At 46.3% G+C, this 68,777-nt stretch overlaps 6 protein-coding genes and 2 long non-coding RNA genes across 11 annotated transcripts in view; 4 read left to right on the top strand and 4 right to left on the bottom strand.

The window, feature by feature from the left end:
- Positions 1-1,187, bottom strand: part of LOC135375237 (uncharacterized) — a 4,847-nt gene extending 3,660 nt beyond the window's left edge. The window contains exons 1-2 of the long non-coding RNA XR_010417191.1: positions 1,151-1,187; positions 1,008-1,085 (exon numbers count right to left, since the gene is read on the bottom strand). This is a non-coding gene — a long non-coding RNA (uncharacterized LOC135375237). The remainder of the gene's footprint in view (positions 1-1,007; positions 1,086-1,150) is intronic.
- A 9,192-nt stretch (positions 1,188-10,379) lies between these two features.
- LOC135375229 (uncharacterized) lies at positions 10,380-14,380 on the bottom strand. Its single transcript, XR_010417188.1, has 3 exons — positions 14,323-14,380; positions 14,184-14,248; positions 10,380-10,485 (listed from the first exon to the last, which is right to left on the bottom strand). It is a non-coding gene; the product is annotated as an uncharacterized LOC135375229 (long non-coding RNA).
- A 2,248-nt stretch (positions 14,381-16,628) lies between these two features.
- On the top strand, positions 16,629-27,839 carry LOC135375256 (ribonuclease DdI-like). Of its 3 annotated transcripts, none has more exons than XM_064607992.1 (9): positions 16,629-16,715; positions 23,903-23,999; positions 24,941-24,987; positions 25,779-25,848; positions 25,933-25,997; positions 26,130-26,243; positions 27,042-27,090; positions 27,174-27,245; positions 27,609-27,839. In XM_064607992.1, the coding sequence occupies exons 2-9, from the start codon at positions 23,943-23,945 to the stop codon at positions 27,795-27,797; spliced, it is 663 nt and encodes a 220-aa protein (XP_064464062.1). In that variant the 5' UTR covers positions 16,629-16,715; positions 23,903-23,942; the 3' UTR covers positions 27,798-27,839. The 3 variants fall into 3 exon arrangements, with proteins under 3 accessions (XP_064464062.1, XP_064464061.1, XP_064464059.1); XM_064607991.1 differs by lacking the exon at positions 16,629-16,715 and adding an exon at positions 20,502-20,596; XM_064607989.1 differs by lacking the exon at positions 16,629-16,715 and adding an exon at positions 20,604-20,718.
- A 1,960-nt stretch (positions 27,840-29,799) lies between these two features.
- LOC135375250 (microtubule-associated serine/threonine-protein kinase 2-like) lies at positions 29,800-38,329 on the top strand. Of its 2 annotated transcripts, none has more exons than XM_064607984.1 (14): positions 29,800-30,300; positions 30,393-30,445; positions 30,555-30,758; positions 30,870-31,031; positions 31,110-31,201; positions 31,265-31,430; positions 31,484-31,656; positions 32,519-32,589; positions 34,336-34,452; positions 35,811-36,292; positions 36,355-36,472; positions 36,906-37,054; positions 37,357-37,707; positions 38,007-38,329. In XM_064607984.1, the coding sequence occupies exons 1-14, from the start codon at positions 30,246-30,248 to the stop codon at positions 38,298-38,300; spliced, it is 2,487 nt and encodes an 828-aa protein (XP_064464054.1). In that variant the 5' UTR covers positions 29,800-30,245; the 3' UTR covers positions 38,301-38,329. The 2 variants fall into 2 exon arrangements, with proteins under 2 accessions (XP_064464054.1, XP_064464055.1); XM_064607985.1 differs by having other exon boundaries at positions 29,801-30,311.
- Positions 38,330-42,300: 3,971 nt separating this feature from the next.
- Positions 42,301-48,855, top strand: LOC135375257 (microtubule-associated serine/threonine-protein kinase 2-like). Its single transcript, XM_064607993.1, has 14 exons — positions 42,301-42,574; positions 42,653-42,705; positions 42,812-43,015; positions 43,126-43,287; positions 43,366-43,457; positions 43,513-43,678; positions 43,804-43,976; positions 44,194-44,264; positions 44,807-44,923; positions 46,176-46,657; positions 46,721-46,838; positions 47,309-47,457; positions 47,754-48,104; positions 48,544-48,855. The coding sequence occupies exons 1-14, from the start codon at positions 42,520-42,522 to the stop codon at positions 48,829-48,831; spliced, it is 2,481 nt and encodes an 826-aa protein (XP_064464063.1). The 5' UTR covers positions 42,301-42,519; the 3' UTR covers positions 48,832-48,855.
- Positions 48,856-51,048: 2,193 nt separating this feature from the next.
- LOC135375215 (neprilysin-1-like) lies at positions 51,049-53,160 on the top strand. The gene has a single exon (XM_064607931.1). It carries the CDS (start codon positions 51,049-51,051, stop codon positions 53,158-53,160), a length of 2,112 nt encoding a protein of 703 aa, XP_064464001.1.
- A 2,017-nt stretch (positions 53,161-55,177) lies between these two features.
- Positions 55,178-60,728, bottom strand: LOC135375214 (ribonuclease Oy-like). Its single transcript, XM_064607930.1, has 10 exons — positions 60,650-60,728; positions 58,939-59,018; positions 58,740-58,860; positions 58,093-58,139; positions 57,486-57,552; positions 57,346-57,416; positions 57,172-57,285; positions 56,990-57,038; positions 56,838-56,909; positions 55,178-55,303 (listed from the first exon to the last, which is right to left on the bottom strand). The coding sequence occupies exons 2-10, from the start codon at positions 58,989-58,991 to the stop codon at positions 55,178-55,180; spliced, it is 720 nt and encodes a 239-aa protein (XP_064464000.1). The 5' UTR covers positions 58,992-59,018; positions 60,650-60,728.
- A 1,044-nt stretch (positions 60,729-61,772) lies between these two features.
- On the bottom strand, positions 61,773-68,003 carry LOC135375252 (ribonuclease Oy-like). Its single transcript, XM_064607986.1, has 9 exons — positions 67,760-68,003; positions 65,724-65,934; positions 64,561-64,607; positions 64,407-64,473; positions 63,811-63,881; positions 63,074-63,187; positions 62,920-62,968; positions 62,660-62,731; positions 61,773-62,552 (listed from the first exon to the last, which is right to left on the bottom strand). Exons 1-9 carry the CDS (start codon positions 67,819-67,821, stop codon positions 62,433-62,435), a joined length of 813 nt encoding a protein of 270 aa, XP_064464056.1. The 5' UTR covers positions 67,822-68,003; the 3' UTR covers positions 61,773-62,432.
- Positions 68,004-68,777: the final 774 nt, after the last annotated feature.

Here is a 68,777-nt window from a genome sequence, read left to right as displayed (position 1 = left end):
CACCGCGTGACGTGGAGAGTTCCACTCATCCATTTACAGGCTCACCACAGGAGGGTGGGGTTTCAAGAGGGCGTGCACATCAACAAGCGCGGGTCTGGGGGGCGGGGGGGGGGGTTCAGGGGTCCGCCCCCCCTCAATTCCAGACTTGAACATAGGGTTCAGTGGACCTATCCTAGCATGCACGTGGCACCGTTCCACAGCGGACCACCCTCCCCTCCCCTCAGGAAAATCCTAGATCCGCCACTGCACATCAAGACCTCACGCATGCGCTTCCAGACAAACTACTATAATCGTTTTTGCACGGGCCACACGTTATTTCTTGAGCAGTACGCTGCAGTCAAAAGCGAACAACAACGAACCTGACTCCTCTTCCTTTGAACGTTGTCCAACCACCACCACCAACAAAAACAACAAAAAGAAAAAAAGAGGGAAGGGGCTCTCAGCGCTGTTTTTAAAGGATTTTGCAGAAGGCCAAATGGAGTGAAAATGGTGAGCAAACGCTTCAGCCGAAGCTCCACCTATACGTCGCGTAACATCCTCGTGAAACTGAATCATCGCCGTTGGAGTGAAAGGCATCGGAAGTGGGATTCGAACGCGCACCCTCTGATTGCCGGTCAGAGATGCTACCAATTTCACCATGCTAGTTACCCCCTCTTCAACAACAACAACAACTACTACATGAATGATTATGGGATGAGGTGATTCACCGCAACAATAGCGGTACCATACCTCAGTGCATGTGCATACCAAGCTACGCTAGGAAACACATGGACAGGCACTTACATTGTTGCTATAGTCACATCCATACAGACGTTGTGAAGCTTGTGCTGTGTTTGCCCGTCTATGTTTAATTGTCTCATCCACTACAACGATTCTCAGGTGAATGTCACGATGCAGGACCTTGGTGTACCGTACTTCAAAAACTGACATCGTGCCTTTCACCAGAATGTTACACGAAGTCTTTACCAGAAACGTGTTTTGGAGGATTTATAGAAACGCTTCCTTACCGTAGAGCTCCTGCTGCAGACGACAGAAATACTTCCAGGAAATGCCCATGCTTTCAACGCATGCTCAATCTGTGCCGCCTGCAAGAATGTTACACGCAAGGGCCTCACGTTATATGTTCGTTAATATGAGGGAAGAAGCTCACTTGATATGGCTGATTTCTCGGTATTATTCGTTGGGACTCCAGTCGCCTGTAATGAGACAAATGTTGAGGTAAAGGAAGCCCGGAGCATTAAAAGTTTCGATTTCTCATAAAATTGTGGCTCCAGTCGACACGTGCTCTGTTGACCCGCAAAGAAAACCAATCCAGGATGACTCGACACGCACCGGCCGGTATAACGCGACCGGCATACCAGCACAAAATGCAGCATGTCCTATGCACATGGTTCCCACTGGTCCTTGAAACCCCTGAATACCCTGGAATTTGAAAATACCATTCTCCGCAAGGTCTGGAAAACCTCGAATTTTCCAACGGTCCTTGAAAACCCTTGATTTTGCGTATGTTTCTTGTTCTCATGCATCTGCTTGTAGAAATAATTCCACGTATACGGAGTCAGACCTATAATTTAACTATAGCATGAAACTATAGTTGGCCAACCATAGGAATCACCACTGTTTGCAATAGGAATCGGTATCGAGAAATTAACGGAGCCCTCTGTTGTATTAAACAATTTTCCGTGCTGTGCTATGATCAGGCTGTGCCTATGCTATGCTATGATATGATGCTGTGCATATTCAGGAGTCGTGAGTCACGTTTGTGAGTGGATCACCACTGTGTAGCCCCCGTGTTTTCTCTCGTGTGATACCTGTTGCTTGTCCGACGTGTTCTGTTGGCTGTAAACGTTTTTGTGAAATGTTGAAGCCCTGGCCATAAACTATGCTTTACATCCCACATAAAATGAAGGCTGAGTCACGGTCGTTGAAAGACCCTTGAACTTTGGTTACAAAAGTCGGTGGGAACCATGTATACAACACCACAGTCTCATTACGGGTGGGGCGTTGGGACTCCTTGCTACGTCTCCAGCCACATCGATAGTGACACTTTGTTCACAGTTATATGCATTTCACATTTAGTCATCTACAGGGTGTTTTATTTTAATCGTTGCAGAATTTTTATAAAGTAGACTAGCAGAGCAACATAGATGCCGTTTTTGCATTTGACTTATACCAGGTAAACATTCTCTCGAAGACAGTATGCAACTACAAGATCGCTACTTATCCAAATTCATTAATTAACTCTTTAATTAGAGGATTTCGCACAAAAGCGATATAGCAGAACGGGAGATATTCCTTGATGAAAGCCATTACATGTTAAAAAACGCTTAATCGCGTACGTCTGTTGAAATATCCGTCGCTGAATTACGCACTTTTCGAACGCAGAAATGAAATGACTTTCGCCTTATCTGGGACGGAGAGCGGTCTATCCGGCAGACAGATTATCTCCTACGCCAATCAGCTCAAACCCTCCAAAGCACGTGGCCCTCTCACATGGATTCGCTCTCACTGGATTCGCTCTTTCTGCGCTCGAAAAGTGCTTAGTTCTTGTTTCGGTTCATTTGCATAGTCCCCATCATCATGTATCTCTCTCTCTCTTATTTACATAGTGGGTGGATATTTCAACACACGTGGGGGTTTAAGAGTGTCTTAAACATTGAATGGCTTTCAACGAGGTATATCTCCCGTTCGGTTAGCTCGCTTTCGTGTGAAATCCGCTAATTAAACAGTTCATTAATTTTAGGTAATTAGCGACTTCGTAGTTACACACTTTCTTCGAGAGAATATTCGCCTGGACATATAACTGAACTGCAAAAACGCCATCTATTTTGCTCTGCTAGTTTGTAGTAAAAATTGTGTAAACAAAAAAAAAACAAAAAAAAAAACGCCCCGTATATCAGTAGTCCTGTCTGAAAGAGATTCTAGACTAGCGATTACGTAATTGCTTAGGATAACGTACTTCGGTCGAGAAAGAATAAATTGCTTTACAGTATTTTGTTTCCGGACAAAGCCCCCTAATTGTTTCTTAAAAAAAGAAAAGAAAAACGAACTTTACGGTATTTGCAGACTTTTGACTTTTCACCTTCTGCCTGGCATCGACGGCGGACCCTCCACATAGTAAAATATTTCCAGGCATTGTCCCACAGATTAACCGCAATGCAAAAGTTCATAACACTCAGACAAAATCAACAAAAAGCAAAATTGACGACGGCGACCTTTACTCAAGTCACTCTATCTTAAATACTTTTGGAAGTAACTTGTACTCATTCAAAAACTACTTCGAAGATACTTCTTTCTTTTCGAAGAGAGAGAGAGAAGCAGACATGAGGGACGAGAGAATTAAAAATGATGAGTGCGGTTTTGTTGGGCGCTCTGCCTGTTGCATACCTACTTATTTATTTATGATAATACCTCAAGTGCCCTCACGGGTCGTTAATGCGGGGGGGGGGGGGGGACGCACACATGAACATACAAAACATATGCTAAATGCACATAAGAACGAGAAATTGCGGTAGTGGTGGATCAAAACCGAAGATCAAAAACCGAAGTATGTAGACAACCTGCTACGAAAGACAACAGCGTCAGGGACTGGGACGATCGAGGGACTGGGGAGGTTATTCCAAACAGCAATAGTATGCGGAAAATAAGAATACAAAAGATAAGAAGTGCGACATGTGATGGGCATTATTTTACATGAATGATCACACCTGGCAGGGATGAAATGAGCTGGGGCAACAAAGGAGAGAGGGATGGAAGAATTGTAACAGAATTTATGAAAAAGATAGAGACGAAAAAAAATTCTACGAAGCGAGAGCGGCAGCAGACGAATTGACGACTTGCGAGATGATATGCATACGTGCAGCGAGAGCAGAGCATCCTCCAACTTGGTAGCCCGGGAAAAGAAAAGTATCCGAACAAAGTAAATTTATTTCACAGTAAATTTTACAAATAGTAACTTGTAAGCATATCTTGAAACCAACGAGTTACTTTTGTGAGTATTGAGTATTCCACTGAAATACTACTCTACACACGAGTACTGTCCACACACTACAACCGTCAAAGTTTTATTCAGAATAACCAAGTCGTTTTCGAGGAGTTTGTCGAAACGTGTCGTAATAGCAGACGACGAAACCTGCGCTCCACTCTCATGCAACGTCACGCATGACGTTGGTCTGCGGGTACGTAGCCGTTGTCATGGTAATTGGGACCTGTAGAAGGACCTTGGGCTGAGTCAACGCCACCTAGACACAGAAGGCCTGCTCATTGCCTCCTCTCCCTCCTTCGCTACGTGGACATTAAGAGTCAGAATTCGTCTGCTACTGCGATTCACCGTTCTGTGAATTCAAGAACTCGCAAATGACTGCAGCTCACCTGGTACCTGCAGACCTAAGTATTTCGACAAAAATGCAAGACGCTTTCCAGAAGATCACTTTTCAGAGAGATTGAGACCGTTTTGAGCTTCATTTCCATTTTTTTTCCATTTAGTACGCGGGGACGTTCAATCACAACTTGCACACGACGGTGGTTCGTCTTCATCGCCACCACCGCTGAAAGCGCGTTGGTGATTGGCTACGGCCTCATTGGCTGACTCTTAATTGTTACGTCACGGCGACGAGTAAGCAGTCTTTCTTTATCTAGGTGGTGTTGGCCGAGTCATCCCCTTTGCTCTCGAAATGGGGACACTGAGACATATATCTCCGCGAGCGAAGAATGTATTCCACCATGCATTGACTGTGTCGTCTCCGAGAATGTGGCGCATAATCGGATACGTGGAAGCTAAGTCGCGTGTTTTCTTTCCACAACTACACGGCGTCAACGTCAGTTTTCACTGACGGGTCATCTACTCGGGGTGGATCGTCCTCGGCATTTGTCATTCCATCCCAGTCAGTCTCCTGTGGTCACCGTCTTTCTCACAGAACATCGTCTACGTGTGCCGAGCTTTACGCCATTCTCTTTGCTATGCAAAAAATATCAGCCAGTCCAGCTCAGTCCTGGGTCGTCTTTAATGACTCAAGACCCGCGCTCCAGTATGTGGCCAACTTGGGGATACGTGGACTCCTCGGTCCTGTTGTCTTTGACATCCTGCAAGCTTATAAGAAGGCGACCATTGTAGGGCACACTGTAATATTGCAGTGGATCCCCGGACATGTCGGTATCAGCGGCAACGAAGAAGCAGACAGAGCCGTATTGAACGCCCATCAGCACGCAGCTTTTCCCCCGATAATGATGTCGTCGGGCGACCGAAAACACCTCCTCTTGACTCTCACCGGTCCCAAGATGCAGGCTCAGTGGGAACACGACATAGCTCACTCCCTTCTCTCTGATGTAGACCCCACGCTTTCTCTCGTCCTTCCTCCGCGACTACCGCGCCCATTAACTGCTCTCTTCCACCGCATGAGGCTCAACGTTGCCTTTACACCTGCCTTTCAACACCGTCTCGGCTCCACCTCGTCTTCCCTCTGCCCCACTTGTGGAGTGCACGGCGACCTCAGCCACGTCATCCTGGCTTGCGGGCAATACCACCACGAGCGTGCCCTAATGGAACTCTCTATGCAACGCATCGACAAGCGGCCGTTCAACCTAGCGAAGATCCTCGGTCCGTGGTCGAACGCTGCCCACCAGACGCAGGGCCTTCGTCTTCTGGCGGAGTACTTGTGCTCCACCGGTCTGGCGACGGCTCTTTGAAAGCCCCATCATCATCCCTTCATCCTCCCCCAACGCGAAATAGGGCAGTGTACCGCCTCAGCGGCGGTGAATCGCCCACCCCATTACCATCCAATGTATGTGTGTGTGTGTTTCTTTCCACGAGTGTTTAATGCGTTTTTTAAATAAACACACACTCCTGCTCTGTGTACGTCATCAGCGACACTTCATTTCGAAACATGATCAGTGTGCAACGTGGAGTGTAATGGAAGCGCACGTAATATACTTTTGGTCGGAGCTGCAATGCGCGCCGATGCTGCAATAGAGCTGCAATGCGCGCGCGCCGATGGCCGGCGGGTTGTCCTGCGACTTCTAACTTGTCTCTGAGGATTAACATGGTTGATCTAAACCACCATGTGGGCCACTTCTTAGAATGTTCATTTTTCGTCTGAGAACTGAAAGAAAATGTACAAGAGTTGCCGCGATCCCCAGTCGCTTCTGAAAGTTGTCTGCTCACGCCGGTGCACCGCGCAAAAGCAGACGATTTCTGTATCCCATCACTGAGGCTGCGTTCCAATACCCCGGTTAGTCGACTGCCTAGCGGTCTAACCGGAAGTGCCGCCATGTTAAGTCTCGTTTCAAATCTCGCCAAGTCCGCTATTCAGTCGGCTGCCGCCTAGTCGATGCAGTCTAGTTATACGCCTGACCATCTGACAGCCGGGATGGAGACGCGCGTTGACGGTACCAGCGTGCCCGCGGTTTCTGCTGGCTTTAAATGTAAAGTTGCACATAGTGGTATGTTTTTTAAGACTGCGTAGAGAGTTGCAACACATGTTTAGCTGTGAAGGTGACAGTTTATGCACGATGTCCTACAAACTTAGCGCATTAGAGTCCTGCTGCGCTTGCGCCGTACTCATTTCTTGCGTGAGCAACGAGATGGCGCCACAGGCGCCTCGGCTAGGCAAGCCTGTTCCAATAGTGACAAGCAAAGGGGTCTACTCAGCTGCCTAGTCAGGCGGCTTCGCGGGCGCGAGGTATTGGAGCGCAGCCTGACTTTCCCGCAGGGCGACGTAGCCGTTCTTATTGTTGCCAACACAGATTGCGGCACCCTGATGATACTCCTCCTCGTCTGCCCACATATGTGAGGCCAACAACGGCGAGCTCTTTCAGAAGCACACCCCCTCCACCTCCGCCTCTTCGGTTTCTTGACACCGCCTCGGTAGCGCTGTTTACAGCAGAGCTATCTGGGCGCCGCCATCTTAGCGCACGTGACCTTGCGCGCCACTGCTTGCGTTATTTCTTATCTTTCGACTCCCTGTTGGCACGGTGCACGCAATGTTGCGGTGCAACTCAGAGACGCTTCCCTGATTTTCAACTTTTTGCAATGAATTTATATAATTTAAGTTGCATTTGCTTGATTTAGAGTGATATTTCTGCCCTCGTGCGTCCTACATGAGCGACCCCACTATATTTGAGTTACTACACATTTCGGCGTTTTTTTTTTTGTTTTTTTTTGCGCATACGTTACGTTATGGATACGTTATAATGTAATACCGTAAGATCGCGATTTCTTGCTTTTATCGCAAAAGTTGTGGTGCAACTACCTGAGGAAGATATGCATGTATAAGAGTTGTTATGTTTTCGTTATGAAGTAGCATACTTTTATTGTTGATTTCAGCTGTATACAACTACATGATCAACGAGACAGACGGAAAGCCTGCGCGGTTTGAAATCCTTCCTCTGAAGATTCGATACCCACCGTTGTCGGATCAGCTTGTTTATCTCTCCTTGTGGGAACCCCTGCATTGCAAAAGGCCTCGAACAGGCGCAGTCTTTGTGTAGCGACGGCTCGTGTATTTGACAAACTGCTTCGTCCCACACGATCAGATCTCTGTCACAGTTTCTACACTCAATCAGGACCAAGTCTTCCCTCTGCTTTTCCACATTTTGCACAGAACTGTATCGCAGCGGCTAAAAATCTCGGAAGCACTCACATAGGCAAAGGCACACAGGCACTCGCAGAAGGCAAGCAATGGCGGGGCTAGTGTGGCGCCATCTATTAGCTCCTGAAGCAACTGGCTGCTGTAAACGGTCTATACGCTCTGCAAGTAACCACGGAGGAGAAGTAAGGAGAACGAACTCTGCCGAGCTGCCGTTGAGAAAGCGTGGTCCCGATTCCTCGAGTCTAATTGTGGCCGCGGCGCGGCGCTCGCGCTCCGTCAGGTACTTGCTCCTCTGAAATAAGGTTGCTGTAATGCACTCTTTCAGATGTACTTGTGTCTCCAGTGCAAGTAGAAAAAATATTTTGATAAGTAAACACGGTTGTCGTGTATCAAGGAACGATCTCTCTGTGAATTTTTCGCCGACAGTTTTTGTTGGTGCAAGGCGAGAAGGTTTTATTTTAGAATGCGGGGAAGCCGCCGTGAAGGGGGCTCCGCGTTGGCTTGACGCCTTGGATGTCTCCGTAAATGTGGTGCTCTCGCAGTCAACAAGCTGTTCTGTTTTTTCTTTGTTTATTTGAGATAAAACACGACACCTGAAGAAGCACAACGGTTGTTGTCCGACATCGTTCAGGATGGTACGGGTATTTACATCACCGCCAACGCACGACCACGAGACGTACATTGATACCTTGATGAATGATTTGCATTGATTAGTTCCCGGGAACACCTCGCAGTGTAGGGTAATGATGTCATTGGGCTGGTTAATCCGCATTTGCATTCCAGCTGTTGCACGAGAGCTCTGTCGCCCGCGTCTCTACCAGCCGCTATGCACAACGCTTTGGGAAACAGGAGCCTTTTGTCATAATTGTGATGCATCCGCTGGGATAGCGAGTTACACTTCGCATGCCACCATACACGAATTTAAAGGGGCCGTAAACAGGTACAAAAGGTGCACATTTCTCTGTGTTATATTATTGGAACTTCGTCAGTGAAAACTCCTTGCAATTACTAACGCTCAAAAACAAAAGGAGCTTGCATACGGATGAAATATTCACTGCACTCTTTCGCATTTTAGCTCCGCCCCGCGCTCTAACTTTACGTCATTTTGACGTAGCTCTTTCCCCACCAATTACGATTGAGTGTTCCACGTATGATTTTATTTCAAATGCGGAATTGGACTAGATGAACGTGAATCCTCTTCCATTCAAAATCTAAACAGTTACAGCCTCAAACTGAGAAAGAAATGCCTTTAATTTAGGTATCATACGCGCACTACGTTTTCTGGGCAGTAGCACGCAGCACACCACCTGCGCAAATGAATATCCGGGACAACAGTTTCGTAATCTTAGGTAGGTGCGCGATGGAACATCTTCGTCATCTTCGAATGGTTCCGACAACTGGGCTGCCGTACTTCGGTTTGATCCACGCGGTATCGCGTCACCAGCTCGCGTGGTGCAGTGGATAGCGTGCTGGCCATGTCACGTCGTGACTGGGAGGAACCCGGGTTCGAATCGCGTCATGTGATAGCAGCCCAGCTGTTGACGTTTGCGCCAGCCGGAGGTGTTGAAGATGTCATGACGTTGAATTTCGGAACCACGGAGCGCAAAACGTCGTTTCACACAAACAAACTGAGCGCTCCGACTCACAGCTGATAACGAAGTATGTTTATTGGCTGGTAATTTGAAACGTCATGTGCGCAGCTCATCCGCCCGATTGGACGGCAAAACGCTACGTAGCTATGTGACGTACGCGTTGTGGAGAGAGGCTCGCTGGTTACTCATCTTTGAAAGCAGTTATACGGGTCAATGAGCTGACACGAGCCGAACGAAATGTATATTTGGGTATTATGAGCTGCGTTCTTTCATGGGGCATCATTATTTCAGAAATGTTTGGTGACCTGTTTACGGCCCCTTTAATACCAAGGTACCAGAACGCACTTCTGTCGCAGGTTTTGCACACGCGCGGTGCAGGACTCAGTGCATGCACTTCCTGTTTAAGGAAGGGATCTCGAAGACTATTTTCACTGGTGTACCGGGGGGGGGGGGGGGGGCATTCGACACTACACCTTTGGCAATGTCAGACGTTTGTCTTACGTATTAAAGTCTAGTTTTTTTGTCTTCCTATTTCCGTTTTCATTTTTATCCGACAGGTAGCTTCCACTATGCGACAAAAACGAGGTAGCAGAAACTGAAAAAAAAAAAAGGAAGAAAAAATAATTGTAGCTGACCAGAAAATATTAACCCGTTACTGGAGACACCGTTGTTTATGCTTATCAAACAAACATTCGTTTTGAACGCTTTTTAATAGAGTATTCGAGCACAAACGGCGCATTGCCGTGCAGGCGATTTCGCGGAGCTAGTACCGAAGGGAACGCGAGCGCCGCGCCGCGGCCAACAAATGACTCGAGGGATTGCGACGTCGTTTTCCAGCGGAGTTCGGTCTCCTTACTTATCCTCCGTGCAAGTAACCGAGCGTTCTGCGCATATCTCCTCTCCCGGTTACTCCACTCGGGAAGCCCCATTGGCTACGGCGGCGCCCTCCCTCTTCCCTCTCACTGCCTCCTCTCATGCGCAGAGACGCACTTGCACAGCGTATAGGCAGCGTGTCAGTCCCATAACCTGAAGGTCGTGAGTTCTTCGGTTTCATGAACATGTTCCAGTTCGTGTGCAACTCGAAATCGAATATCTCAAAGTCACCACACCCGTAACGTCGGATGTTGTTGTTGGTGGTGATACGACGCACGTGGAAACGGCCTTAAGTTCCATTCAACGTATTCAATACTTACTGCTTAATGCCAACTTTTCCGAAGTATTCCACGGTCTTGCTAAAGTAGTTCTTTTGTCCGCTAAGCGCAGGGCAAGTGAATGCACATGTGCCGTGCTTGTCCCATTCGTGCTTCCTGAAAATGAAGTGCTTTTACGTGAGCCTTCAGTTAGCTACAACTCTAATCGCATCTTCTACGCGGCTGGGAGAAACTCAGGAAGTATATTTTGAGCTGAAAGAAATATTTTTATATTTACAACTTTTACTTCTCGACAGAGCGTTTAGACATTACAGCACCTTTAGTTGAGCTGGTCCTCGTGAACTCCAATACACCACAATCACTCAATCAGGTTAAACTTGTCTTATCTGATCTTCGTCTTTCACATCGTCTGTACAATATGGGGTCGTCACGACCGTTGTTGGACACCAATAAAACATTATTATTATTATTATTATTATTATTATTATTATTATTATTATTATTATTATTATTATTATTATTATTATTATTATTATTATTATTATTATTATTATTATTATTATTATTATTATTATTATTATTATTATTATTATTATTATTATTATTATTATTATTACAGTAAACTCGTAGTTTGACCACAGGCAGGGAGACCACACTGAACTCTGTTCCTGGTCACCACTGTGAGCCTTCCCTAGCGACCATCCATCGAGCACACCGATGGTCGTGGTGGCTGCTGTAGCACGATCCCCCCGTCCCAAGTCCCCCATCTCAATTCCCCCGTGACAGTTTCCGGGTAGCCTGCGCTTCGAAAAGGAAAGACTTTGCTAGGCGTCAACTGTGACCCATTTAGGGGTTGAGCGGTCGGTATCTAATAAGTGATCTCATCCAGGCATGGACATAAATAGATTTTCTGAGTATTGAAATAAAAATACGAAATACTTAGTTGAAAGAGGTATTTAAATTATTTACATAAATGCTTTTCAATATAAGTATTTCAATACAAAATATAAATACAGTATTTAAATACCATAAACACTGTGAGAAAGATGTCATCTGGAATTATAGAAATAATCACGATCGTAACAACAAATCAGCAAGGAACAATAGCATTTATTTGTTAGATTATCATGGCCATTTTACTATTAGAAGTTTCCCGAAGACTTCATCTTCTAGGTATCTTCTGTTCGGCTATAGAATTAGATTCGCAAAGGAGAACACCTCTCCACAGGTGCCGATGAAGAAAGGCTCGTATTAAATTTGACGACGATGCTTTGTAGAACAAGGTAGTCGGGTAGCCCCGACCGTTGTTGGTAACAACAGTGAAAAAGTGGCCATCTAAAATGGTTTGTCCCATGTGCGTGCATAAATACAAAAAATGGTATTTAAATATAATTATAAATACATTTTTCAAGTCTGCGTTTAAATACAAATGTGGGGAGGGTCCAAAATATTATCACCTGTATTTATACAGGGTATCCCAGCTAAATGCGAACATATTTCTTAAAAAATATATAGCACTTTTTTCGAGATGAAATCAATTGCAATACAGCATATGCTGAAGGGCACTCCTTAGGAGGGCATTAGCAAGCTCCTAAGGCAATGTCTTCATGAACTTTCAATAATTAACTTTTTAATTATAAAAGCTACGAAGTTGTCCCAATGAGAACATCTGGTCCCTTCGGTCACCTGATACCGGAGCAGTTTTCAGAACAAAAATCCGTTCGATAGATCATCCGCAAAAAATTCGTGAAGGAATACAATTTTTTCCTTTATTTTGTTCATTGCGCATCTTCGGAGGCGCGTCTTTCCTTCACCCCAATGTCAGAGGGTGAAGGAGCACAATGCGCCGCCGAGGACCACCGATGCGACGCTCTTGAGCGTCTTTGGATTATCGCCGGCCTAGTTGCCGTCGTGTTTCAGTATTGGGTTGAGGATACGAGTTTCTCTCATGGGCCAGACGGGTGAATTGAAGCGACACACAGACTTGGTATTATCCCGTCGGGTGGTGCACGATTACCCCAACTTAACTCCCCCGTCCCGATTCCCCCGTCCCGATTCCCCCGGCACGAAACAACCGACTCATCTCCACCGCCCCCCAATGCACCCGTCGCATTTTCCCCGCCTTAGTGCAGTGACAGGTTCCAACTGAGGAATTGTTTGGGAGGCTAAACATTCTTTTATTTTGAAATGACCAACAACAAGAAATAAGTAATGGTGATGTCGTAGCTAAAGCGTGCCAGGTCCATATGTCGCAAAAATGCTGAATTTTATTGTCCAACTCATCAATTTGCGGTGGAACTCATTTATTGCTTGCCTACGTGCAATAGGGTAGGGTATCACACTATCGCGGTGAAACACCCCATCACATCGTCATGATCTACTGTTGTTGATGTTGTTGAATGGGCACTTTTGACAAAACTGCTAATAAAGCCCGTGGTTTGATTAGAGATCAGTCACTGGTTCTTTACTATCAGTATAGCGTTTGATGGAACTGGTCACCTGGCGTTAAAAGCATTGTATTCGAGTTGTGTTTTGATGGCTTCCGACTACCCTGGTAATAAAAGTGCGGCTGTATACATGTGGTTGAAGGGCTGATTCTAATCTTTCATGTGTCATCGCGAGCCACTCCTGCTTTCCGGATTCGTATAGCCCAAAGCACGAAGAAATGTGCTGTAATTTGTGGTGCATTAATATAGGTTTCTCTGCGAATAAAACCGACATTTTTCATGTGTAAACATCCGGGCTCCAGTCATCATAGTCTGGTAGTACAACCGTTTCCGCAGCACCTTGAACATATCCAAGCAATTGCCCCGTTCTTATTGCGGTGTTGCAGGCTGTACATGTATCGACCAAGTATGGCAAAGTCATTTGACTCATTTCCTCTGTGACTCTTGAAGATCTACATGGCGAACTGAGGTCGAGGCTTAAGTGGTACATTGCTCCCTTCATGTGATTGGTGGTTTTGTCAGATATTCCTAGGAAGGGTGCTCATGGAATGCTGAGTAACCCCAAAAAGAACCTGTATGCCTGACAACTGATGACATCACTTGATTAGATACTGACGGCTCAACCGCTAAATTGTCACAGCTGACACCCTGCAAAGTCTTCCTCTCCTTTTTGTAACGCAGCGCAGCCTACGCAGAAACTGTTACGGGCGGGGAATAGACTTCTACCCGAAAAACGTCATCATGGCGTTGGTAGACAGACTGAGAGAAGACCGTGGCATTTGGGTGCGACCTTGTCCGCCCCCTAGCTTCGAGCGTAGTTTTACATTCTACCAAATTGGTGACGCAGTCGAACACTATGACGTAATTTGTTTGCAAACAGGGAGAGGTCTAGGGACACGGGGAATTGGCACAGGGGGAATTGACACATGGGGGGAAACGAGACAGGGGCCTTGGGATGGGGGAATCGTGCCGTCCAGTTGCAGCGCGCCGTTTCCTGTCAAGCTCCTCTTCTGTGGGTGGTGGTGGCCGCTCGCGAGGCCCCATCTCATCTGACACAGCGAGTGCCTCAAGATCGGGTTTTCTAGACGATTTATTATAAACGGTTTACGACGCAATCATTGACGTCAGCACCACTACAGCGCACCACTTAAAAATCGTTTTTGCATTGATCGGGGTGCGAATGTGAACGAGTGCGTCGCGTGGTACTGCTCTCTGTACGCGCGGCGCTGGTATAGCTCCTTGCGCAGCAGGCAGTCGGGTGCGATTTGGAAGGAGTGCGTACTGCCGCTCCGTTTACACGCGGTGTAAGTAGCTAAAGGATGCTTCGCATTAAAATAAGCAGTGTATTGAAAATAGAAGAAGTGCGAAACGTAGACTTGGACACTTGTCTCGGACTTAGACACTTACCAGAAAGCCTCTGCTCCCATGCGAATAATTGAGGGCCAATATTTGTTCAAGTCACTGTACACCGTCTGCAAGTGTTCGTTTCATGTAACACCAGCATGCACCATTTTCGTGATAAATCTGAACTGCATGTATACCTTACCGCGATTTGCCCCATTTCGAACTTTACTGAGCAGTTGCAGTACGTCGGAGGACCTTGCCTACCGTACGGCCTGATCACAACATGAAAAAGGCAAAATCATACAATGAACTCTGTGGAAAACACAGTTTGTTTGTTTTTATCCCCTACAGATTCTTTTTTGTAAAAAGAGCTATGCAAACAGCAGAAATGTCGTTTTTGCAGTTGAGTTCCACGGCCAGGCGGCCTCTCGAATAATGTACGCAACTACGAGATGACTAATCAACTAAAATTCATTCATTAACCCTTTAATCGGGATATCGAAAAAGCGAAATAGAAAAATGAGAGACTATCCTCGTTGAAAGCCATTTCATGTTTTAAAAATCTTGAAACACGCACGTGCGTTAAAATATCCATCCCGGAATTTCGATACGTAAATAAGCCGAAACCGAAATCGCGGCGACCAAGAACGCAGGGAGCACAGCGCTTATGTCACGTCAGAGAGCCACTTGATTGGCCAGAGAGAGAGCCACGTGACTGGCCAGATAAGTCACTTTCCGACCCAGATGGTGCGCTCTAGAGTGACTTAGTGACTCTCTGTGAGTAGTGACTCTTAGTGACTCTAGTGCGCTCCTCAGGCGCGCTTATTCGGTTTCGGCTAATTTTCATATCAAAATTCGAGGATGAATACTTTAAAGCACGTGTGTGTTTCAGGATTTTTAAAACGTGGAATTGCCTTCAACGAGGATAGTCCTTCATTCTGTTATCTCGCTTTTGCCCGAAATATCCTAATTAAAGAGTTAATTAATGAATTTTAGTTCATTAGTCACCTCGTAGTTGATTTCTTAATTTCTGAGGATCTCCGCCTGACCGTGTAACTCAACTCCAAAAACTACATTTATGCTGTTCTCATGGCTTTTTCTTATAAAAAAGATCTGTAAAGGATAAAAATAAACACCCGGTATGTACCGAACACGCATGTGAGACTGCCTCCATATAAAGAGTTTGAACATTTTCCCTGCCTACCGTTGCAACATGTAGTTATAGTGTTGCGACGAATCTCTTCGTATATGCCCACTTATGTAGCATATTATCCCCCTCACCCATGGTGTGATGGAATGCGTTCGGACGTCACCACCTGGTCCATGTATATTTTCTCCCGACCAATCTGTCAGTGATTACTCGTGGAAGAAAAGAACGGTGTGCTTACCACATTCCATGAATGGTCCACGCTGTCTGAAATTTCTTCGCCGTTTCTGTGACACACTAAGGTGCAGAACCCAAGGCACTTGTAATCAGGGAACGGTAACTCTTATGGTAAGCCGTATATTACCAAGACTAGAAATGGTAACGATACCGGAAACGGGAACGCATACCACTGTGCTCTATTACCGTAAACAAAAACGGAAACGGAAATGAGCGTCCGGCACTGAATTCAGGTAATGGCTACTCCTATTGTGCAGTGACATGAGTGACTTTTCATTTTATTTCGTAACCGTAGACACATACCCCATAGCCTGTTTCAGCAGACTGAAAGGAAGCGCGCGGACCATCACCTGATTTGTAACGATTCTGGGAAAAGGGGTCCAATAGCTGCTTGTTCTATATTATACGTCAATATTAGCTGTATTGTAGCAACTCCAATAACAGGTAACAGGCAGTTTCCTTCTCCATTACCGATAATACTATGTAATAAAACAAATCAGGTATAAAGAGAGATAAGCTTCCAGAACTGTCCCATGGTGTTATGTGGTTTCGTGCCTAAATTATTCAAAAGATGCAAGCACAAGCATGTGAAGATGGAACTACGTGAAGGGAAAGGCACGCATACCTTCTTTCCTGCTTCTGTCTTACAGAATCCATTGGGCCACATTACGGAGAGGATTAAGTAATCGAATGGTCTGTCAGGGTACATAGGTTCCTGGGCGATGGCGCCTGGCTTCTTCGGCGGCATCTGTGTGCTACGTTGCACTGTCCTGCAAAGCGCAAACAACAACAATTTATTTACTAGAAGGTAACACGCCTACATGGTGTCCCAGAAACGTGTCATTGAATTATAATAAAAACTTTGCAACCTAGAGTCATGCGGTCAACGGCATTTGTTCTTACTAGGTTTTTGCTACCTCCTGATGTTAATGTGTTGTAACATAAGTTTAATTATGTTTTTTTTTTGTTCACCCCCTGGAGTGCAGTCTTGTCGTCTGATGAGGTGAATGAGGTGAACACATGGTTTGCGCCAGATTTGGCGAAGTAATGACTAGATCTTTTATCACGTGCAATTGACATTGTGATCTATAGTGACATTGTGATCTTTTGTTACTGCAGGGTTGTACGCTGCAATGAGGGTGGAGACGACGGGTGTAAGAGAGAATTTCGAGGAGGCCTCACAATTGCTGCCACGCCTACATAACTGGAAAGTGAGATACGAGATGATCAAAGTAGATGAGGGCAAGAGCCTATTATAATTGACACACATTTGACCGGCACTCCAAGTCTAAGATAGTCAAAGCAAGAAGAGGTCCAAAGACTTGACCTGGGAGGTCTCCACTCTAGCCTCCTTTCACGAAGGAAACGCGCTAAATTTGTGCTCTCATGTGTCTCTCGGAGAACTATATGTGCAGTATCTTTCGAAGGGCCATTCTTGCAGTCTACTAGGTGTTTCTAGCGCGCGCCACCACACAGGTAGCTGTCCCTTAGAATGTGCTGAATGGTCGCGGGCTGAGGACAGTGACTGCAATTTGTGTCATCCACGGAGCCTATTTTGTGCAGTACTTGTAGTCAGTTGGTGAGCACTGATCCGATTCGTGACCTATTGAGCGCTCTTCGGATATTTCTCGAGAGACCTGTCTGCCATTGGTAGACCCAACCGTCGATTTAATGTAATATCCCGGATTACGGGATGTCTCTTCGAATTAGTTCTCTAATGACACTATACAGGGCGTTTCACCTAGCGATAAAGAATTCTAACTGGCGACGTACTCGCCGGAGGATTGTGGAACTTCCGGCAAATACCTTCCGGAAAGTTTTGCTATATTGAGGAAGGCTTTGGACAATTTTTAATTGAAGGAAATTTATTTTTTCAATCGAACTTTGAAAATTGTCAAGTGAACCTCACTTCTTTTTGCAGAGATATGAAGTCCTCCCCGGATAACCACAGGCCCAACAAATATTAATACAGTATAGCAACAGAAATAGCCGGAAAAAAAAAGTGAAAGTGCTGCTTTAGCTCCGCCTGCTTGACCGTCCCAAAAAAGCGCACGTGGAAGGTGCGGCGTGAGGAGGAAGTGTCCCTCCCTCTTGTTTTACCTTTCTTTTCCCCGCTTTGACTTTGATGACGACCGTCTTATCACACACAAAAAAAAGTAAAAATGAATGTGGGGACACTTCGTCCTAGCCCCACATTTCGCGCGGGCCCTTTTTTTCGACAATAAAGCAGGCGGGGCTAAGCAGCACTTTCACAAATTTTTTTCGACTATTTCTGTTGCTGTACTGTGCATAGCTGTTGTTGAGTCTGCGGTTATCCGTGGAGGACTTCATATTTCTGTCAAAAAAGTGAGGTAATTGGCTTGCCAATTTTCAAAGTTTGGTTGAAAAAAATAATAAACTTCCCTCAACTAAAAATTTAAAATTAAAAAGCACTCTTAACTGGCGGCAAAAGATTCCAGAAGGTAATAGCCAAAAGTCACACAATCCTCTGGCGAGTACGCTGCAAGTTATAGAATTTTTGTATCACGCTAGGTGATACTCCCTGTATGACTGTCACACTGTCTTCGTGCGTTCACGGGCTACAGCTGCAATAGGTTCGTTGCCGCTGAATTCTACGCGTGAAGGGATCCTCTGCAGGGAGATCTCAGCCTGAGCTTAGCCTCAACCGGGCTGGTTTGTCCCTTCCGATGACGCGTCCTTGGAAGTCGCCGGGGGGGTGTCTTAGCTTAGCTCAATTGGTAGAACCCTGGACCGGTAATCCAGAAGATGTGGGTTCGAGTCCTACAGCTGGCTAACCGTTTCAGTGACTTCCATCTTTCATCATTAGGATACCCTTCTGCACATAATACAGCTGGCGGTTTTCACCGACACTGGGTCCCTCATGAAGGTTCACTGCCGCTGAATTCTACGTGTGAAGGAGATCCATCGCAGGGAGATCTCGACGCAACGAGATGCCTGTTCAAAATATACAGAGGTTGGACAAAATAACTTGAACACCAACCACACATCACACGTTATTTTCTTTATGAAGTAGGATACCCTATTGCAGATAATACAACTGGCAGTTTTCACCGACGCAACGAGATGTCTGTTCAGCATACGTACAGTCTTGTGAGGCAGCGTGCCAGCATTTTCGGATTATGCTGAGACAGCGTGGATAACACGCCTTTTTGATGTCCTCAACCAGCCGTTTGCGGTTGGGCATCCCGAGGGCGTAATACGTAAAAAGTTTCCACAATACATCCCGTCTACAATAATTTATGCCTATACAGTCACTTACCATATCGCCAGTACAGAGAGAAGTAGCAATGATGGACGACTTCCAGACATGCTGATATCAGTTTTTCGAACACTGAAGGAAATTGCTTCAGCCCGTATGTTGTCTTCCCCTTTGTGTCTCAAGGAAGTATACAAGAAGCCGTCTTATTTTTGTATCAGCTCACACGCAGGCGTCTGCTGACATCACAAGCTCAATTCATACTACATTCACTATTCATTGAATGGTGAATTGTACCGCATGCATCGCTTGTATGTGATGGGCAGTAATTGTTCTCAGGCTGAACATACAAACAGACAAACACAACACAAACCTGAAGTTTCCTGGGAACTTGTATAGTGAATAGAATAAACCAGCATATACCACGAACTTGAGTGAGTTTACAGTAAGGCAAATGCCAACCGCTAACGTGTCGAAAGTGTATGAAATTGCGACTTGTCCTTTCTTCGATCGCGTTTGTTCAATAGACATGAAGTGACACATTAGGTGACGCCACCCACCATTGTCACCAACATTCTTGACTTACCTCAATTCTTTTGAACCGCTGCTGAAGTAAGAGCAGAAAGAACACTCAAAACGCTTTTCTAGTGGCGTTGAGCAGCATCGTAGATACCAAAGGAACGACAGGACAAAGCGCTTGTAGTGGCCAGCATAATGCTAGTTCAGTAATGGTCACGCTTGATATGAAAACTTAGAATTGCGTCAGACAAGCAAAAGACACTTAAAAAAGCGCGCCTTTCAGTTAGCCTGTCGAGATGGGTGAAATTAACAAAAAGCCCGTGTTGTGCTTGCAGAACAGTTGACACCAAACAATGTTATAAACAGAGGTCTAGGCTATCTAGGTTACTTCGCAAATGAGAAGAGTGTGACATCGAATGAGACACTTGAGTTTAAAAATGTCATTAGGGTTATTTTGCAGAATTCGTCGTAATTTCGGACGCATAATCACAGTTTTATAATTATTTTCCAAAGCGGGTTCACTCGAATGAGGTCGTTGTGAAACGGTCTTCCCCCATCCTCATGAACAGCAAACAAGCTTCTGCAACTTCGTCTTCTAAATTAATGTGATAAAGCTATAGGGACAGATTTACACATAAGATGTGTCAGTTTAATTTTCAGTTACGATAAATCTCCTATGTTCTTTTTGATGTCGAGCGCATACTACAGATAGACAGCTCCACCTGATACGCTGCGACGTCAGAGAGCACGTGACCTTGGCAGTCAATCACGCTAAGAGATTAGCACGTTGAACCACGTGCGCACCCACAGTAGTTCCGTTACGATGCATCCTGGATTACAAACGAGCAAGGATATGACGTGCCGTTTCACGGAACGGACCCAGCTATCCGTTGAAAGAGAACGAACAGCCAATGAATGCGTTCGGGCTGTGTGCTGCCCGAACACAGACGAGACACTCTGTCGTAGTTCACATACGGTCAAGTGCCGAAGCTTGCTGAAGATGCTTGCCGAGATAAAGGGAATCTGGAGGAACCGCCAGACAAGACAATCACACACACGCCATCGCGATCGCGTCTTCCTGTTTGCCTTATCTATACCGCGTGTACATCACTCCGTCCCAAGCAGCACAATGTACCGAAAGTCGAGTGCAATAGGGGTGGACGAGTAGATGGAAGGCCTTGAACAGACGCGTGAAACTAAGGAACACTGATAAGACACATACCGCCCACCCCTATTGCACTCGAGTTTCAGTACATTGTGCTGCTTGGGGTTGCGCGCAGTATTCAAAGATAACGCACGAATCAGCTGACTTATGTGGGATGATAAGACAACACATGACTCTCCACACATTTGCACGTGAGTTTCCAAGCGGCTTTTGAAACATCGCATAGGCGAGCACTTGCGTGAAGGGAAATGAATATGGGGCGCCGTGCGTTTCAGTTGCTGTTGCTGAGCGTAGCAGCTTCGCTGACAACATGGTAAGCATAATGTTTTTCATGTCGGCTAAAATCCTAAACGCCCATGTTTGCTCTTCGTATGCCAAGGAACATCCGCGTTGCGATTGTTGCTTGCTGGTTCGTTTCCCGTATAGTGGTGTAGCCTGCAACATTTTCTTGTCCCTTTCTTGTTGCTAAATGCTCAATCGCCGAGAATCCAACCCCTAAAAATATGCACGAGGCTCTCGTACGTCGTATGTACGTCCTGGGCAGACTTCTAAGGTAACTGTGCCGACATATGTCTGAAGAAAATCCAGGACAAACCCCAGACAACACAGCCGGCATCGGGATTCGAACCCGGGTACCTCCCAGTCTCGACATGGCGAGCCACGCTGATCACTGGGCCAATCGCCGCAGAGAATTTCAAACAGGGGTCTGTGGCTGCGACTGACTGCTTGTGTGGCTGCTTGCGGCTCGTTTCCATGGTTACTGCCGCTGAAAGCACGGCTGTAATTGGCGGGACTTCTAATGAGCACGTCACGGCAATCAGGTCTTTCCTCTAGCTGCCCTTGACATCATTAGCCCGTGTATTGCCATCAGCATCACCTGCTCGTTAGTGTCTCTGGCTGTATTTGGATACAGAACCTTACACACCCCATCATACTTGAAGCCTGGGTCTAAGCAAAACAGGCAACAACACACACGAGGAACAACCATGCACAGGAGACCTTATACGTTACCTCATAAGGCCTTCCTTTATCTCGAATAGTTAAACAAATTGTCCAAAGAACGAAATGTTTGTAGGAGAATAATCAGAAGGTATGGGCCGAACCTTCGATAACGGGGTTTCCGAAGTACCGCACCAATCAACCGATAAGATTCTGAGTGATGCACGCTGCCAATAGAGAGATTTCGGGGACCGCGCGCTCTGCAGCGGGCTATCAGCCGGTGGCTGCGTAGTGGAGTGGCAAGCAACCGTCCAGAGAGCGTCTCCGGAACCGGAGAAAGAAACAGCTACGGATGTCGTGCCATCTTTTGTCAAATATAGAACAGAGAAAACAGAATGTCTGCGGAGGCAATGTAATCACTGAACTCTACCTATCTCTCTCTCTCTCTTTCCAATTTTTGAAAAGGACGTCACGTGTACCGTAGCGGTTTCTTTCTCTGGTTCCGGAAAGCGTTTTCTTGCTTGACTCCGACCGCTCCACTACGCAGCGCCCGACCGATCGACCGTATGACGTTACGAACGGCCTACTAGCACTCTCTATTAGTAGTCGATACGTCTTTCCTAAAGCAAGAGTAAGTTAGTACTTTTGAATAGATTATATGGAAGAAGAAAAAGCTTGAAGAAAAAGACGTGTAGCCACGTGCGGAGAATGTGCGCGGAAACACGAGCGCGGCGCGGTAAACTCTCGGGAAAAGTCTCTTTCCGCTTTTCGTCGACCGCGTAGGGCACGATTTCTGGCGGATGCCGCACATCCTCGGCCAATCAGGAGGTCAACGGAAGTTGCGTGACGTTCTTGTTTTCTTCCGGCCTCCCGCACGGAGAGCACTGTCGGCGTCGTTGACTGGAAGCATGACTGGATTCACTGGAAGGCATCTGTCGCAGCGGGACTCACGTTTTTCATCCGTCGAATTTATGAGGGAAATAAAATGTCATTACTGCCTACATTATAAAGCGTTGCATTAAAATTACTTTCTGGTCCGATATTGGAATAAAATTCGTGAGTGCAGGCAAGCAAAAGATACTGATTGATATAGTGTCAGGAACGAGAGAGTTAAACATTAGTGAGCTTTAGTATATCGTACGCTATCGCCTTTGCGTACGATATACTAAAACTCACCATTGTTCGCAAGCAGAAGAAGAAAAACAAAAGCGCTATTGCCACAGCGAGTGAGCCCAAAGCCTGCGTTTCGTGCGCCTGTAATGTTGATTTCGCAAAAGCTCATATGAGCTGGTCCAAATACCCATAAAGATTTCCTATAGGTTTCAATGGGGTGCTGTGGGTAGCAGTGGATTCCTATGGGCCCCTCAGGTACCCATAGACTTTCCCACGTGCTCCGACCTACAGGCCTCAAATGGGTTCATGTATAGGATCTTATGGGTACCCATACTATAACACATAGACCCTGTAGGTCCTATAGGTCCTGTAAGGTCCTGAGCCACGCGGCCCCTAGAATGTCCTATAAAGTGAAATTGAAACACTTTGCGGAATTGATGGTTTAGGCCTTCCTTTAAAAAAAAAATGTTAGCGTAGCGAAGCAACCGTGACTATAAGCGGCGTATAGACGTGGACAGATAAAGAAAGACAGCGGGAAGGAGGTTAGCGTGAATCGCCTGGGCCAACTTCAGTGGGAACTGTGCCGACATCCATCTGGCAAATGCCACATATGGTATCTCGTACGGTATGTATGGTATGACACACAGAATGTGCGCTTGTCCCCTTCTCGTCGTTCCTGTTCCTCGTATATACTGTTTGGCGGGCTACCGTGTTGTTTAGTACGTACAGCTTGGGACAAAAGTTTACGGAACACGGTACTGCCGTATTTCTTTATTGGAGCAGCCTCCTGCTATACATAAGAGAGAAATCGAATAAGAAACAGGTGACTGGCTATTCTATCCATCTGTCAGTATGTGTGCCCGCTCCTGCTTTCTGGAATGGTGTCGCTCCCATGAAGAAATGTGACACCCCGGTGTTCCGTAAACTTTTGTCCCAAGCCGTACCAACTAGCCCAACTTGCTGTTCTCGTTCACATAGAATGGTAGACCCCTCCTTGGAATAGTATTGCCCTGTAACAAATGATTCCGGCCTCCAAGGGACATTTGAACGAAAATCACACACGAGCAGACACGGAGTGCAAGTTATATTTACAAGTACATATATCTGCAAATATACACACGGCAACCTTAAAAAAGGAAACTTGCATGGACACTTCCAGATATGAGAACGGGAGCTTTCACTACAGTCAATAACTCGACATCGCTGTCGTTCGTCATCTTGTCAGATGCGGTCTTAGGAGCTCTCGCGTTGGACGAGATCTCGGTGTGGAGAGTCGCGGGCGGAGGCGGCATAGCTGGGGCGGCATGCATGCGCGCGGCTGGCCGCAGGCGGTTCCGCACGTCTCTACCGTATGCGTACTTTGTATTAGTATTGTGTTGTCTGCATACGTTGCTCAATGTAGAAGTTAAGGATGAACTGAAGCAGTGTATTTGCGGGACGTGCAGCAGAGAAGCTTCAGCGCAAGAAGGAGAGGTCACTTACCTGATGTTCAGCCAACAGTGGAGCGCAGGATCCTGTCAAGGAGAATTCTACAATGATCGGGTACATATGCAACCTCCTTTTTTTTTTTTCTAGTTTCGAAAACGTTGGCTTGAAATACCACAATAAAAATATAACGTCCATATTAATGCGATATGTAGTTGTATATGTTTTTATTACTTTACGAAATTTTTCTCACGCAATGTTGCCTTGAATTTACTTGGCCTTTAAGGTGGAAATGGACAATTCGCTGATTCGAGAACAGTAACAACTTTATTTTGAGATTAGGAATGGGGAGTTTCATCGCCAGGGACCATGCTCTATCCCATTACTGTGGTGACGTGGGGAATGAAATAATGAGCCCCTTCACAATAACGATAGCAGTCATATGCTGTCCAAAAAGGTACAAAAATACTTTCGAGGGCAGAGCATTGGAGGGCTGGATTTGGTCATGAACTAAGCAGTTTTGATAGAAAGAGGGAGCGAGAGTCCAGCTGAGAACATTAGTCCTTCTTGTAATCATTTAGACCTAATTCTTGCATTTTTATGAGGAAAAGTTGATTAAAAAAAAAAAAAACAGCCTTTACTCACAGTGAGATTCGAGACGGATTTCCATTGTAACGAAGACGTGCACATGCGTAACTGCCAACCTGCACGTACAGCTCCCGTCAATCTTAATATTAACACTGGAAAAAATATGGTCTCGTTCCCTAGCGTGATTACAGCAAAATTATTATTGGGGCCATGAGGAAATCTTAATTGAACAGAATTATTCTGTTAGTTTAACGCAAGGATTTTGTTCACTTAACATTCCCCTATAGTGCCCGCAGGGTGGCTGGTATCGCGCTCGGCAACGCGAACGAATTTTTTCCAGTGTTATTATTAAGGTTGACGGGAGCTGTACATATTCAAGAAAGTGAGATACGAACAATAGTAGCAACAATAGTAGTAATGGCAGGAACAATAGTTGCAGTAAATGCGTGTATTCGTAAAATTTTTTCTAGTGCATCAGGCAACACGAAAGGAACTTCTGGACCATACACGGAATGTGGTGAGTAGAGCTCTTCCTTCAAGTTCACTCCCTGTTCTTACTCGCATACCTTACTCTTGAAATGCGAATTTCGAAGTGAAACTTTATTGTACATAGAATGTTGCAACGGTCCAGTTCTTATCTTATCCCCTATACGTGACGTCATTCGTTTTAGTGACATCAACTCCTCCTCTCTTACCTCTTGAGGAGTTAGAAAAGAAAACTTCATGGTGGGAAAAGCTGCGGACGGTGACAACAAAAAGAAAAGTGCCAAGAAAAAAAAAGAAAAGGCAGCAAAATGTCCCAGTGTCGTCCAGCTTCCTTCTATTCTTTGTTTTTCTTTTCATTTTTGAGTTCATGTTTTTCTTGTCCCGATGTCCTTCCTTGTCCCTTGTCCCCTGGATGTCCTCTAGCAAGACTGCGCTTATATTATTTCGTATCGACTAGAAACCACGACGCACAACCAAGATGTACAACAATGAAACTGAACGGGAATGTTCGTGCTGGGAAGACATGTACACTCTTAAAAATGAACTTCACCGCATAGCACGCTCCTAGCCAACCACCATCTCGAATGATATCGTTATCTGCCCTGATTGGTTGAAAACGGGGAGCGTACGCCTTTTCTGCGACAATTATGAACAGCATAAGTGTATAGGACGATAAGCATTTGAGGAGCGTATTCCTCCAAGTATCTATTTATTAGCATTTATTTGTTTCGTAGAAGTAGGCCTTGAACAAGTACTGTTTTATTGTTGTTGTGGGTAAACCTTGTCGAGTGTATAGTTAAGTAATGCCACGTTGCGTTGTAGGCCCTCGAATAACCACGGTTCTCCAGAGTTCTGCAACCATACTTTGCCGTACAACGAGACCGCTCTCCAGGTACGTCCTTGTTGGAAAACCCTCCAGTTATTCAACACGTTATTCTGTGAGAATTCTAACTCCGTTTACCCGCATGCATTGTAGCCGATCTACAGCGAGCTTGAACGGTACTGGCCGTCGTACACTTCGAAGGATTCGAATTGGTTCTGGTAAGTTTCATCTGGTCTAGTGGTCCATTGGGCGGTACACACGTTACTTTTCCTAAAGCTTTGTCCAATCAAGAGGTGGTCGTTTGCTCTTACCTTCATATCATTATCGTATCTTCGATAATTGTTCTTTAGGAAACACGAGTGGCTAAAACACGGCACCTGCGCCACAGGCATTCCCGCACTCTCCGGTATCTCTCAGTATTTCAACACCACGCTCAACTTTTACTTCCGACACAATATTACCAGGTGAGTCTTATATGTCATGAGCTTTCGCAGACCAATAGGAATGATTTAAGCTCGCCGACGTGGGATAAGCTCAAGAGGGTAGAGCACCGCTAACTACAGCACAAATCGTTCGGGAGTTGTATGAATGCGGCAAGGTGAGGAGATCCAGATCCGATATGGTTGACAACTAACCCGGGAATGTGGACCTGTTGGAAGGAGTACAGCGAAAACCTACCAGGAGCCAGAAGACGTGGACAAGGAAGAGTACGACGTCTTGTTCTATCGCCTGCTCTCGTATACCACGTGTCCTTTGCTTCCTGGTTTGTGTTCAAAGACAAATTGCTTAGAAGAAGGGGATATTGCATACACACAGTAGAGGGCCCCATTTTGGTTCCGTTTACCCAAGAGATGCAAAAGGAACAGTCAACCGCTTTGGCGCTTTTGCCACATCGTGTGGGTGCAAGTGGCAATAAATGTGTCTTATATGGTATGATATAAGTTTTACTCGTTGAACTGACATGTTGTATAACGAATCATCGTATGTACAATCTGTGTAACAAGTAATGTCAGTAGCGCTAACGTACAAGCGCCCTGACCTGGTTAAAGAACTGAAAGCGGCCGGGAAAGCATTCCACTGCTTCTGTTCGCGCTTCCGTAATGATCCGTTGATGTGCACACAGTGCAGCTAATCCACAAAATGGCACAGTGCAAGTACTTACTTGGTAAGCTGTCCACTCTGCTACATAATTTCACGATAAATAAATAAACGCAACACATTCGCGTGAGATCTTGTACTTACATTTTTCTTTTTTCACTCAGGTATCTCGAAGACAGTGACATCTATCCCACAGTCGATCGGACATACGCGGTAAGGTCCACGCCTATACACTCTTGCGTGCCCGCTTCGAAGGTGGATATTAGCAATATAGGTATGCACTGGTGTTATTGCAGGTTGAAGACATTGAGCAAGCATTAACAGACGATCTCAGAGGTGCCGTGAACTTCGTTTGCAACGAAGGCAGGGTAAAATATATTTCTATTAGTTGTATGTTCAGGCAAAAGTCTTAGGTCGGGGGGTCGATGTCTCGAACAGAGACTGTTCTTCTAATCTCTGTGCGAAATGTATCCATTACCCAACCTGAGGGTCCAGCTTCAGCCTACCTATGTCAGTTCGCTGAACTCTCACTTTTCAATATTGCTTGTGTTCGTCTTGCGACGTTGAGGAGCTGAAGTAGTGAAAAATTCCACTGCTAACGAAGGAATTCACTTGGGGTGAATCACTTCCGAGTATGCCATGCGCTTTTGGAACATATCGCTCATATGCCCTGATGGATATGTCCTTTGTATACTGCTGTGAATGATATGCACTGTCTCTGTGCTATGTAGGAATACTCAGAGCCACTCCTGGCGGAAATCAGACTTTGCCTAGACACAGAGCTTCAGCCGACGGACTGCCAGGAAGAACATTCCCGCTGTGGACGGCACGTATACTATCTCCCGTTCGACGTCGACCACAAAGAAGACATATGGGACGTTCATCTGTACTTCGAGCACAAGCATTATGTTCTTGAATGACCTCTCACCTATTTATTAAAGGCACAGAATAGAATGAGACAAGCTTGCTGGTGTGCAGTGTATGTGAAAAGGGCTATCTCTAAGGGTATTCTGTCATACCAATGCACGTCTACTCAGCAGTGTCACAGTGCATGCTGCCCAAACATGTCGGGACAAATTCACTACTGCTTGCTAACAGTGTTCGTTTTATAAAATAGCTAAGGCTTTTATCCTCATTTTATGGGTGACTCTGCAAAAGGCAGGCTACGTCACCCACAAACGAATGTCCTTCGTTTAAAAGGACTTTCATGCGCGTGCAGTTTGAGACTCATGAGGAATGGGTGTAAGTCCAATGGCACGTGATCTTGAAGAATCCATAACGACAAAGCATGGCGGACAACGCGGATGCAGTCTTTGTCCCCTGTTTTGTATAATATATAGTCCAAGTTTAGGCTTCTTTGGTCATGGTAAACTACGAGTTCGTTCGTGTTTATGGGTAGGGTTGGCACCTTTCGGAGTGCAAAATACCGGCAGAGGGAGAGGAGGTGGAGTAGAGAGAAAGGAGGAATGTTCGCGGGAAAGGGAAAGTGGGTGAGGGGTGGATAGTATACAGAGAGAGAGAGAGAAAGAACGAGCGTACTTGCTCAAGACAACAGTGATAATAATAATGAATAACTAAGAAAACGATGGTGACTACGGAGTTTGGTCTGTGCTCCAGATTTATTCAAGCTGTAGTGGAATGTTGAAAACCCCGTAAAAACCCCTATGAAAGGTGTTGAGCCACAAACACCGGCAAAAGGCTGCCGGTATCACCTTCCTACCGGCAACCGGCAGACCGAGCAAATAACCGGCCCTGTCGGTATAATACCGGCCTGGTGGCAACCCGATTTATGGGTCATTTCTGGTCATCAGCAACATCCTGCATGTACTCAGCACCTTTGATGGTTGGTACCTAAGTTAACAGAGGGGAAGGACATTGTTTGATTTTTTGAAAAATGACTTATTTTATCTTTTCATTCGGGATCACCGTTTTTGTACTCCAGTACAATATGCGTGGCGCTGGAATAACGTCGACACGAATATATGTACCTTTACTGACATTTCCGACGCGGACGTCTTATGTAACAAATGTTTGAGAAGAAAGTTGTATCACAAATCGATCGGAAGCAAACAGCCAAAAATATGAACATCGTTCCATAGTACCCATACGAGTTCTTAAAGACAATTTAGGAGTCGTATAGACAGAACTCGACTGCTTATTTGCGTCCGTCCCAGTTACTTGCTAGCCTCGGGACTTCCATTATGGATTCCGATCCGTAAACTGAATCAAAGCAAACGAGCAAGTACGGAAACGAAACGAAGCAAAGCCTCCGAAAAGTGGAGAATGCTCAACTGAATAGGATTTAAGCACCATTGACGTCCTGAATCCTGATAGATGCCTTGGAAGGAAACGTAATGCTGCCTGTCAACCTGTACTGCCAGTTCAGAAATGATGCAAACTGTGAAAAACTTTGGGACGAAACGCGAGGCCCTTGTGAGAGGCACGGAGCCTTCTTGTGCACGCACAAGCCTTGAAAGCGTGCAAGACATTGTTCGAGGGTGGTAGAAGGTCTACGCCACAGTCAACAAATGTCTTGATACCGGCCTCGGTGGCTCAGTTTGTAGCGTGTTCGCCTTCTGATCCCGAGGTCGCAGGCTCGAACCCGGCCGAGGATGCCAGCAACTTGGTGGCGGGGTACAAGTTGTTTAGGCACGCTGTCTTCCGCGAGGGACGTTAAATACGGGGTGCCGTGTGATGAGCTTTCATCGCACGTTAAAGAACCCTCACGTGGGCAAAAGCAATCCACAGACCAACCGCTGTGGCGTCGCTCATGATCTCAGTTGTTTCGCGACGTAAACGGTAAACCCCGAATTATTATTAAAGAAATGTCTTGATACTGTTATATACTACAGTTGTGTTATATTACAAAGGCACGACGACGTGACGCGGAACAAGTGGAAGGGGATAGCCTCGCCTTCATGACTCTTCAATAGGGTTCGAAACGTAGAGTTCACGTTGCTGCAACAGTCCTGTGATATTCCACATCAACTCCTTGCTGCCTAGTTTTGAGTTGCCGTTAGCTGTCATCGCATTATTTTGAATCGGCATATCTTAGAACTACATGGAATAAGTAATTTACAAGTAGTATCTTCTGTTAGGCAAAAATTTTGTTCAAGACTGTCAACAGGAGTACTTCTTGGCACGAGGAGATTCAAATTAGACATCGTCGCACAGGTCACGTGTGCCTGCGCCTCTTACCGCGTGCAACAGTTATTGTTCGCGTGCCGGTACATTCCTAAAGAACGAACCACTGGTGGCCACTGTTCCTAGTTGTGGAAGAAGAAGAAGAAGAACGAACTAGTCCGCGTTCCCGTGCAGTGTAACTCCGACAGCCCAGCTGTGTTGCTGCTGTCTTCTTCTCGGCCACAATGTCCAGCCCTGACCACAAGAGTGAAGGCAGGATGACAGGAAAAGACAAAGCACGTGAGGATGATGTAGGTCTCCATACATTGCGTCGAGAACGATTGATTCTTCGTAATTTGCTGATATTTTTGGCGTATCTTCGCTAATTTCAGTGGTGGAGAAACGGAAGACGTCGGCCAAGATGTTGGTCAGCATGTTCCCAAAGGTATGTAGCTCTGTACGTAGGTTAGCCTTTAGACGCTTGAAACTACCCGGTGAATTCACATATGCTAACACCTGCTAAATTTTCGCCCAAATGGATGTCTACCACGTAGGTTCCCAAGACTGCTACAGTGCTGCTAGAGTTCTTCATAAAGCGCGAGAGCAACACCTCCTTGCAGCGCGATCCCCTGGCTCACTTCTGCCAGGAGGAAGTAGTGCTTCACGCCCAGGAGTGCCTGCTCAGGCTCAACAAGCAGGTCATCGATTATCAGGATGTACGAGACATGATCGAGAACCTTCATGCCCTGCACATGATGGTAAGCAAACCACTATTGCAGTAAGGAACTCTTATCGAGAACCAGTTTAGAAGCGCTAGCTGCTTCACGTCGTTGGCTTCATCTGTTCATACGTAAGTGTGGTACGTGTAGTGTACGAAAAAGAACCCGGATAACGCGAAAGCCCTGGGCCACATTATCCGAAAGCTGATTATCATCATCGGTGAACTGGCCGCGACCCTGGAGAAGATTGCTGAAGTACCTATCACAGACTGGCTAGGGATCGGTGATGCTATAGTGAACAAACTGGAAAGGGTGAGATAGGCGTAAAGAACTTACCCAGTCTAGTGTTGTTATCGAAGGCCTGTAACATAATAAGTCGACATGTTGCAGATATCATTTCCCGAACAGCCCCCGTTTTCATCGTTTATTCCGAAGATGGGAGACTTCGAGAGCCTCAAGTTGTTGGGAGCTGGTGGCTTCGGGTCAGTTTTGAGTTCGAGCTCTTGGTTCGCTACTTTATGCTTACTGTTTATGCATCCTCGCAGTGCGGTGTACTTGGCGAGGTTCAAGCCTGGTAATTTCAACTCTACCGTGAAACTGGTGGCTACGGATCGATTCAGCAAGTTTAAGCAGGCTGCCATGGACAAGGTGGTGGCGTCTGTTATCAGGAACCCATTTCTGGTCAAGTACTACTGCTGTTTTTGCGTGAAGGTATGCGGAATTCGAGCTACGCATCTGTTTAAAACCTGTCCTATAACTGGCAGGAGGCCTATGTTACCATCATGGAATACATTCCTGGCGTGGACCTTATGCGTGTGGTAACCAAGGACCAGTTCCTGGAAATCGACGCCGTCCAGATAATAATGGCCCAGCTCATCCTGGCCCTGGAGCATTTGCACCTGCGAGGATTTCTGCATCGGGATATCAAGGTTTCAAAGTGAGACAGCATTATATATATACTGGACAGTACTGGACAGCTGTTTCGGCCTTCTTTGGCCTCATCAGCAGTACGCAGGCAGAAGGCGTCAGAAGGTCAGAGAAGGTCAGGAATAAGGTCACGTATCACGTGTTACGAGTCCTTCTGACGCAATCCGCTCAAACGTTGCCTGCCTGCGTACTGCTGATGAGGATCAATAAGGCCGAAACAGCTGTCCAGTACTGGCATGGCGACGTTTGACTTACAAACATATGCTATACGTGCAGCCAAAGAGCTCCTGCTATTTTCCCCCTTATACATTAAAGAAACAAATAAATGATACTAGACGTGTTTGAAATTCAAACTTACAGATTAACATGGCTTCTATGGCTGCACGCAGAGAAACAGATACTCATGGAACGATGCGGCAGCACCAGAGGACACGTGTTTCGCCGTGTTTGCGGCTCGTCGGCCCTGGGTAGCTGCGCATCGTTCCGAATTGGCAAACCAGGGGTCACTCAGCGAGCGATATACACCTGGGAGGGTGACTGAGCACTCCTCAATGCCACAGTGCAAGCCAGTGAATTGTAATGCAGGAAAAAGAAAGCCATTAAAGAAACAAGTAAATGACACTAGACGTGTTTGAAATTCAAACTTGCAGATTAAGTGGCTTCTATGGCTGCACGCAGAGAAACAGATACTCATGGAACGAATTGGAATACTGGAATTGACAGTGTAAACCTATACACGTACACAGTGCCCATCTTGCTATGTTGCTTTGCTACCTTGTTTCCTGACACCAACGAGCGTAGAGCTGAGCGCCCTTTCGCAAACAATTCCGAATGTGCGATTGTGTTTGCTACAACATTGACGTATGTTCCAGCATGCTCATTATGCCTGGCGGACGTGTGAAGGTCATCGACTTCGACACCACTAAGATATGCAACGCGCACTGTAAGACATTTTTATGGAATTTATCATCAGCTTTCTTCAAGTAAAAAATGATACAATTTCGTGATATAATAGGTTCAGGATTCCTTTAGTTGTACATTCGTTTTTGAGAAGGTACGCAGAGTGCGTGGCAAAATTTTTAACTGAAATCTTCAGAGTATCTATGTCCGGTTGTAACATTCCTGATGAGTGGAGGACTTCGCGTGTTGTTCCAGTTTTTAAAAAGGGTGACCGGTCGCTTGTGAGCAACTACCGTCCTATATCGCTGACCTGCATCCCCTGTAAACTTATAGAACATATGTAGTGTCCCGAAACCCGAAGTTTTCTTGAGGCAAATAATATCCTTACGCCATGTCAGCACGGTTTTCGACCGGGCTTGTCTACAGTTAATCAATTAGTAATTACTGTTCATGATTTCGCAAAGATTCTAGACAAAGCGGGACAGGTTGACGTGATATATCTAGATTATGCAAAAGCTTTTGATAAGGTGTCTCATGGTAAGCTTCTGCTAAAGTTACAGCGTCTTGGTATCCCAGTAAACCTCTTACGCTGGATTGAGGCCTACTTGTCTCGTCGTAGACAATATGTAGAAATTGAAAAGAACCGATCCGAAATTTTGGATGTGACTTCAGGGGTCCCACAAGGGTCAGTTTTGGGCCCATTGTTGTTCTTGATTTATATCTATGATCTGGCAGACTTCCTAGGTTCAGAAGTATCGCTGCGCGCATGTTTGCGGACGATTGTGTCCTATACACTGCAATTGATTCCAGTAGTGATCAATAACGGTTGAACCATGCATTATCTATGGTGAAATCATGGTGTGACACGTCGGACATGATGATTAACATTGACAAAACTGTCTCCATGACCGTTACGAGTAAAAAGTATCCCTTGGAGTTCGCATACGCAATTGATGGAACTGTCCTTGCTAAAGTAAATCACTACAAATATCTAGGGGTCACAATTACCAGTGACTTAAAGTGGTCTAGACACATAGACAATATAACTTCGATAGCTCGCCAAAAACTTCGTCTGAAGCATACAACTATGGATTTAAAGCTATTAATTATTCTTCCATCCCTAGACTATGCTAATATTGTATGGGGTCCCTATGTGAAAAAGGATGTGGAGAAACTTGAAAAGGTACAGAAACTAGCGCTTAGATTTATATATAACCGATATGAGAGAGGAGTCTCGGTAACTGATCTCTTGCGTAGGTCTGGACTTCCAGTACTGAAGCACCGACGTAAACTTGCTTGGCTTATGTTTATGTGGTCTCTCTATTTCGGGAGATTAGGCATTAGTTCCATCCAGTTATATTTGTCCATTGACCTCGAGGACAACAAGACATTCCCATATCAACATTCATTAACACTTATCTTTGCCCGCACTAATAGATATACCCTTTCTTTCCCCGGAGTATTGAGGACTGAACGCCTTGCGCGTTCGCCTCTGATGCCTTCTCGACAGCAATCAGTGCTACATTTTAAAAGTTGAATTGCAGAGCTTATATACTGTGTTATGATGTAGTTCGATGTTGCCAACCTTCAACCTCTTGTATTCACTCCTGCATGTGCCCTTTAAGGCCTGCAGTATTGTTGAAAATAAATAAATAAATAAAAATAAATAAATAAAATGACGACCCCTCTCTTTCTGTCAGCGAAAAGAGTACTCTCAACTGATTGAGCAAACAATTTGTTTTGTGGGAAGTGCGATATTTATCATTACCGTCATGTGCACCCTTGGCAGTTTCAAAGAGGCCATTGCGGGGCTACTTCAGACGAACCCCATTCGAGTTCAACGACGGTGAATCTGCAGGAACGATCCCCTACATGGCTCCGGAAATACTCAAGCGAAGACCTTACGGTAAGCATTGTCCGTTCGCGTCAACCCTGTAGCATGCGCATAGTCAGCGTCCCTTTATGCCCCCAACACCTCTAGTGGTTTGATAATATTTTCTGAACAACAACAACAACTTTAGATTAATGGGAAGTTTCATCGACAGGGGCGATACTCTACCCCATTGCTGGTGATGCGGGGAATGAAATAATGAGCCCCTTCACAATAAGGATCGAAGTCCTATGGTATTCAGAAAGGTGAAGAGAGCTTTGAGGGCAGAGCGTTGGTGGGCTGTATGTGGCCAGGGACCAAGCAATTTTGTGAGTCTAGCTCGTTAAGGGATCCGGAGAGTACGGTTCGGGAAGGTTGGTAGTGTGGGCAATGAAGAATGTGCTCTAGATCTTAGCACCGTAGTGAGTGCAGTGGGGAGAGTCAACTTGCCTCAAGCTTTTTTGTTTTCTGATATTTCTGATATTTCTCGTATTTTCTGATATGCGTGTGTCTCATAAGGATATCCATGACTGTAGACAGCTGATATGGGTATGCCTACACCAGATGCTCTCATCCAAATGACAACCATGCATGGACATGGTGCATGGACATGGTGACGTGGTGGTGGATTTATTGCGAGAGTCAGCGGTCGGCCTCTATGCTGTCCTTACTGTCCTTGTTTTGTCTTGCTGCTGTTATGCCACCATGTCAGAATATAGACTACCCCAACTTTCCACGCTAGTACATGCGAGGATTCTGGTGTAGGTCCATGCCCAATGGCGTGCAGTGGCCGGCTGCACGCAGGCATTAGATGACGAGACACAGGTTTGGATGTCGCTCGGTGACGTCCCAACTCACGCCACGTAGTGCTAATACCATTTTGGGACGCTGAACTTGAAAGCACACAGTTGCCTGTATATACAGTAAGAATCACACACTTCTATCAGGGGTACAGTTACAGGAGCGGAGATATGTGGTTCTTGGGTAGAGGCGGAGTACATTTCTGGCCAGCGCGCGGGTCTCGGGAAATTCTGCGGTTGCGGCAAATGCTGGCATATTTTGGACCGACAATGTCCAGGCTTAGATGAGGACAACCAACGGTGTCGTTGGGTCCAAATCGTGTTTGTTTATTTTCATTTATTTATCATGGTGCTCCCGCATATAGACTTGACTAGACGAAATGACTGCAGACGCCTTAACCAAGCCTCTGCCACCAAGTATAGGATACGTGGGTGTCATCAAGGGTTACTTTACTACGGAGTGAGGGGGGTGTTGGAAGAAGGCACCTGTACATGCAAACCTGCGCGTACGTGCTCCTTTACGTACGTCCATTAAACCAGTTCCCGGACTAGCGTACAATCCTTTTGTTACAGCTACACTGTTCGTCCTTTCAGGGCGTGCTGTAGACTGGTGGTCTTCCGGGATCGTGATGTATAAAATGATGACCGGCCGCGTCCCATTCCGAGGGAAGACTAAGCAAACCCTTCGTGACAAGATCGTTTCTTCTCCGCTCAAGTGGCCGCGTCGCGACGAGCACCCGCACTCGGCTACCACACCTGCCAAGGATATGGCCTACAGGATGCTGAAGAAGAATCCTGTTCAGCGCCTGGGATCCAAGAACTACGACGACCTCAAGACGCATCAGTTCTTCGACGGCTTCGACTGGAATCAGTTGTACCAGAAGAAGGAATTGTGTGACATTCCGTCCATCCAGGAACTGATCAAGGAAGACGCTGATCGCGATCTGTCAATAAATCCCGACTCTGATGACAGACGTGAGCATCAGCAGATCGAAGAAATGACCGACATCAGTGGCGAGAGTCAGAAGCCGCTGCTTTGCTTTGTTTCTCCATCTTTCAAGAAACTCATGACCATGGTATAGTACCCATCTTGACTTGTTTTACTTTCTCTTCTTTCAGAGAGTGGTCTTGCTTTCAGGTGAAGGTGAGCGGGACTCAAGTCAATGCCACAAAGATATTCATGGAGATGAGCGGTGAAAAATCCTCCGGAGTCGACTACAATTTTCACAAACCAGGTCACTCCGTCAAGGCTAGTGGTAGGTCGCCAGATGTAAAATGCATAATCACTGTGGGTCTGTAGCACTCACCCGAGTGCTTGGGGGCAAAAAAAGTCACTGCGCACAGGGCATGCGCAATGAGGTCTCATGGTCTCTTTGGAACTCTTAAGGGGGAACTGAGGGGCTGTGTTACCACTGAACAGTAGATGCAGCGCTCGATTCCTATCTCGACTAATTATTGGACACTCATTTCAAATTGCCTCGGGCATATGTGTGCACCGAACTTTCGATTATGATCTGTTATGGAGCCTTTCTCACAGTACATATATTGCCACCGGGGCACAGCTGAGGCTCCTGACTCTCCAGATTAGCTAATGCCGCCTGCAGGTCTTTCGCGTCGGGGACAGACCAATGAAACATGACGTTCATAATGCGTGTGCTGTGCGTCATTTTAAAGATACATGCTTCTCAGGTGTGGACGACAGGGTCAGCCGAAGGTCACTAGCCGAAAAGATTGATATCATCATCTACCGGAAGAAGAAACTATTCAGGTACTGGGGCTATGGCTTCACTCTGCGCGTCATAACGGGAGAAGACAGCACCGACTTCATCTACGTCGAGGTAATAGTCGGTCATGCAGTTGTCGGTGATTGCCAGAAGGCGATTGAGAAACTGAATATTCAGTTTCTCAGAACTCAGTTTCAGTTAACTCAGAGAAATGTACTGCTAACCCTTCCTTACGTATTTGGCCAACGCATATGGGAGACGTACCTGTACACCTCCCTTTCGAAAGACCACATCAACAAAAGGCCAACCTAAACATCGACTGAGTCAAACTGAGACGGCTTCGTATACGTTGGCCTTTCACATATTCGGTGTAGGTGAATCTTGGCTTCAGAACAAATATTTTGGACACCTTTCAGACGGTGACGCGAAACGGTCCCGCGGACAGAGCGCAGCTGCTTCCTCTGGACGTGATCATGTTTGTGAACGGTACCTCAGTGGCAGAGTTGTCTTTGGAGAAAGTGCGCGACATGATCCACAACACCACGGACCAGATGGTAGTTTCTGTGATGGCATCGAGCGTGTACCGCATGTTGACCACTAGACAGGACATGCTATCCATCCTACGCACAGTGCCCAGGGACAGCGTCGTTCTGCAGGGCGGGGGTAGTTACACCTGCGGAGGGAGCAACCCGTACGGTCTGGGGATCATCGACGCCAGCACCTGGGACGAGCGAGACAAGAAGACTGTCAAAGTCTACGTCCTTTCGGTATGCACGCTGTGTCCTCTTCAGACTTGATGCTTGGTATCGTGTGGTTCGCACGTAGAGACAGCTGTTAGTACAGCTTGTTACGTGACAAGCGCGGCATAGTTGCAACAGAGCTGCTTGCAACGGGACAGCACGTGGCAGACGTTTCTCGGGTAGAGGCCTATTCACCATGTCACGATGTTTTCCTAATTTATTGACACTCTATCTGTTTTTATGTAGGCAACTCATACTGTATACGATGTGTCGTCGATTTACTAACCTATTGTGATCGCCGCCGTATTTGTTCCTTTCTTTCTCAGCGCGTGGACACAGCGCCCACTAACAACAAGCTGTTGTTTCCGGGGGATGTCGTGACGCAGGTGGACGGAATACGGCTCGACAGTGGCACCATCCAAAACATCCTTCAGGTCATCTATCTTGGCGAGAAGGACCTCACTCTCAATATCATTCCAATATCCCCATTCCGACAGAACCCCATCCTCCTTAACAAGCTGCGGGAGACAGCAATGTCTGACGCTCTACTCCCCAGCAAGTCTACTCCCGCTCAAATTGAAAAGGAGTTTGAAGAAACGAGCCAAGAACAGTATACATAAACAATGAACACGTAATTATGAACACTTGAAACTATGAAGCAATAAATGATTCGGTATCATTATCTATATGTGTATTGTGTTCTCAACTATGAAAGTGCGAGTGATGAGATCTGAACGTGGACAAACGAAGTAATTCTCGGCGCTGTCTGTCGAAAGATTTGTATTTGCGCGTGAACGGGCCACTGAATAGCAACGGTCCAGCCCACTCCAACGGCCCAGTTCCCACTCCCTCCAGTCCCTCTCGGCTATAGCTCCGAATAGTGCGCCAACACAATTTGGCGTGAACTAACCCTGCACACCTGTGAATCGACAGTGTGCTCTTAAAATGGTCTGCAGTATTTGTCTTGGCCCGTATAGGCAACATCCTAGTCAGCAGCCCCTAGATGCGTATAAATCATGACGCTGTCTTGCTGGCTACAACGGCAGATACTTGTCCCGAGCCGAATTGATAACGATAACTGATTGACTACAATATGTAGCGTAAAGGATGTGCTTACCAACGTCCGAAGGGTGGACGAAAACTTTCTGTCGTCCTGTGCAGATGCGGGTGAGCTTCGTGCGGGTCCGAATTAGGGTTCATGGGAGCACCGCGAATTCTTCGTCCTGAAGCGCGTATAGCCCGATAGGCTCGCAGATTTCTTTCACTGAATTTATGAACCGTTTTAAACCGTTTTAAACAGCTCCCGTGGCTCAGTGGTTAGCGTGCTAGCCATGTCACGTCGAGACTGGGAGGTACCCGGGTTCGAATCCCTGTGCCGGCTGTGCTGTCTGGGGTTTTCCCTGGGTTTTCCTCAGACGCTTTCAGACATATGTCGGCACAGTTCCCCTAGAAGTCGTCCCAGGACGCACATTTCCCCAGGGCGTCAGTCGTGACGTTGCCCACATACGTGAGGCCGACAACGACAAGCCCTTTCAACATCACCACCACCAGGAGGAGACGAACCTGTTCGGAACTGTACGGACCATTGTACGGATATTACTCGAAGAAAGATGTGGGTGTGAATTTTTTCGCGGGCAAATCCATGGCAAACAGCTGTTTTTCATTCCGCGTGTTTGCGCCGCGAAGCAACTGTGGCTATGGCTACAGAGGGGGACAGCAGGCAGGAGTGGGATACGAGGGCTCAGTATGCGTCCTGGTTCGTCTTCAAGGGAAACCGTACCGACCCAAGTTTAGAATGTCTTTCCCGGAGGAAAAAACGAGACAATGCAGACGGTGGTAGGATTCGGACACCAGCACGACCTTGAAGGTATCACCAATGAGCTGATACTTTTATCCTCTCGGCCAAGCCTCTGGTACCAACAGCTGGTGAAAGACGGCTTCGAATGGGGCTTTTCGAGTGCCCCTTGCTTCATTCGCTCTTGTTCGCATGGAGTATACCTACATTTCCCGTGCACAGTTGCAAAGTGCGGTTACGATGATATTGCACAAGCGAAGACTCTCCACCACGTTCCCCTCATGGTTTGTCACAAAAAAAATAAAAATAAAAACAGCGCAGAGACAGGACGTGAGTAGACAAAGGAAGCACTGTGGAACAAGTTAGTGGTTGACATACCGGATCTCGTGGGAAAGGAGGATAATAGGAGGCATGATCACACTGTTATCACCTCTACTATGAATTTTAATAGCTCCGAATATTTCGCTGGTCCTGTTATTCCGATATCGTCCTAACACACGTGTGTCTTCAAGCAGGGGACGACATCCGCAATCACGGCAATGAATGGCTAGGTTGCTCCCCGTGTGTGTAGTGAGTGACCTGGCATGTTCCCGGAGTCTGTCATTAACACATCGTTCAGTTTGGCCCACGTCCTGGCTCTGCCCAGTTTTTTGTGTCAGTATGTACCAACTATCCCACACCGTTGCTTCCCTCATTGTTTCAACAGTTCATCGCTGTTTCACTCTCGTGCTCTCTCGTGCTGTGTCGTTCTCACAATCGGTGCTGATCTCAGACAACCGTGTCGCAAGCAGTACTACAGCATACACAGTACAGCTAATCCTGTCTGTTGGTATCGAATTCTCACTCCAACGATGTTGAAGGTGTCTCCTTTGTTTCCAATAAAAGAAAAATTTAGCATGTCTTACTGCCCTGGCAGGAAGAATTCTGATTGCTATATGGGAACAAGTGCCTTCGTGACAATATTTACACTGACATTACGTGACATTTGCATCTGCTTCAATGTGTCAGCTGACAGCAACCAACACCTCATAATACAGTAGCCAACCGATATTTCGGATGCCGATTATGCGGACTTGTTCGATACTTCAGGCTCTCACACGGAACGGTGACTTCTGCTACATGGGATTAATACATTGTGAGACTGTTTTTCTGGACCAAAACCCCCCGCGAAGATGTACCAACGCCACTATTTTCGAACTGCAGTGGCAACTTTGAAACCGCCATTTTGCATTGTGCCCTTGGACTGGATTGGTAATTGGAATCCTAGATGAGACTGCTCTAAAACATCCGACCCGTACCCCTAGGCGCACCATGGCTTTCGGCAGTTTTGGGAGACAGGACGCTCTCCTGAGTTTGTGCGCGCTGTTGTTGTCAGCTTGTGACTCATATTCCATGCTTTGTTCCCGCTTTTGGCAGCTTGAGGACTCGGGTCATTGGGCATTCATTACCAGCTCTGCTCTGTTGCGTCTTGCATATGTTCACGGCAGCATGTCGAAAAGTAAAAGTGACATTGCCGAGTTTAAGTTGCCAGTTTTGGATCGATCGAAACTTATCGGAAATCGAACAGCTGTACAAGAGTGGCAGAGGTTTCCGTTCGGGAGTGGAAGGTGGTTGAAGCCTCACTGAGAAAACTGCACAAAAAGAACTGTAGACCTCCCTGCTCGCACAAGTCACCAAAGAGCAGTACGACGCTCTAATTACATCCGAAAGCATGATAGCAACTTCCGCTTCTCACCATATGTCGCTTACTGTGCCCAAAAAATGCAACAAGATGGACGCTCTTGGGTATGCAGTGGCCGATCCACGGAGGTGTGTGTGGCGTGGGGTGGGGTGGGGGGGGGGGGGGGAGCGATGGCCCCCAAACATCATTTTTTTTAACGAAAAACGATGCTTTATTACAACTTCCACAGACAAAACACAATCAGGAGGAAGCCAAAAAGCTTATAAGTGGGATATAAAAAATTTGTACATTGGATTGCCCTCTCTCCCCTCCCCCCACTACCCAGGGTCTGGATCCGCCACGACACAGAAGATTGAGACAAGCCGCAGTCGACCTGTCACATCTCAGCACCACAAACATAGAACTTGTAGCCTATAAAATTGAAAAGGAAGCTCGTGAAATAACAATAGTGTCCATAACAATACAATAAAAAGTGAAAAGCAACGCCAAAGTCCAATTAACTGTGATTACACTGAGTGAAGGAAAAACGGGTAGGAACACTTTATTACAATTAAGATGAACAAGGCTTTCGTGCAGAGTCTGCACGAAAGCCTTGTTCTTCTTAATTGTAATAAAGTGTTCCTACCCGTTTTTCCTTCATTCAGTGTAATAGTGTCCATATACAGATAGCAACAATCCAGATTTCCAATCTCCACCTTAACCAGCTTTCTCGGGATCTGCCCGGTACCATAATAATTGATGATGATTTCAACGCCAAACGTACACAATGGGGATACCTAACGGACCGCGTCAGAGTGAATCATCTCACCGAAAGGCTCAATACCGCGAACCTAGTTCTGCTGAATGACGGTAGTCCAAGTTAAAGATTTTGTGCACAAAATCCCGGGCCCCATCTTTATGACCAGCAGTTATGTTATATTACAAATGGATAACGACGTGACACGGAAGAAATGGGGGGGGGGGGGGGGTAGTCTCACCATCACGACTTTTCAATAAAATTCGAAGCATAAAGTTCACGCTGTTGCAACAGTGCCGTGACATTGCACATCAACTCCTTGCACTTAGCTGTCATTGCATTATTTTGAACCTGATATATCTTAGAACTACACAGAATGGTAATTTGCAAGCAGTATCTTCTCCTAGGCCAAAATTTTGTTTAAGACTATCAACAGGAGTACTTCTTGGCGCGAGGAGATTCAAAGTAGGCGTCGTCGCACAGGTCACGAGTGCTTGCTCCTCCTACCGCGTGCAACAATTCTTGATCTCGTACTGGCACATTCTTAGAGAACGAACTAGTCCGCGTTCCCGTGCAGTGTAACTCCGACAACCCAGCTGTGTTGCTGCTGTCTTCTTCACGGTCACAATGTCCAGCCCTGACCCCATCAATGAAGACAGGATGACAGGAAAAGATCAAACGCGTGAGGTCTTCGTACATTGGGTCGCAAACGAATGACTCTTCGTAATTTGCTGATATTTTTGGCGGTTGTTTGTTTCAGTGGTGGAGAAGCGCAGGACATCCGCCAAGATGTTAGTCACCATGTTCCCAAAGGTATGTAGCTCAGAGACGCTGGAAACCATCCGGTACCGAGCAGTCAGTGAATTCACATTCGCTTTCGCCTGCGAAATTTTCACCGAAATGAATGTCAACCACGTAGGTTCCAAAGACTGCTTCAGTGCTACTAGAGTTCTTTATAAAGCGCGAGAGCAACACGTCCTTGCAGTGCGATCCCCTGGCTCACTTCTGCAAGGAGGAAGTAATGCTTCACGCCCAGGAGTGCCTGCTCAAGCTCAACAAGCAGGTCATCGATTATCAGGATGTACGAGACATGGTCGAAAACCTTCATGCCCTGCACATAATGGTGAGCAAACCGCTATTGCACTAAGGAACCCTTATGAGCGCCAGTTCAGAAGAGCTTGCGCCTTGACGTCATTGCCTTCATCTGTACATACTTAAGTGTGGTACACGCAGTGCACAAAAAAGAACCCGGATAACGCGAAAGTCCTGGGCCACACTATCCGAAAGCTGATTATTATAGTCGGCGAAATGGCCACGTCCCTGGAGAAGATCGCTGAAGTCCCTGTTACAGACTGGGTGGGGATCGGTGATGCTATAGTGAACAAACTGGAAAGGGTGAGATAGGCGTAAAGAACTCACGCAGTCTAGTGTCGTGATTAGAGGCCTGTATCGTAAAAAGTCGACATGTTGCAGATATCATTTCCCGAACAGCCTCCGTTTTCATCGTTTATACCGAAGATGGGAGACTTCGAGAGCCTCAAGTTGTTGGGAGCTGGTGGCTTTGGGTCAGTCTTGGGTTCGAACTGTCGGTTCGCTACTTTACGCTATGCATTCTTGCAGTGCGGTGTACCTGGCGAGGTTCAAGCCTGGTAATTTAACGTGTACCGTGAAACTAGTGGCTACGGATCGGTTCAGCAAGCACAAGCAGGCGGCCATGGACAAGGTGGTGGCGTCTGTTATCAGGAACCCATTTCTGGTCAAGTACTACTGCTGCTTTTGCGTGGTGGTACGTACAATTATTGATTCCGAAATCGTGACTATGCGACATTTATGAGGTCTGCGGTTAGAAACCATCGTGTCACCATTATTGGAACTACGCATTCGTTTAAAACCTTTCATATGACTGGTTAGGAGGCCTATGTTACCATCATGGAGTACATTCCTGGCGTGGACCTTATGCGTGTGGTAACCAAGGAACAGTTCCTGGAAATCGACGCCGTCCAGATAATAATGGCCCAGCTCATCCTGGCCCTGGAGCATTTGCACTTGCGAGGATTTCTACATCGGGATATAAAGGTTTCAAAGTGAGACGAACATTATATTATCTTACATTGTTTGGAGAACTCCGTTAACAACGAAATTGGAAGCGCAAACTTACACAGTGCATACCTTGCAGTGCATGCTTTTTCCTGCTTTTTCACCATGTCGCCTGTCATCAATTAGCATAGAACTGAGCGCCCCTTTTTGTGGATAATTCCCAATGGCTCATTGAGTTTGCTGCAACGTTGACGTCTGTTCCAGCATGCTCATCATACCTGGTGGTCGTGTGAAGGTTATTGACTTCGACACCACGAAGATATGCAACGCTCACTGTAAGACATTTTTATGGAATCTATCATCAGCTTTCAAGTAAAAAAATGATGCAACTTTGTGAAGTAATAGGCTGAGGATCCTTTTGGCCTAACCTTCGTATATTGAAGGCGCCTTTTTCTGTAAGCCATTAGAAAGGAGAACTCTCAACGTATAGACCTCTACCTGTTTGTAAAGAAATGACGTCATAATGTTCGACAGCGCCACGAGTTTGGTAGGGTTGAACTACGTTCAAAGCTAGTGGCGAACATTAGGTCGCGCCTGAAAACCACGGTCTTGAGGGGATTACGATGGTCTCTGAAAGGGACGCCACCTCCGGTCCTACTTTCTTTCAGCGAGCAATTGCTCATTCGTGGAGCCCAGGTTTCCCCTTCCGATCTGTTTTGGTTTCGGTCTCTCTACCAACGTCATGATGACGTTTGTCAGGTAGAGGCTTATTGAGCAAATCAAAGGGGGAAATTATAATAGGGGGACAGTACGTTTACCTTGTTGTTCTATGGGCAAGCGCGATATTTATCATTACCATCATGTGCACCCTTGGCAGTTTCAAAGAGGCCATTGCGGGGCTACTTCAGACGAACCCCATTTGAGTTCAACGACGGTGAATCTGCAGGAACGATCCCCTACATGGCTCCGGAAATACTCAAGCGAAGACCTTACGGTAAGCATTGTCCGTTCGCGTCAACTCTGCAACATGCGCATAGTCAGCGTCCCTTTATGCCCCTAACAAGTTTATTACAAGATGGTTAATGGGGAGTTTCATCGCCAAGGGCGAAGCTGTACCCCAATTAGCCCCTTCACATAAAGGACCGATGCTCTACGGTAGTAGGTGGAAGATGGCGATTGTACAGTGCTGGACAAAAGTTTACGGAACGCGCGAGCGGCGTATTTTCTCTGGGCAGAGACAACCTAGCGGCGAGCGGAAGCGGGCGAGTCCACTCGTTCAGAGGGATGGAAGAGTGCGCTTGTTGCGACCCACCGTGGTAGTAGTGGTAACTTTGCTTTTGAGTGTAACGAACGGCAAAATGGTTTCGTTTTCGGTCTACTGCACGGAGCGCGAGTGGCTATCGCGGGAAGGAAGTCTCTCCGCTATCGGAGAGATAACAGGGCGCTAAGATGAATTGAGGTGACAACGGGCTCGCAGTGCCTAGTTTTTTTCTTTTTTATTAGACAAAAACAGAAGAAAAGAGCGTATACCCTTGAACACACACACACACAAAAAGAGGCAGGGGGAGACGATACTGTCTCGGTCCCCCTTCGCAGCAATAACTGGGGCCATACGCACAGGAAGGGAAGCGTATAGTAGCCGACGGACAAGGTCCACGTCTTCACGTAGCAAGGACCACTCTGCTTCTATAAATTCCCACAGTGCGCCCTTGCTCCTTGTAGGCGTCCGTCTCTTGCTCATCCTATTCTTCAGGCTGCCCCAGTCGTTTTCGATGATGTTTAAGTTCGGGATCTGCGCAGGCCATGTCAGCTGCATTACGCTGAAGCGTAAAAAAGAAAAAAAGCTAGGCACTGCGAGCCCGTTGTCACCTCAGTTCATCTTAGCGTCCTGTTATCTCTCCGATAGCGGAGGGACTTCCACTCGCGCTCGGTGCAGCAGATCGAAAACGAAGCCATTTTGGCGTTCGTTACACTCAAAAGCAAAGTTACCACTACTACCACGGTGGGTCGCCACAAGCGCACTCTTTCATCCCTCTGAACGCGTGGACTCGCCCGCTTCCGCTCGCCGCTAGGGTGTCTCTGCCCAGAGAAAATACACCGCTCGCGCGTTCCGTAAACTTTTGTCCAGCACTGTACATACGCCTCTGCGCGTACCTGTTCTTTAACGTTCATTAAACCAGTTCTCGCACTAGAGTACAGTCCTTTTCGTGAGTTACACTTCAATGCTCTATGTTGGTCCTTTTCAGGTCGTGCTGTAGACTGGTGGTCTTCTGGAATTGTCATGTATAAATTGATGACCGGTCGCGTCCCGTTCCGAGGGAAGACTAAGCAAACCCTTCGTGACAAGATCGTTTCTTCTCCGCTCAAGTGGCCGCGTAACGACGAGCACCCGCACTCGGCTACCACACCTGCGAAGGATATGGCCTACAGGATGCTGAAGAAGAATCCGGTCCAGCGCCTGGGATCCAAGAGCTACGCCGACCTCAAGACACATCAGTTCTTCGACGACTTTGACTGGAATCAGCTGTCAAAGAAGAAGGACTTGTGCGACATTCCGTCCATCCAGGAACTGGTGAATGAAGACGTTGATCGCGATTTCACGATAAATGCCGACTCCGACGACAAACGTGAATATCAGCAGATCGACGAGATGACCGACATCGGTGGCGACAATCAGAAGCCACTGCTTTGCTTTGTTTCTCCGTCTTTCAAGAAACTCATGACCATGGTATAGTACCCACCTTGACTTGTTTTTGCTTTCTGTTCCTTCAGAGAGTGGTCTTGCTTTCAGGTGAAGGTGAGCGGGACGCAAGTTAATGCCACCAACACATTCATGGAGACGAGTGGTGAAGCATCCTCCGGAGTCGACTACAATTTTCACAAACCAGGTCACTCCGTCAAGGCTGGTGGTAAGTTGCCAGTGCGCGGGGGCCCAAAAAGGGGTCACTGCGCAAGACTGTTTGGGTTCCGGGCATGTGCAATGACGACACACGATCCCTTTGGAAGGGGGGGGGGGCACCCTTGTTATCCCCATGTGCCCGATTCAATGACGCCGATTTTTCTTACGGCGCGTCGCTTTGCGCCTATGTGACCACCGAGCAGTATATGCTGCGCTCGATTCGTTTACCTCTATTGATTACTGGACAAATTCAAATTCAAATTTCAAATTTTCAATTATGCTCTGTTGCGGAAGCTTTCTAGCACTACACGCATAGCTACCGGGGGCATAGCTGGCGTGACTGGGCTTTGCCGCCTGTAGGCCTTTCACAGTCGGGAACAGAGCAGCAAAACATGGCGTTCATAATGCGCGTGCTGTTTGGCATCGGCTGCTAACCTGGGATATGCAGTGTCATTTGAAAGAAAGTAAAATGCTTCCCAGGTACGGATGATAAGGCCAGTCGACGGTCACTAGCCGAAAAGATTGATATCATCATCTACCGGAAGAAGAAATTATTCAGGTACTGGGGCTATGGCTTCACTCTGCGCGTCATAACGGGAGAAGACAACAACGACTTCATCTACGTCGAGGTAATCGTCGGTTACTTGTCGGGGATTGCCAAAAGGAAGTGATGTGGCTTTGCATGAAGTCAGCAGACTGACGATAATACAACTCAGAGAAATGTACTGCTAACCTTTCCTTACGTATTTGCCCAACGCATATGGGAGACGTACCTGTACACCTCCCTTTCGAAAGACCACATCAACAAAAGGCCAACCTAAACATCAACTGAGTCAAACTGAGACGGCTTCGTATACGTTGGCCTGTCACATATTCGGTGTAGGTGAATCTTGGCTTCAGAACAAATATATTGGACAACTTTCAGACGGTGACTCGGAACGGTCCTGCGGACAGATCGCACCTGCTTCCTCTGGACGTGATCATGTCTGTGAACGGTACTTCAGTGGCAGACCTGTCTTTGGAGAAAGTGCGCGACATGATCCACAACACCACAGATCAGATGGTGCTCTCTGTGATGGCATCAAGCGCGTACCGCATGTTGTCCACTAGACAGGACATGCTGTCCATCCTCCGGACAGTGCCCAAGGACACCGTCGTTCTGCAGGGCGGCGGTAGTTACACCTGCGGAGGGAACAACCCTTACGGTCTGGGGATCATCGACGCCAACACGTGGGACGAGCGAGACAAGAAGACTATCAAAGTCTACGTTCTTTCGGTATGCATGCTGTGTCCTCTTCTGATTTGAGAGATAGTATTTTGTGGCTCGCACGTAAAAAGCTAGCAGCAGTTTGTGAAAGCTAGCCTGCAGGATCTGCTTGTTACGTGACAAACGTGGCGTGGTCACAAGAGTTGCTTTCGACGGGCCACCCACATTGCATTGGACGTAAAGGAAGCCGCGCTCGTGCCTTGGAGGTCACCGCCTGGCCTGCGAGTGGCCTGGTCAGGCCACTTCAGAATTCTGTGAACTGATGTTCTGAGGCTGGAACAACATAGAAGGGACAACCACATACAAAGCCTCAAGTTGCGATGTTTGTGTTATCATTGTTCCCTAAATTATTGATATTCGGTCTACTTTATGTAGGCAACTCATACCGTTTACAGTATGTAGTTGATTTCTGACCCATTGTAATCGTATCTGCTCCTCTTACTCCCAGCGAGTGGACACAGCGCCGACTAACCACAAGCTATTGTTTCCGGGGGATGTCGTAACGCAAGTGGACGGGATACGGCTCGATCGTGACAGCATCCAGAACATCCTTCAGGTCATATATCTTGGCGAGAAGGATCTCACTCTCAGCATCGTTCCAATATCCCCGTTCCGACAAAACCGTATTCTGGTTAGCAAGCTGCGCGAGACAGCAATGTCTGATGCTATGCTCCCCAGCAAGTATACGCCCGCTGAAATCGAAATGGAACAAGAGCTTGAAGAAATGAGTGAATAATACGCATAAGCAATGAACACGTAATTAGGAACACTCAAAGCTATTCAGCAATTAAATGAATACTAATGGTATCAGTATTTCTAGTAACGAGCTCAATATGTGTGTGTATGTGTATGTGTAAATGTGTTTTAAACTATATGAAAGTGTGAGGAGTACCGAGATCTAAACTAGAATCCACGTTTAACTTGTACGTGGACAAAGGTCTGATGACGATGGCGATGACGATTTGTATTGGCACATGATGTTAGTCCGTGATGTGCTTATGCGCTTTTGGAAGCTTTCGCATGTGGGTAGCGCGTGCCTTTCCGGTGTCTGTTCCCACTCCCTCTCAGCTAAGCCGGCGTAGTCCTCCTGGTCTGCAGTGTCCTGCACCGTGCGGCACCTAAAGGGGTCGCGCTGCTCTGTCGCGACAGCGCCGCAAGTGGCGGTCTTGGAAGTATCCGACGTGATACCACGCCGCCCGTTCTATGCATTCTCAAGTGGAACCGTAGCTTGCGTGGCGACCGCCGTAATTAGAAGAGCTGATTTTCGAACTGCAAATAAGGTGAAGCCTTTCAGGGGCGCGAACGAAGAGAATGGAGACAAACTGCACAGAAGCAACCACCGTATTTATAATGTATCTAACAGTGCGGAAGGAGATATGTACTACGTAAGTACATCTCTCTGACTCCAGCCACTTGTAACATCGTGTTCTTGACTGGGTCTCGTATTCCTTTCGTCCTTTTTGCACGTCACTGCGCACATACCTTCGTCACTGAAATCTACATCGTGCGTCCCTTTTATCCGTACAAATAAACACGTGTGGTAACAACATATTGTCTGAACTTGACCGCGCAGTGCAATAGGTCTGTGGCAGTAGGTCTGGTATCTTGCATCCTTCTCTCGAACCGCTTTTAGACGCCGCCTCCATCCTCTCTCACACATTCACGTACACATTCCCAAATACATACATACTCGTATATGCTCGCAGATACGTCAGTTGACACTACATTCACGCTGTTATGGGCCTTACATACAGGGTGTTTCAAAAAACGTGTCATTCGGACCTTATAAAAAAACGGGGCGACGGAAAAATACGGGGTAAACGGCACTTGTGTGGCAACTGAATTTGCCACCTTGAAAAAATATTTTCATTTGATTTTAATTGAAATAAATTGAATTTATTTAATTGAGCTACAAAATTTCCGAAGTCAACCCAACGTTTTTTTTGTTTTCTTTTTTTTTTTTTTTTTTTTTTTACAGAATTAGAGAGCCCGTAGCGAACTTAGTCAGATCCACTAAGAAATCCGCCCGATATTGCAAATGGAACTGCCCAAAAAAAGTCCCGGAATTGAGGCTTCGAAGTTTCGGGTATTCAACGGCGCACCAAATCAGACGCAAATATTCGTGGAGAGGAGGACTGCTCCTGCGTCGGAGTCCTGCACCCATGAAAGATAGAAGGTCGAAAAAACACAGGGCGGAAAAAAAGGGGCGGAATCATTTTTGTTTGCCGCTTATCAACGTATGGTGGAATGTCACCTGCCTTGTTATCTGCGCGTCTTGTGCTGCACGCCGGTCCGGCGATAAACTGTTCTAGCTTCATGGGGGCAGGAGCATGTCCTACCCTCCGCGCGTTTTTCCGACTGATTTGGTGCACTGTTGAATACCCGAAACTCTGAAGCCACAACTTCGGGACTTTTTTTGGGCAGTACCCTTTGCAATATCGAGCGGATTTCTTGGTGGATCTGACTAAGTTCGCTACAGGCTCTCTAATTCTGTAAAAAAAACGTTAGGTTGACTTGGGAAATTTTGGAGTTCAATTAAATAAATTTATTTTAATTAAAATCAAATGAAAATATTTTTGCAAGGTGGCAAATTCAGTTGCCACACAAATGCCGTTTACCCCGTATTTTTCCGTCGCCCCGTTTTTTTATAAAGTCCGAATGACACGTTTTTTGAAACACCCTGTATGATCACGGTCACATAGATGTAATTCCACCCAATCGTCCTGGCCAATCTCCCTTAGTTGCTCACGACCATCTTTTGCGAGGAAGAAGAAGAATATGCTTGGCCAGTATCTGTGAAGAAGATAATGTTGATGATGTTCGAATTTTTGGAAATCGTACGATGCATACGTCTGAAAAGCGCATAGTATTTTCTAGTGCGGGCAATCAATGTTCATGGCTTGTTGACCACGTAGCCTACTGGGTTGTGCTCACCGCCTTTGCAATGTTAGTAATGGGAGCGTTTGCCTTCATTGCATACCCGTTCCTTCCAAGTCGTCTCGACGCTCTCCCGTTCAGCGTTGGGCAAGAAATCCCGGATGAGGTACAGGACAGCGATGTGATCGCATCCTCCCTGACGCCAACATCGGGCCAAGGCTGCAGAACGCAGGCTTGTAGTCGTGAGGCCCGATCTGTTCTAAACTCATTGAACAGCTCTTTCGACCCGTGCGACGACTTCTACCTGTATGTCTGTTCTAACTGGAGAAATCTCCACAAGCCATACTCTGAAGAAGCAAAGACTTCCGTCGATGACGATCTCTTGTTCCAGTACAGCGATCTGGTTGGGAACATCCTCCATAATGCACAGTCAGCTATGTCAACGGCCAAACTAGTTTTCGATACCTGTGTCCACCCACATCAGACTCTCTTCGGCGCTATGAGAGACAACCTTCTGTACCTGATGCGGGTGCAGAACTGGCCGTACCTCCGCACGCACCTGTCAAAGATGTCGCAAGAGGACGTATCGGCCAGAATCGGTGCCTTGTATCGTTACCTGGGCCTGGACAGTCTCTTCCACTTTTCCGTACTCGAGGGTACATCAAATTCCGTGCCTGTCATCGGCGAGCCCGACCTCCTCATCGGCAACTTTCAAGGGCCACTCAAGTCGTTCGAATTTCTCACGACCGCTTTTACTTCGGTAATGAAGTGGATGAATAAGTTCGCTGACACAGACGTCGCTTTGTTCGAAGTCGAACTTGCGAGGAGGAAGGCTCCCGCTAGTCATTTGAACGAATGCGTTTTGAAGAGGTGCAAAAGACAGGTGGCGACGGATCTTCCCGACAATAAACTAATCGTTTGGAAAACGATCTTGGAACGAGCATTTGATGAACATGTCACAGTCAAGTCCAACGGAGAGGTGAGAGTGTCTAGCCCGGATTACCTCCTAAGTTTCAACGATACTCCGACGCTACCGAGGAAGTCCGACATTTTAAACTACATCGTATTTCGTGTCGTGATGGCTCTATCGCCTCTAATACATGACGGCACGCTACGTCGAGACCTCGCATCGTTGGCGTACGCCGCACACCCGCCGTTCGCTCCGTACCAGCCAGACGTTCACTACTGCATTCGGTTCCTGGACCGGTTTGAACCGTACGTGCCAATGTTGCTCGCCTACGACGAGAGCCTGCACCTAGTTGGCTACGATACCCTTCAAGGACTCCTACTCAACGACCTGAGGAACGCGTTCCACGAATTTCTTTCGAGCGAGAGTACCTTCTCTCGTACTTTCAAGAACAGCTTGCTCGAGAGACTGGCGAAGATAAGTTGGGAACCTCTGGTACCGCAGGCACTCTTCAGCAAGGAGTTTCGCAAGAAATACGTCGATAAAATGTACACTGGAAGTCCCGTTCGTCCCCTCAATGATTTGTATTTCTCCTGGCTACAAGAAGCTGTCCGAAAGAAACACGGAACGAGAACTGGTCGGCTCCCAATCACTGGCTGGAAGCGAGGGTTCCTGCGAGCTTTTCCGTCTCTGGAACCACCATTCCGACAGATGGAAATTCCTCTTCCTGTTTTTGACTTTAGGCTGCCGAATGACGAATCCGTCCGACGCTTGCACGTGCCTCGCGTGGCTACACGCGTCTACCGAACCCTCTACCAGTTTGTTTACACGTGGGCGTACAACTTCTACTTCAAAACGGGTGACACAGACCCTGTCTCCACTCTGGAGAACGCAAGAGGCTGTCTGCGACTGGACTACGCGGTCCTGACGTCGCCCTTTTCTAAACTGACCCTAGATTCGGACGCTACATCCCTGATGGACCTGTTCGATTACCTGGCAATTCGACCCGCTTTCGTGGCCTTCATGCAGTTGTCCCTGAATGGAAGTTTCTGGATGAAGGAGGCTCCGCTGTTCAGCACGGAGAAGTTGTTCTTCATCTACTACGCCCTGGGATACTGCGAATATAATAACCCAATGTACTTAGACAAGTATATGACTCAATCTGACGAGAGTCCCGCTTGGTATAAGGTGAATGGACCCCTCCGGCATTTCGATGGCTTCGCGAAAGCCTTTGACTGTGCCAAAGGAACTTTCATGAATCCGCCTCATAAGTGTTTGTAGTGCTTTTCATCACGATTTTGTTTTCGTAAACTCTGAAGGCATGAGGCAAATGGGTTGAGAATTACTGGAATTTATGATATTTTGTAGTTTTCGATTGCTGATAAGATTGAAAGTAAGAATAGCAAACAGATATTCTGTACTGTTTCGTTGTTTCGAGGAGTCAGCAGTGTACGAGATGCCTGATATTATCCTGACACAGTACAATGGTACACCCCTCAGTGTAGCCTTGATCTAAACTTATGTCTTTTGCAGTAACGTATACATCACAGGCATCTGTCTATAGCATTTCGAAGGGTCGTTCCCCGTCAACAACAGCGGCATTTTATTTTACTGATGACGATTGGGGTTTGTCATCGCCACTTCCCTATCTGTCGTAGCTCTAACAGCTTATAAGAACACATTGAACTGCAGGGGACGCACAGATTGTGAAAACACTGGTCTCAGGATTTCCATTCGAAACGGTATAGGTAGGCATACTAGGAGATCGTTTTTCGGATGTTATTTCCAAAGAATTCAGAGACAATGCGGCCGCTCTGGAACATCGTACTCCCAAAAAGAACTAGGCGATGCATTGCAGAAGCGTACTTCTGGGTGTTTCGTACTAAGGCCGCGTACTTGTAGGCATACCACATCTGTACCACGATCATCTGGCGACATGAACACCTCGAGACCCGGATATTCCTTGACATATTGGCAAGGCAGCCTTTCTAGAAGACAATCTGCATGTCACCTATGCTCCCCTGTGCACTCCCAGGAGGAGGAGGGGAAGTATGGTTAACAGAACAAAAAGAAAAGGAAATTATTTGTCGCTGGTCACTAGATGCGAGCACCCTATGGAGTGACCCCAGTGTCTAGGTACCTCTATAGGGAGGGTATGAGATCACCCGCGTTACACGGATGTGAGAGACTGCCACCTGATGGGCGTACCGAGAGGGGGGCGAGAGGGGGCGTGCCCCCTCCCCCCCTCTGGAGCTCCAAGGTCGCTTGTGAACAAGTGCGCTCTTTACTCATTGGTCGTCTCAGCGCCTCAGTGCCAACACGCTGAGAAGGCTTGCTAGCTTAGCTCAGTTGGCAGAGCCCTGGACCGGTAATCTAGAAGATGTGGGTTCGAGTCCTACAGCTGGCTAACCTTTTCAGTGACTTTCATCTTTCATCCTTAATTTCTTAGGCAACTTGAGGCCTTGTATGTAATTGTCCCTTCTATGTTGTTCCAGCCTCAGAACATCAGTTCTCTCATATAAAATGTGTCTTTCGTTCGCTAAGACGACTTGGACACATATCGAAAACCCCTGAATTTGAGTGGTTAAATAGTGATGTTATGTTCTTAATCGCGGCATATATCTTAGGAAGCAGAATTTTCCCTGGTCTTCCTTGTTTCCAGAACGAGAAGGGGGATTCACGACCAGGAATATCGAAGTCCTCCCTTATTCATCACTTGACAGGGAGAAAGCAGGGGGAAAGAAATAGAAAAGAAAACCAGTCAGCATTGACACGGATAGAAGCACGGTCGCCGCTTTCAACTTTTTATTACGTCACCAATGAATTTTTTTATTTTTTTTTTCATTCTCCTTCTAGTTTTACCCGGAGGAGCGCGTCGAGTGGGAACGCTCGCAGCGATGTTCAAGTGTCTTTTTTTTTTCTAGGAAAAATATCGCGTACAGAGAAAAAGTTCGTGTTAATCATCAAGTGCTGATTGCACAACGCGTTCGGAACGGAAAATTTTTGAGATAGCTTTCACAGCTCCTTTAAAAGCGCTGCGCGCCATACTGCGCACACTGACATGTCACTGTAAATAAACCTGTATAGTTTTCCTTCCCTGGCTGTGTCGGCTCGCTACCACGTCGACTCAGAACCCATGTCGCAACAATCATCATATTTTCTTGGTATCGTACGAATGGTGCAGTTTCCAGTTCCGCTTGCAGATACAAGCAGTCACGATATTGGGACGTCCTGAAGGAAAAGTGACATCTTAACATTGATTGGTACCATAATAATTTAATGTACATTCGTTCTGCGGTTATGTTTCGAAGGGTACATAGAGGTTCCTGTTGCGGCAGCCGCTAACCCGGCCTCGACAGTGGACGGGCGTCAGAGACTTGTCCAAGCAGAACCGAATTTCTGTTAACAACGGCTCTGGGAATACCTGCGATAACGATGAAACGGCATAAGGCATATGATTCCCCTTTATGGAAACAGTGTTGTGAAGCTGACACAAACATTCTACTATGCCACAATGACGTATCATATGGGGGTGCACCATATGGGAGTGTATGGGAGATATGGGAGTGTACCAGATCGGGAACGATGTGGGTATGATTATCAATATCGATATGTATTGTTGCGGAAGTATGAACTACAAGGAGGGCCGGGTTGCATGATAAGTTTTATGGTGGCCTAAAGTGTGGCAGCGCGAGAGGCGAAGATGACGATGATAATGATTCTGCTTCGCGATATCGATTGGTGAAATACTGATATATAACGATCAAATCATTTTAATCTATATTTATCGATATTGTGCTTGAGATATCGGTCTACTGGGTGTTTCACGAAGGTCCCCGGGCTGAATAATTCGTAAACAGGTGGCGCCATCGAAGACCTGTATTTTTGGTAAAGATCTTTGGGACATCGGCCATGAACTGACAAGCGAGCGATTCATTTGTATACGCTCACTAATTAAATAAACATCCTAACTTTTAAATTTTACTTCGCACGTTTACGGAACCTCTGTTTTACGTATGGGGACCTTCAGCGAAAAATATTCCAAGAAAAAAAAAACAGCTTCGGCACTTAGTAATTTTGTCGAGTAATTAATCGGTTTCAGTGTACATATTTCTTGCGCGGAGCAGTGCACCAATGCACTCTTTGGACCAGCTATCCGGCTGTTAATTTCGTGTTCATCCGCCTGGTTCACGCATGGGGGCGACGAAACATTAGGAACAGCCTCAAAAGACGCTTTGGTATCTTTGGTATTCCTTCTCAACGCCACTGGTAAACAGCACTGACAGTTCTGTCGTTCCGCAGGTGAGATAGCGTGCTCTTATCATGGAGGATGACGAATGCGCCGTGAGCGCTGTGTACTAGTCGGGTAGAGAAGGTAGACCAAGCGTCATTTGCGGTCTAGCGACTGTTCCTTATCTTCCGTCACGGATCTTCCTAGTCACTATCATCCTTCACGTCCGTCACTTCCGTCACTATCTTCCGTCAGGCGGATGAACACGAAATTGACAGCGGGATAGCTGATCCAAAGAGCGCATTGGTGCACTGCTCCGCGCAAGAAATATGTAAACCCAAACCGATTAATTACTCGAAAAAAATCACTAAGTGTCGACGCGTTTTTTTTTGTTTTTTTTTTTCACTTTTCTTTCTTCTTCTTTTTTTGTTAGAATACCTTGCGCTGCAGGTCCCGATACGTAGAACAGTGGTTTGGAAAGCTTGCGAAGTAAAATTTAAAAGTTAGGATGTTTATTTAATTAGTGAGCGTACGCAAACGAGCCGTTCGCTACTCACTTCATGACCGATGTCCCAATGACCTTTACCAAAATGAAAGGTCTTCGATGACACCACCTGTTTACGAATTATTCAGCCGGGGGACGTTATACATCCGCTATACCAATATTACAGATTTCTGTATGAGCTATCCTTTACCTCTAGTAAATGTAATAAGAGCGACAACGTACCAATGACCGTTTGCAAACGATGTCGACCTTCTCTCGAATATCGTCGGACAATGCCTGACGAATGTCATTCACCTGCACGAAAACAAAAAAAAAAAAGAGGCGCTCGAAGCAACATTATTTCCTTATCGTTTATGAAAAAGCATAATACTCACTGCGTAAAAATTATTTAGACTTGGTGTAATGCCACTATTCGTGAGGAACCTGCAAAGAACGGTGAAGCTGTGTTTTACAGTGCAGCACATAGCGCGTCTTATCGTTTATTACACTTTGCATTCACATTAACGTTTATAACGCTATACTTGAAAGCTTACGAGTCACTGTTGAGATTACTTACTCGTGTACGTCATATTTCTTGTACAGTTTCAGCGTTGTGTTGAAAAACTGGAGTAGCCCAGCTAATTCTGGAACGTCCGCAGCACACGTGCCATGTTTCCGCCATTCGTGCTGCCTGGCAATTCAACTTCCATTATGTGTACGTTCGTAATTACGTGCATTATCTTGACCTTACCAAAATGTGTGGAATAGTCTAATGTCGCTTTTCAGAGATGGCCAGTACTTATCTAAGCTTGGCCTAATAGGCTTCGGAAAGAAACATGAGCATTAAACGCAATGCGTCAGAACGATTGGTGGATGAAGAGACGGACTTACGTCGAGAAGCCTTTCGTCGAAATGCTGGTCGAGACAATGGCTGGGGGACGCGTTGTCACCGCTAGGCCTGTTGATCAAACGCATAAAATTCGTGATTTCGTGCTGTGAGCGATGGTCAAGGTGGTCAAGTAGTATACAAAAGGATGGTAGCAGTGAGATTATACTACGCTGACGATACTGAAGTAGAAATCTGAACAGAATTGCCAGAGTTAATATCTAGTGAGGCTGCCTCAACGCTATCTAGATATAGAATCCTGCACGCCAATCATATGGAGTTGCGATGTCGACCGCTTTTACGGTTTTAACATACGGTTTTAAACATGCAGGATTTCGTTGGCTTCCAGTAGCTGCTCATGCGGCTGATGACTCCATAACTACTGCTGCTGAAAGCACTATCGTGATTCGTGGACGTCTCTTAACGACTACGTCACGTCGTATAAGCCATCAGGCTTTCTTTAGCACGATGCCCCGTTGGCTGTGTCTTCATTCTTCACTCTACCCCATTCGAGATTATGCACAAACCATCCAAGTACTAGTTGACTATAGGTTGTTCCGAGTAGGAATCTCTCTAGGAAGATTCTTAGGACCTATCGTTCGATGTGCTTACCATAAACCGTGGATCGTCCAGAATGTCCTTTTGCTGTCTTCCACGCACTGTATAGAAGTTCAAAGAATTCGTTACGCTGCTTTACAACGGTCTAGACGCTACACGCAAAAAAATTTTTTTTTCTGTTGTCGCGTTTGTTGTTACGGGAAGATGAAAGTCACTGAAAAGGTTAGCCAGCTGTAGGACTCGAACCCACATCTTCTGGATTGCCGATCTAGGGCTCTACCAATTGAGCTAAGCTAACACGCCTTCTCAGCGACTTGCAGGGTGCGTCATGTGAAGGGACAAACCAGTCACTCTCTCTCTCACTCATCCTCCTTTCACTCTTACATTTTTGCATACTCGTACACACATTCATACGACAGGGATCGCCGCAAGCGGCAAATGTTCAACATGAGAGAACTGATGTTCTGAGGCTGGAACAACATAGAAGGGACAATCACATACAAGGCCTCAAGTTGCCTAAGAAATTAACGATGAAAGATGAAAGTCACTGAAAAGGTTAGCCAGCTGTAGGACTCGAACCCACATCTTCTGAATTACCGGGACTTCTGTTACGGGACTAGTGACACAACAGAGGGACTCCAAAAGTGTGACAGCTGTCCTATGCTGTTTACATCTAATACTTCCTTGGTACAGGTACTCACCCGTCTCACTGTTCTGCAAAATCCTGGTCCCCATTGCAGACTGAGAACGAAATAATCGTAGGAATTGCTGTCTGTGCTTGCAGGTGGCCTTTTCCGTTTCCGTCTAGATTCTACTTCGCTTCTGCAATGAGAAAGGAACAGAGCAGACGGAATACGATGCAGATAACTGTAGCGAAACAAAACGCCGCTTCAGACTCACATAATGGTGGCAGCCAGCAGGAGAACCGTCGTGGCGATCAGGAACCTCGTCATTGTTTCGCTGTGTCTCTCTGTGTCCGCCTGTATCACCAGTATGAGTGTAGAACGGCAACCAAGTCGTGAGCACGAAGCGAAAGAGCGAGATGTCTATATTAAGCGGCTTCGTTTTGTGTATGTATCAATATAAGGTCACGTGCGATCCGGTTTGGGGAGCATTCACGACGAGCCACTCCAGCGTGCATGGCCACGTGACAGAGCTCCTGACAATTAGATTCCTTCGCTACTTTATGACGCTGGGATCAATGATGGCGGGTATAGGATCTGGGACTATGCACTGATGCTAAACTTCTGCTTTTGCCGGTGTATGCCGAAAAAGACTTTTATCGTTTATTTTCCTTTCAATATAACCTAACCTAACCTAATCTAAAGGAAACCGAGAAAGAGAGAGACAGAAATAGAAAAAACATAAAACGAAACCGGAACACCTGGGTTCGATTCCTTTTGGATACTGAAATCCATTGTAGCTTATATATTTTTTTAGTTCCGTGTTAGCGCCGCGAAGCAACTGTGGCTATGAGCCACGTACAGACGTGGACAGATGAAGATAGGACAGCAGAAAGCAGTGAGGGAGAGGGGTTAGTGTGCGTCCTGGACTGACTTCAGGGGGAACTGTGCGAACATTCGTCTGGAAAATCTTCGGAAAACCCAGGGAAAACCTCAGACAGCACAGCCCGTGGTAGGATTCGAACCCACCGTCATCCAGCCTTAGCACAACCTCGGCTACCACCACAGGGGTGGCATCCAATATGTATTGCTCCATCGACGAAAGCGTGCTGGGCGAACGCAATGCATCCTGGACAGGTCCTGGTCGCACGTCACAGCAAACGTCAAGCACACGTGACCTTAAAGATGGCGGCGCCCGTGATCAGCGGGCAAACCGTTTGTAAACCGTGTTGTAAACAATGCGGTCGTTGTTTCTGCGCGACGTTTTGGATGTCTTTCGATCACAATAATTATTTTTATCCCATAATCTCTCAGTAAAACGCGCAGTTTTGCAGATAAACCCAGGGATACTGTTGACGACCTCCAAAGATGTGATGACGAACGGAGCCGATGCGATGTACTTAAACTAAGGAGAAATGGGCTACCATGTTGCGGAAGAAGCACCGCATAGTTTACGCTGGCAAAATACGTTTATCTCTTGGCGTTATGGCGATGGAAATATGTCGGTATGCGCCAAAATGACATGTAAACAAAGTCACATGACCTCAAAATGATGTTTTCTATGACGTGCGACCAGGACAGATGTCAGTTTTGCCAAAAGCACCCGGTTGAGGGTAGTTACAACAATCGCGGGTTTGTGTCACCCCTGTGGCTACCACCAACGCTCGGCCGTGCCGCTGGTCATAGTAGCTTATGAGTGACGGATTTATGACGGAAAGTATGACGTCACTTCAGATATCTAACCAATCGCTGCTATAGAACAAACAATTTCGGGAGAACGTACGTTTAAGAATTATGCCCACATACAGCCTGCAGTAGAAGCAGCACGCATCGACCTACTATCGCGTGCTTGTGAGCGTCTGGTATGCGCATGCAATATATTGCATTCTTCAGAAGCCGTCGCGCGAACGTATACTTATAGTATGATGTCGTGCGGGGAAGCCGTGAGTGTAAGGGAACAGGCTGGACGTGCACTGAATTACACTTACGTTTTCCAGAAATGGTCGCTAGTGCGGCGACCGAGCCGCCCTCTTAAAAGTCGTCCTCTCTGCGGTATGGGGATTCGTCATACAAAGAGAAAAACCCTGAAATCGAAACATTTGACTGCGTTATCTTATCCGCAGCGCGCATGAACCAATAGCGTTTCGTGACACATTGTTCAAGTCAACCGTGTTCCTGCTGGTGGGCTTTGGACATTTGCGTGTGATCTGTGGGCATGTCGGAGTTCACGCACGTAATCTTCGAGAATAAAGAGGTATCACCTGGAATCGAAACGCCAATATATGAGGCAGCATGTGTGCAGCATGTAGTGAGCATAACGTGTTCCAGAGCATAGAGCCAGAAGATTTGCACTGCAACGTTCGCGTCTACGCCTCCTCCGCCAATTTCGTCCCAACGCTCTCCAGCACGCTCGATCACCAATCAGTGGCCGTCAACATGGTCACAACTGTCGATTAGTGCTGCATCTTACCGGCCAACATCAAATATGATTCTTATCTGAAAACCATTCGACAATGAAATAAAACAACTAAGGAAAAGGATGTTGAAAGATATGAGGATTCGAACCTGGGGGCTTAATCGCTTCATCGTCGTTACGGTCGTTACAAGCTAACGAGTGGCGGGAAATTCAAAACGGCGGGCGGGAAATTTAAAAAGGTGGGCGGGAAATTTAAAAAGGTGGGCACGTGATAGAACACGTGCACGGCGCCCTTCGCGCGATACGTTAAGGCCGTGGTATACGTCACGCGCAATGTGTCACGTACCCACCTTTTAGAATTTCCCGCCACTCGTTAGATTGTAACGACCGTAATGACGATAAAGCGATTAAGCCCCCTGGCCCTTGACCAGATATATCTGGCAGGAAATCAGAAGGCCTGAATCCAGAAGAAAATCGAATCCTGGCGTCAATTTCCTGAGTTGTTTGATTTCATTAAATATTGTGGTTTGCCCCCCTGAAGGATCTAAAACCATGAAAACGTAAGGGCTCTTTAAAAGTGTACTTACCAACTTTTCGATGTCCGTGAGCAAAGTGAAGAAAAAAAAATGAAACGGACAGTGTACACTCCCAGTGATCATTTTGTATTATTTACTTTTTATGCGCCATGAGAGGTGTGAACCAGAATAAATGGCATTTATTGTGCCCCAAGAAGATAACGGTAAGCAGCATTGATGTATCGCAGCGTGTGCGACGTGCAAGCGAAAATATGTTCCAACATTCCAAATTGGATTTTACAAAAGTTGCACACCTTTATTGCCGACATCCTGTCATAAAATTCCAAATGTCCAGAATTCTTTATCACCACACCAAATCAATTTATCCAGCTTAGTCACCGGCAGCACAGAGGCAGGTGACTGCGTCGTATTCGTATCAGTAATGCACACGATGTGGTTTCACCATTTTATGCAGAATACAATAGTGTTGTAGTTTTTGTTCAGCAAAAGCGAATTTCCCCATTCATCATCATCAGTGTATTTGTTGTTGTTGTTGTTGTTGTTATTCAGCAAAAGCTGATAAAGCCCCGTGTTCGATTGTCAGGCTGTGGTGCGATGTTTTTTATCCTATAGGTTAGATTAGATTAGAAATAGAAAATATATCTTAAATCCTATCCTATCCTATATATTCTGTGCTCGGTCGCATGTTTACACGTGGACAGCTGAACTGACTCGGAAAGACATCTTCAAGTGAATGCAGGAATATGCAGGCGTTTCTGGACCAACTTTTCTTATTCGTGCAGCCTCCGAAATGGTGATCTTTCATGACTACCGCAGTGGTCAGTAGGGTAGGTAGTAGTTTCTCGATGTACAACCGCTCGTCCTTCCTTGGCAGTGCACTAAAGACAAGGTCTTGTCCAGACAGAATCGAATTTCCGTCAGCACTGGCGCTAATAATGTCTGTAAAACACGGAAGACGATAATGACATTTTGTAACGAACTTGATGCCGCATTGGCTGATTCGATTTATCGTTAATGCCGGATTCCGGCGAATGCGAAGCCCTTACCTGCGAGCGCGTGCAGACGATGTTGACCTTCTCTCGAATATCATCTGAGAGAGCATTTCGAATGTTGTTCACCTGTATATAATTATTTAAATAATTAACTTCATTGCCGCTTTCATATAAACAGAATAATTCATTTGCCACTCCGACATATAAAGAACGGACACTCCTATCGTTCAACTAGGTTTTGCTTCTTTACCTACTTACCATACCTACTATAATACAAAAATTCTTAACACTAGAAAAATAGTGGACAAACTTACCGAGTACGTACGAGTTGTGCTCGGCGTAATGTTGCTGTTGGAAAGGAACCTGTCAAAGCGCAACGTTTTATTATATTTCGGTACGCAGCAAGGATAACGTGTTACATCAAACTATCGATCAATCTTGTAATCATAGAAGCTTTGGCTGCCTTACTCGTAAACGTTGTATCTCCTATATACCGCCAGAGTCGTGTTGAAGAACTTGAGGAGACCGGCTAACTGAGGAACGTCTCCCGCGCATGTCCCATGTTTCTGCCATTGGTGTCGCCTGTGAACAAGAGGGCCGGTGAAGTCCATTAACTGTTGTACTGCTTACGAAAGAACGCGAAAAAACTTGCCGTTTTCTTTCGAATCCCACAAAATTTTGCAGAAGCGTTTTTGTAGTCAGATAAATAATAGAAGCAGTCAATTGCGCAAGCCAGAGGTTTTGTGAATTATAAAACGAAAAACGTCACCAATAAAAGGGTCATACAGGGGCAAACGTCTTTATGGGGACACAAAATGCTTCTTGGCAATAAATATTATGTTTTGCGCACATCTCGTAAAAGCCCCATTCTCACGCTCTGCTCGCTGTGTTGGTGAAGCAACACAAGAACAGTGCTAATACATCTGGTAGGCCTTGAGGTGTCAGAAACTGATCGGCTGTTTCTCACACGCCACCAATGCACATTTATGCGATCTGACTTGCAGTACAGTGCCAAGTAACTCAAGTAACCACGTAGTCATCAGGACAGCGCACGCCACCGTACCCATCTACGAGGGTACCCATACCATCTGGGCCATATATGGCTTTATATATAATTGTAATTCGTGCGTTCGAGAGACAGCTTTGATCATGAGCGACGCCGCAGTGGTTTCCATTTCCTTGCTTGCCCACGACACTGTGCTTACCAGAAGGTGAAAAACCGGGCTTGAGTGCTGGTCAATGAAGGCCAGTACTGGTTCAGGCTACCTTTAATGGGCTGTTGATAGAGATCGTATAATGGATTAGGAGAAAGCTCCCATGATGTTCCGAAAGCACGACCTACTAGATTATAACGACCGTGTCGTAATCGGCAAGCCCTATGAGGACCTTGCCCGCACGATCCGCTTGGAGCGCTACACATCGGCTCGCGAGGTCTACATCGTGATTGGAATATGAAAATTTGAATTTTGAACGCGCAGAGGCGCACGTACACGGCAGCCGTAGCAGACGACAGCAGCAGCTCCTATATGCAAACGCATAGAATGATGATGATAAACAACTTCAAAAAGAATCATCTTCTATGGGACATCCACCGCCTGTACAAAAATACTAAGGTAAACTGATGTACGAAGTATTGTACAAATTGAGGTAACCGGGCGGATGAGTATATAGCGCCTCCGCTATAGCCTCCAAATGCGGCGCTGGGATGGGGTGCTTATGACATGGTCGCTATAATCTGGTAGGTCGTGCCCGAAAGCATGCCGTTATGACGCATTCGGCGGTGGTGCCTTTGGCGGCTTACATCGAGAACTCGGCCATCGAAGCGTTCGTCCAGGCAGTAGCTGGGAGACGCGTAGTCACCGCTAGGCCTGTGTGGAGAATGGGGTGTATGTTGGCTTTGTGAGATTGCGACGAAATGTTACAGTATAAGATGTAGAAAGTCGCCTGACACTCACCATAGCCCGTGAATGGTCCAGAATCTCCTCTTGCTTCCGGTCACGCACTAGTCAGTAATAAGGAAATTAAAACGATAAAGGCAATGCAGCGCTGGAAGGTGCATTCAAATCTCGAAAATGGACAACGCCCTGCTTTAATACAATCAAGTATAAGACGGATTAAGGTGTTTTCTACGCAGGAAAATCAATTAACAAAGCTGTACTCTAATAAATAAGCAAACAACACAAATACAAACTTCTGCAGCTGGTAGGGCTGGGACAGATCAGTTACCAGTACGAAGCACACCGCCATGAAATTAAGCCATTATAAACTTTGCATACTGTGACAAATCGCTTTCATTGGCATATTGTTGTTCGCTGAATGACGTCATAAGGAAAACTAAATATCTGACAACGAATGCCTTCGATCATCAACAGACCTTACGCTGATTCGTCGTTCGTGTAGGAATACTTTTCTTCTAATTTGTAGAAAAGTTGTAGTAATTGGGGAGTGAAAAAGTGCTGTTCACTTCACCTCCCTCTTACGTGCACTAGTGCAGAGGGGTGGGTGCACCCTGTTCAGGCAAGTCCTAAAGCGTTCGTTTTGTTGGCATTGTGGAGTACTCACTTCTCCTCTCACAGCACACACACTAACTCTTTATTTTGTGCTAGCAAAATAGAGTCAGGATAGAAACAGAATCAAACTTCAGCGTGCTCCCTCTCACTGTCGTCTGCATCACCTTTTCTGACATACCGTGCATTCACACGAGCGACATTGCCAGGAATACTCCAGCGGAAGATGCGCAAAATGTCCCAGCTTTCCTTTCGTGCCCTTATCGTGCTCTTCCGTTTGTACTCTTTTGAAATGTCTTTTCGTGCTCTTCTACAACCATTATCCTGCGGAAATGGTGACTCTAGCTAGCACCATGGTGATTCTAGCTCAGCCAACGCCCCGAAAATACTTTACCCCAAATATTCCGTAAATACCCCAAAATGTTTCGTAGCAGACGACAGGGCCGGTGCTGTCGTCTGCAATGTCGCTACTCGCGATATTCCGGCTCTGTGAGAATGTTCAACGTAGTAAGCTTTTTTCTCTTTTACGTATTTCTTTTTTTTTCTTATATTTTTTTCGGGGGGGGGGGGGGGGTTATCGCTCGTGTGACTCCCCGAAGTAAAATAATTACCCGTGATTCAGTGGCGCACGATCCCGGACTCCATTGCTGACTGAGAATGAAGTAGTCGTAGGAACCGTTGTTGCTGGGGTGTCGTTGATTGTTCCGGATGTTCGTCGGAGGCCTGCGCCCTGATTGTGCGGGACGCTGCTGATTAAAACGCTGTGCACCGCCGGTGCCTGAGCTCGGTTGTTGACTTCTTGTCAGCACGGCCTCATCGTGGCTAAAGGTCGTTGAAGTCATGCAGATTGAGTCGGCGAAAGATACAAAATATACAGATACACAAATTCATCTCATCCCATTGTGCGATTTAATTGAAACGCGCGAGCCCTTCAAAAATTTAGACTGCAGGGCCCCAGGTCCGCCCGCGTGCAGTAAGGAACAGAAATCATACGCGTATAGAGCACAGAGGAACTTTATTATAGCCAGTTGTCATCACTATACTTTTGCACTTTTAGTAGTTATTTCCACTGAAGTGGAATTTTAATTTTTGCTCCGTTTATTATTTCTTTACTTCGCTAGTATTTTACGTACTGCTTCTAACTTAATTGGATTTGTGATGTGAATTTCTTAGGCACAGTGGGACTTCGATAATAAATTGGGACATTTCAGAGAGAAATACAATTGGAACAAACTTCATTTACAAGTACCTGTGATTTGCACACAAAAAATGTCTTGAGGGCCTAGCGTTGTAGAAGACCATCTGTCCGGTATTCAATCACAAAGGGGTCACCAGGGGTCACGTATTGTTCTTAGAGTCCCTCTTTGAATGACGCGCGCTTTTCGATAGTTACACGCGTACTAGTGTGATAGTTCTTCCGCACAGCGAATTATGTTCAACTGGGTAGTTCTACGATAGCTTTTCTCAAAATAAATACGGCAATTTCACAAAAATAATTCTGCATAGATGTACACAGCAACAAAGAATCTAGATTGTTACTTACACATTTTACTGGAAACAATTTGAATTGCAATTCTCCTCGAGCTAAAACTTACGATTGACCCGCCTCAACAGCCGTCCTTCAACCTGTATCGGATTCCCCTTACATTTTTAAAATCGTGTTGCGCCGCAAGGAATCGTCCAACTTGCGTGAAAAACAAAAAAAGAAGTCTCAGCAGGTAGATTTTCGTGTATGGCCCTTAGAAATTTTCCTACGGCGCTCTGAAGACGAAAAAAAAAATAACACTGCACGCGCTTCGTTAAACTTTTGTGGTCGCTCACAAAATAAATAATGCTTCATTCGATAATTCTAATCTCATGAAGCGCTTGAAAAATATATCCAAAATTGATATACATCCAACACCTCCTATACCTCCTACACGATTCTCTGTCGTTTATGCTATTCAAGCTATGGTGCAAGGTGGAACATCAAGACTCATAGATTCTACATTTTATTTTTCCCTACACCAAACTAAACCAAAACTAAACCAAGCCAGTCATAACGCATAACAGGGCATTGGCAGAATCCTCATTTCCTCCGTGATCATCCGTGATTGGAGGAACTACAAGGGTATAGAGGATGTACGTCTCTATGTACGACCACCTTCGTTCCTTCCTTTCGTTTTTTTTTTTTCTTTTTCTTTTTGTGTTATTTTCTTCGCATGATGGTTTTTCAATTTCTCCAAAACTGTACAATTACAGCCAAACTCCTTTACAACGAAACTCACAGGGGGCAGCAAAAAAAAAAATCGCAGTAAAGGTATTTTCGTTAAAAAGGATGGCCATTATTGGACCTATAGGGCTCCAGCGGGACCGCAAAAAAAATTTGCTGTAGTGGTATTTTCGTTAAAAAGGTGTTCGCTATAAAGGAGTTTGACTGTACTGACTCCACGCATCTACAATAACAACGCTTTGAAATCAAAATAAAAGAAACGCGCACGCTCCATTGAGCGCTACGGCGGAACAACTTGAAAAAAGAAAACAAGAAAAACGTAAACACGTCACGCCAGCAGCTGGTACGATAACGTACCTGTGAGCCAATCAACACGACTATCCTTGGACTTCCTTTCATCTTACCGCCTCGACAGAACAAAGAGATATATCTTACCCGATGCACGTGACCAATACCAGCACTGCGAAGACCGTACGGTCGATTTGGTGGCCGACCATGGTGTGTGTGCCGCCCGCTTCAGTGGGTGCGGCGGCGGCAGGCTTGAAGGGAAATTACGGAGAGATGTTTTGTTGGGTTTTTGTAGATCGGTTTGGAGGACGCCGCGTGTGATCCGGTTCCGTATGTGTCGCAGGGATCGTACAGAGGGTGAGAACGGGGAACACGTGATCAGGCTTAGTGAAAGGGTTGAGGCAACTCACGATTGAGGAGACTGAGAGATGTTGAGCAATGGGGCTTGGGGTGAGGATGAAGATTGTGACACCGTTTGTGGGAGTGAGAATTGCGGCTTTGTTGCAACGTTATTAAATTACAGCTCCAAATGTTTTTTTTTTTTTTTATCACTTCTATCGCACTCTGTTTTTTTTCCTCTCTCCTTTTTTCTCTGAGTAGTGATACGCTGAAACCCGGCTCGGGTGACGGTGTAGAACAAAACAATGGGCTGGATATCCACATCTGTGCTTGACCCGCAACTTAGCATCTGATAAGCCCTCTCTGCTTGTCGAACATAGATATTTGCCTTGCTTCTGACGTCCAACTTCAGTTCTTAGCACATATGATCGCACTTGTTCGTCTTGAATGAAACGAAAACGTGCATGACTTCGTTTTGGAAGTGGCTCACAAACGCCATGGAGTATTTCTTGCTTGCGCTTTCGTTGTGTGTGCGTAAGCTGTGTTCCGGCAAGTCGTTTCGAGTGCTTTCGAATTGAAGCAACGCATAAGAAATCGCGCAAAAAGATAATCCCTAATACCCCCCCCACACACACACACACACACGCGCGCACACACACACGTGTTCCCAAATCAAAACTGGAGAATTGAAAATGTCGCTGTAAAGTAGGTTGGCTCTTGCTTGGGCCCACCGGAGCCCGTGCTACACTCTAAAAAAAAAAAGGAAAGAAAAAGAGTGAAATGTCCCCTAATCCCGAAATTTACTCCCCAGAACCACAAATAGTCA

The sequence above is a fragment of the Ornithodoros turicata genome, unplaced genomic scaffold (assembly GCF_037126465.1).
Source record: "Ornithodoros turicata isolate Travis unplaced genomic scaffold, ASM3712646v1 ctg00000843.1, whole genome shotgun sequence".
Lineage (NCBI taxonomy): Eukaryota > Metazoa > Arthropoda > Arachnida > Ixodida > Argasidae > Ornithodoros > Ornithodoros turicata.
The sequence above is the reverse complement of the archived record's forward strand: the minus strand, read 5'-3'. Positions and strand labels throughout refer to the sequence as shown.

What these genes read in the sequence shown, in the direction of transcription:
- LOC135375256 (XM_064607989.1), top strand. Translation starts at nt 20,654, where the DNA reads ATGAATATGGGGCGCCGTGCGTTTCAGTTGCTGTTGCTGAGCGTAGCA. An exon ending in GAGAATTCTACAATGATCGG is followed by an intron (nt 24,000 to 24,940) that starts GTACATATGCAA and finishes AATTTTTTCTAG; the next exon opens with TGCATCAGGCAACACGAAAG. An exon ending in AAGGATTCGAATTGGTTCTG is followed by an intron (nt 25,998 to 26,129) that starts GTAAGTTTCATC and finishes ATTGTTCTTTAG; the next exon opens with GAAACACGAGTGGCTAAAAC.
- LOC135375250 (XM_064607984.1), top strand. Translation starts at nt 30,246, where the DNA reads ATGTCCAGCCCTGACCACAAGAGTGAAGGCAGGATGACAGGAAAAGAC. An exon ending in TAAGATATGCAACGCGCACT is followed by an intron (nt 32,590 to 34,335) that starts GTAAGACATTTT and finishes CACCCTTGGCAG; the next exon opens with TTTCAAAGAGGCCATTGCGG. An exon ending in CCGACTTCATCTACGTCGAG is followed by an intron (nt 37,055 to 37,356) that starts GTAATAGTCGGT and finishes GACACCTTTCAG; the next exon opens with ACGGTGACGCGAAACGGTCC.
- LOC135375257 (XM_064607993.1), top strand. Translation starts at nt 42,520, where the DNA reads ATGTCCAGCCCTGACCCCATCAATGAAGACAGGATGACAGGAAAAGAT. An exon ending in GACAGGAAAAGATCAAACGC is followed by an intron (nt 42,575 to 42,652) that starts GTGAGGTCTTCG and finishes TGTTTGTTTCAG; the next exon opens with TGGTGGAGAAGCGCAGGACA. An exon ending in ACTCAAGCGAAGACCTTACG is followed by an intron (nt 44,924 to 46,175) that starts GTAAGCATTGTC and finishes GGTCCTTTTCAG; the next exon opens with GTCGTGCTGTAGACTGGTGG.
- LOC135375215 (XM_064607931.1), top strand. Translation starts at nt 51,049, where the DNA reads ATGGGAGCGTTTGCCTTCATTGCATACCCGTTCCTTCCAAGTCGTCTC.
- LOC135375214 (XM_064607930.1), bottom strand. Translation starts at nt 58,991, where the DNA reads ATGACGAGGTTCCTGATCGCCACGACGGTTCTCCTGCTGGCTGCCACC. An exon ending in AGACTATTCCACACATTTTG is followed by an intron (nt 57,286 to 57,345) that starts GTAAGGTCAAGA and finishes TTGAATTGCCAG; the next exon opens with GCAGCACGAATGGCGGAAAC. An exon ending in GTCTAAATAATTTTTACGCA is followed by an intron (nt 56,910 to 56,989) that starts GTGAGTATTATG and finishes GTTTTCGTGCAG; the next exon opens with GTGAATGACATTCGTCAGGC.
- LOC135375252 (XM_064607986.1), bottom strand. Translation starts at nt 67,821, where the DNA reads ATGGTCGGCCACCAAATCGACCGTACGGTCTTCGCAGTGCTGGTATTG. An exon ending in TGGACCATTCACGGGCTATG is followed by an intron (nt 64,474 to 64,560) that starts GTGAGTGTCAGG and finishes TTCTCCACACAG; the next exon opens with GCCTAGCGGTGACTACGCGT. An exon ending in TCGATGGCCGAGTTCTCGAT is followed by an intron (nt 63,882 to 64,406) that starts GTAAGCCGCCAA and finishes CTCTATCAACAG; the next exon opens with CCCATTAAAGGTAGCCTGAA.